This window comes from Pinus tabuliformis, chromosome 9 (genome assembly GCF_031772625.1).
Source record: "Pinus tabuliformis cultivar Carrire ecotype Pingquan chromosome 9, CPIR1, whole genome shotgun sequence".
Lineage (NCBI taxonomy): Eukaryota > Viridiplantae > Streptophyta > Pinopsida > Pinales > Pinaceae > Pinus > Pinus tabuliformis.
The window spans coordinates 1,238,281,122-1,238,353,210 of record NC_142307.1 but is presented as its reverse complement, the minus strand read 5'-3'; the positions used below and the strand labels follow the sequence as shown (position 1 = coordinate 1,238,353,210).

Sequence of the window (72,089 nt, the reverse complement as noted above, 5' to 3'; positions counted from 1 at the left end):
CCATCTGGGAATCGTAAAATGATTCTCAAGGAGAAGCTAAGGACTATGAAGATGCAAAAGGGTGAGAGTGTGACCTCCTATCTCACCAAAATTTAAAATTCCCATGATGAGCTTGTAGCTATAGGAAAGAAACCTAAAGACAAAGAACTTGTTCAATGTAGAAAATCCTTGTAGATTCAAAATTCTAATTATAATTTATTAAAACAATAGACTTGAATCTACTCTAATCATCAGCGGGAACAATTAAAAGATTGTGAAATCATAAAGCATATAGGAGAAATAATTCAATCAACGCATTGCAAAATGATTTCGTAGAGAAATCCACATGCAAAAGCCTTTGTTATCTATATATTGCATTAGTAAGAAAATATGAGAATATTACAATGCTTTTCTCATGCTTGAACAACCTCTACACTATCTCTATCATTCCCACTACTTCCTAAATAAGCCCAGGCCAATACTTAACCAATTTTTTTCTTACCCAAGTCCCTATTTCCTTGAGTTTCTTCCTTGGGACTTATCTCCTATTAATTAGGGAAATTCGTCAATTGGAATTGTGAAATCCATCATAGGTCTTCCTCTGGCTACTTGGACCACCTGTACAATTCAGATGATTATACAACTAATAATACATTGCCCGTTAACTCCAATCTCAACTAGGTAACTCTCAGATTTAACATGCATGAGTTATTTATAAGTGAATCATCAGTTAACTTGTTGAACACATGAGGCAGCACCCCATTGTCTGACCTCCTCATAGTTCCTCCATTAGTTAGAACTAATTTAAATGACTTTAACTTAGTTACATTGAATTAATTAATTGCAAATGAAAATAAACTCAGCGAGGGCTCCTATAAAGTAGGAGACACTATGCACGACTCTAGTTAGACTCTCAACTCAAATTAACGGAATCAACTAAGTCAAATTATCTTAGTTAACTCGTACAAGTTATCTTGTGATGTGGAATTTCAATTTTATTGCTAATTTAATTCAAGGACAAAATTAAATTAGGATTTTCTTGTTCCATTTTCAACACTCCCTCTCAACAAGAAAGGGATTCACATCTACCCCAATCCAACACCTTTGTAATGTATTGCATGCAACACTTCTCACTGTTTTTATTGCTATTTGAACATCTACAACTTAAGAGCATCAAATAAATAAATAAAAATAATCACTGAATCAATCTGCAACTTTTTACTGGGAAAATTGTGTTGCTTCCAACTCTGTTACTGAGCCTCCTGCTCTGCTGTCAACTCTGCTCTACACTTCTCAGTATCTGACTAGCATTGATCCTCCTGCTACTGAATACTTTGAGCCCCTATATAAAGGTAATGATCCACGAGACAAACAAATCTCAATGGACCCTGCCCAAATTTATGTACTCTTGGGACTATTCCTTCACATTGCCCCACCTCACTCCTGGAGGTATAGTTGCATGCATGGAAAGATCTAATATACTCATACTATCATTTCTACTTCTATATCATTGCTTTTGTACTATTGCTGCAACTACTGCAATAATGAGTTTTATCTCCCCAAATCCTAAAGTACTAGCTTTCATAAGGCTACTCCCTCTGAAACTAAACTCTCTCTGAGTTTCAATCTCCCTATGGGAAATCTCTCTTCTCTTCAATATTCCAATGTTAATGATCACAAATCCTTTTTGTGTTATTAAAAATGAGCTTACTGATCTGCCCACTAGTAGTCTTCTAGCTCCATTAATAAGTATGCACATAGGGTATGGATTTTCCCTGAACTAGGGCTCCATAACTCTACTCCTAACAGCTCATTTGTTCTTCAATGATCACTATACATGAGGACTTCAAGGACTAATTCTAATGTGAATCCTTCTCTCTAGTGATTCCAACTTCGATACTGTGTAGAAATTCCTTGTAGATTCAAACTACTAATTGTAATTTACTAAAACAATAGAGTTTAGTCTACTCTACTCATCAGCAGAAACAACTAGACGATCAAAAAATCATGAAGCATACAAGAGAATAAATTCAATGAGCACATTACACAATGATTTCCTGGGGAAAACCACAGCTAAAACCCCCTGCTATCTGTATATTGCATTAGTTAGAAAATATGAGAAGATTACAATGCTTTTCACAAGCTTAGCATCCTTTGCACTATCTCTATCTATCTCAGTGCTTCATAGACAAGCCAAATCAAATCCTTAACTAATTTTCTGCTTTCCCAGTTCCATATTTTCTTGTGTTCTTTCCTTTGGAATTAACCCTTATTAATTAGGGAAATTCCTCAATTTGAATTGTGCAATCCATCATAGGCCGTCCTCTGACTGCATGCACCACATGTACAATTCCGATGATTGTACAACTGATAGTACATTGTCCCTAAACTCCAATCTCAATTGGGTAACTCTCAAATTTGACATGCATGAGTTATTTATGAGTGAATGATTAGTTAACTGGTTGAACACATGAAGCAACACCCCACTATCTGACGTCCTACTAGTTGCTCCATTAGGTGGAACTAGTTTAAATGACTTTAACTTAGTTAAAATGCATTAATTAATTACAACTAAAAATAAACTCAAAAAGGGATCCTATAAAGTAGGATGCACTTTACATGACTCTAGTTAGACCCTCAACTCGAATTAAATTAGCCAACTAAGTCAAATTAACTTAGTTAACCCGTACAAGTTGTCTTGTGATGTGGAATTACAATTTTATTTCTAATTTAATTCAAGGACAAAATTAAATTAGGATTTTCTTGATGCATTTTCAAAATTTGAGTAGTCGATAATGGGTTTACCGAGGAATGAAGGACCTTTATTTAAGGGATCACTAGATGAGATCATCTAGACTAGATTGTGAACACCTATGGAGTGAGTTCACGCAAGAGAAGCTAAGGCTCATCCTAGTCCAAAGTACTATCAGCAACAATAACAAAGGATTGAAAGTTGAGTAGGAGAAGGAATAAAATATTTCCCTTTCTAGTAGACGGAAAGCGAAGAAGGATCCCAATCAGAGACAAAACTCAAAGGGAGGCTAGAAGAAGAAAAGGGACCCATCGAAGGTCAACTACTTCAGATGTGGTGAGTTTGTATCTACGTCACCCAATCTCCCAAAAGGAAGAATGATAAGAAAGGGAAGTAGACAACAAATTCCATAGAGATAAATGAGTTAACCTCCAAGTTGGATGAGTTTGCATTGATAGTAGCTATACCTCCATATGGAGAAGGAGCATAATGGTTTAGAATAAGGGTGTGAGAAGGCACAACATTGTGCAAGTGTTTCCTCATGGATCAATACATTTTCTATAGGGGTCGGAAGTATTTACTAGCAGGAGGATAAATGGTCAATAGGCACAGCCATATCTTGAGGGACAATGCAAAGCTAGCTGCAGTCAGATACTACAGAGGCATAGGGGAAGTTAGGTGTATTATGTTTCTTAGTGGATAGTGTAGAGATAATTACAGTTAGAAACTTTGAGGACAGTTGCAAAGCTAGGTGTGGGGACAAAGTAGGTCTATAGAGGTTAAGATTCTAGTTGCATTTGTAGGAAATTCCAATGGTTGATAGAGGTACTGTGAATTTCCAAATTATAGGTTGCAAGAGAAGTTCTAGCATGAGTGAGACTCCATAGAGGAGTTTCCCAACTCAATATTATAGTAGTTGCAACAACAGTACAATAGTAGTAGCAGAAAACTAACAACAACAATGTGAGGTAAAATTGTGTATGTGCAATGTCGATGGACAAGGTTTGCGAGAGAGGCTTATTCACAATGATTTCCAGTGATAGGTTGTCATGTTAGTTGACATGTGAAGAAAGAATGTGAAACATATATCTAATATTAGCAACGTGATCAATCTAGGTATAGTTTGTAGAGGAAAGATGTTGGGTGGAGAGAACACCTTCCTCGCTAAGAGGGATTGTTAGTTTTTGGATGATATGGTAGCATCAGACATGTTTTCTAGTCTCAGATGGTGTTGAGAGGCTAAGGAAAACACGATATCCAATACCCATAATGGTTTCATGAGATCTGACTCTGAAACACGTTAAATAAATTAATTAGCCACTAATTAAATTATTTCCTAGGTCGAACCTAGGGAAGTTGGTTAATTAAAAGTAATTAATTAAGGATGTTTGAGATTTCTCTACAAGCTTCTATTCATGAATTATAATTGATCTTAACCGTCGATGAGGATTTAATCTTGGTTATTGAAGAGTCAATGAGATATTATAGGAGCAACTCGAAGGGATGGAGAGAGACACATGGAGGAGTATGATTTGAAACTTTCTTATTTGTAGTATTTTGAGAATGGCAGGAACTCTAGAAACCAATTGATCCTTTGATTGCATGGATTTTCTATAGATCTCTCTTACAAATCGTTTAATGGTGAATCTGTGTGGTTTGGCGAATAAATATTTTTCTTTTGTACATATGGCTACAGATTAAGTTAGCTCTTCTTCAACTTCATACAACTCTATGCTGAAGTTTGGTTCTGGTATTCTAATGGTGCAAGAAATTTTTTCGCTTAATGTTCTTATGGATGAGGAAGCTTTTGAATGTGAAAAATATTTTTGAAAGAATGGTTTGGTTAGCATGTTTAATGGGTTATGGCTGCGACTAAACAATCTGCATAAATGGATCTTTGAGTCATGGAAGCCCCTTTTGATGAATGAGATGAATATTTACCCTATGGCACGAGGTTTCTTCACTCTGGTTCTTGAAAAGATTGAAGATGAGAAGGCTATCTGTGAAGCCAGGACATGGTTTTAGGGGAGCATTGGCCGTTGAATGCAACCCTAGTCTCCCACTTTTGATCGAGTAATGACATCAATTTCTATAATGTCAGTTTGGGTGAGACTATTAAACCTTCGCTTGCATTTCTTGATTCACATATCACTTTCCTTCATTGGGAATATGCTCAGAAAATTATATCGTAGTTGTCCTAAAAAAAGAAAACAAAAAATTTGAAGACTACTTAAGCCCGCATATGTGTGGAGATGGACTTCAATAAGGGTTTTCTTACGAAGATTAATTTGATGGCTCCAAAGTATGTTTGGGTTCAATAGCACAACTATGAAAATGTCTCATTTCAGTGTAGAGCATGCTATGAAACTAGGCATGTAATTAAAAAATATCCCAAGCATCCTTAGAATATAAAAGATCAAAAAATAAACCCGAAGGCCCAAATGGTGGGAAGGTGCACAAGGTGGCCACTAAACGATATTCAAAGAAGAAGAGCTTCGAGGAAAGAAAGAACCAAAAGACAAGAAGGAAGCAGTTTCAGTAGAAAAAACCGTAGCCATGACAACAAAATCTAAGTAGGAAATTTCATTTGTTAATGTGGATCCTCTGGTTGCCGGTAAGGATTCCCCTAATGCCAAGCTAGTAGAAAAACAACAAACCCTCGTGGAAAACAGATTACCTTCGGAAACCACAAGGAATCTTGTTGAAAAGGAATCTTTTTGAGCAAGCCAGGGAGATGAGGAAGACTTTAGGAAAATACCATGCAACTTCTGAAGAACAATCCCTAGAATTTGCAGAAAATGTGGGTTGGATTCAAGTTGGGAAGAAAGGAATTTTCTAGATTAAAATAAAAATATAATGAAAAATAGAATAGATCTATATGTATGTATTTTGGGTATTTCTTGGAAAATATTTAGTTGGAAAAAGACTGAAATATTTGTATAGAGATTCTGGCCTTATAATCTAAATTTTTTTAATACAAATCTTTACCTCTTTTATTTAAAAAAAAAAATTACAATATTTTAAAATAAATAAAATATATAATTTATTTTTTACTTAACACATATAAAATTAATACATTAAAGTGATATAAATTTATTTTAACTCTAAAATTTATTATATATAAAGTTTACATTAATATAATTTAAAATTTTAAAAATAATTTCATCTCCTTCTAAGAAACGAAATGCATTAATACACAATGTTTCTTTGCGATGGAATCAATTTAATTGCCAAACCATTGGATTTATGCTTTCGCCTACAGACATTTCTTCTTTGCTTTATATTATTTCAAATTTTGTGATACCATCACTTTCAAAATTTACGTATCATAGTGTATTTAAGGAAATTTTGATTATATTATTGTAACGCCGTCATTTCAAGACTTGCAACTGTAAATGAAATGAAGGATCACATGTTGTTTTGTTTTTTCGGGTTACTAACTTCAATACATCTCTTATATAAAAACAATCGAAAATAAAAGATTGTTTATTATTTCTACGTTTTATGCATTAGATGTGTAATTATATATATTGATAGTAAATTTATTTTAGAATTTCAAAATATATATATATATTAATTAATTTATATTTAAAAACTTTCAATAAAATTTAAAGATGAATTCTTCACTTTCTACGTTTTGGAATCCACTCATGCATGTTACAATCAACTTAGACCCCAAACCTTTGGGATTTATGCATGGACTATAGAAATTTCTTCTCAACTTTACATTATTTCAAATTTTATGATATCATCACTTTGAAAATTAATGTATCATAGAAAAAATGGTTTGTCTTAATATGGTAAATATTGTAAAGAAGTGTTTTCGAGAGTTGCGAGTGGTAGATGAAATGAAGAGTCACATGTTTGTTTTTTGAGTTATTAACAACCGACTACCTCAATACCTGCTTTCCATGGATTGTTTTTCTTCCTCAGTTTTGACCACAAGAGACTACATTCTCAAAGAATGAAAATATTATCATCGATTTTGACTGTGAGAGTGGAAAAATAGAGTTGTGCGAAATGTAGCAGAACGTGTCATGCAACTAACGACTGAAACCCCAAACACGTAGGCGCATACAATTCATTACTCAGCCCAATTAAATTAGCCGTAATTTGTGGAGGAAAGGCGCATTCGTGTTCCATACGTTAAAAATACTTCCTCGCCCACCACCAACTTTGAAAAAAACTCTACCAGTAGACCAGATTAATGATAAACGTTTTATTTCACACCAGGATTTCATGGCTCTACGTAACAGTAGAGGAGGAATAAACAAGATACATGTACGAGCAAATGTTTTCAGCAAAGGAGTTGATGGATACGTTGCAAATGATTAATTGAAAGGAAAGCAAGAAGACACGACTTCACATATATCATCGATCACTAATTTTTGTAAATAGACATCTTCAAATGGAGAGCCTCAAGTGAAACTTATATTTTTAGCCTAGCACATCAGAAAGATGTGATTTTGATGAATCTTGAGGGTTACCATATGTGATTTTGATGAATCTTGAGGGTGGCCATGCACATAGAGATTATATTTTTTATCATTACACGGAAAATATAAATTTACGTAGACAAATGCAATTATACAGCAACGAAACAACTTGTATATTAAACTACAACCTATTACCAAATCAATAATCATCTTAAAAGATCCCATGATCAAAAAGTATTTAATGTTGAAAGGTACGCGCTTAAAAAAGTCGAGATTCAATGGGTATAAAGATAAGTTCAATGGATATAGAAATAGAAATTGAGGTGGAAAATAATATTTTTAAAAAAATTAAATATTTAATATAAGGATATCTGTTAAAATATGTTTAGATTTCAACGGGATTAAAAATATTTACTATAAAAATGTGTTAAAATACGTTTAAATTTAAGCTCGATATAGAAATTAAGATGGAATATGTTAAAATAAATAATTAAGTCAAATACCATATATATATGTTAAATGTATTAACATATTTTGTATATATGTAAAATGTATTAATAAATATAAAGATTATATTAAAAAAATAATTACTAATATCATATTTATGAGATTATAAAAAAATTTGAGAAAGGAAAATATTTTTATTTTTTTAATAAGTATTTATTTATTTATTTATTTGTGAAGTAAGAGTGGAACCTTTAATTAACCTAACAAAGATTACATATGGTACAGATCTTTACAAGTGTAAAACCCAAAAAGACAGACCCATTGATGATAAAAAAACAACAGGGTTGACAGAACCCAAAACCTTCCATACATGACACAAAAAGCCCCTTGGGCAATAAACCTAAGTGTTCAGAGTGTTGATCTCACTGCAATTCTTCTCATTCAATTCTTGCCGCTTTATCTCCCCAAATATTTTCCGTCCGTCTCCACCATCTATCTAACTTTCAAACAGACGATTTATAAATTCTCCGATCAACCGTGATCCACTGTCGCTCTTACCTTTAATTGGATGGTTGAAAATCGCTTTGATCAACTGAGCTGCACGGTGATCATGCACTGTAGATCAACACCCACTTAATCTGACGGTCCTCAAGTTATCACTTCGGAAACTTGCACAATACTTACCCGCTTTATGGATCCGATATAGATTAAAACCTTGATCTATAAAGAATTTGGGTCTGCTCTTCGACTTAACCTCTGATCATGTTGGAACCCGATATCCATTCGATGTCGAAGATCATCAGATCCTATGGGTTGCCACCCTTCAACTAACACAATGTTTATCACCTCCTCAACCCCCGTAGTTGACTATGACATCAGCATTGCCTGCAGGATCTACGGTTAGGATTTACTGCGGCACTACGACCCGGCTCCAGTACTTCCGCCCTGTCCTACTCCCGCTAGTCTACCTCATGCCCATTATTCATGATCTCGAAGTACTCAATGTCTTTGGCCGCCTATCAATGACAATCTTCCCTCAGTTTACCAAAGGGTATAGACTCCCAGTTGTACTAGGTATAGTTTTCTTTGCATATCATGCCTTCATTCGCCAGATGATCAACTAACATATTGGCTTTTCTTCATACATGAACAAAACTAACTGTTCTTAGGGTTCGCAAGTGGGAATGAATACGCTGAAATACCTGCAAGAGCCTTCATTGTTTCGACACTTTTCTAGGTGTCATTGCATTACACATTCTTTTGGCCGCATTAATGACCAACTCCGAGTTAGCTTCAATGATGGCATTGTGTAAATTTAACTCATTCAGGATTTCTAGGCACTATTCTAAGGCCATGAGCTCCGCCATGTTATTAATGGCAGTCCCCAAATGACTATGGAAAATATCCTTTATGCTCCTCTGCTCATAAATTATAACTCCTCCAAATCCAGCCATCCCTGGGTTGCCCTTAGAGGCCCCGTCTATATTGATTTTCAAAAAACCATGAGGGGGAGGCTGCCAGATATCTTTACCAATAGTTGTTTTTCTCACACCCTTAACAATGCCTAGGGGAACCAGAGAATGTAGATCCAACCGTCTCAGTATTCGAGCCCCCTGGACCATAGGGGGGTTCTTAGGAATTTACCACAATAGGGCTCCAACTGTATCTTTGATCTGTCGTAGAATTTGGACAATGATATTCTGGGTCGAGCCTATTTTGTTCTTGAAAATCCTGTCGTTGTGTTCTTTCCATACATCCCAGATAATAAACACTCGAACCAGAGTCCAAGCTTTGTTGATGATTTCATTACCTGAGAAGTCTTTCTTCCAATTCTTTAGCGTGTTGTTGTTGTTGAGTCTATCCCTGTCAGTTTTCCTGAAGGCTAAGGCTACCCAATCCCACAAGGTAGAGGTGAAGGGGCAGAGGTTTAGTAAGTGCTCCATCGTTTATTCCTATAAACCACATAGATGGCATTTGGATGGGCCAACAAATGCCCTTTCTAGAAGATTCTCCCATGTGATAATTTTCTTTTGGTGAGCCAACCACATAAACAACTTGACTTTCATCCATTGCGAGTTCCTCCAAAGGTCATTCCACACCTGGTGAGGGTTTGGATAATCAAAACCTAGAACCTTGCATTTGGCTTCTTTGAGGTTAAAGGTGCCTTCAATGTTTCTACCCCATCTTAGTTGATCAGATGAGGCAGACACTAAAATATTCCTCTTCCCCAAGCCAAGAGCAAGGGAATCCGCCTGGGCTTTCAAAGGACTCTCTTTACTATAACCAAGATTCTACCATATTCTCCATTTACCATTGTCCCTTACCTGATCGTAGAAGTAACTTACCATGAGTAAAACTTTGGTGTCAATGTCATTTTTGAGATTGATTAGTTCTTCTCTAAACAAATTTGGTTCCTACTATCCTCCCAAAACCGTGCAAGGTCCCCAGCTCTGATCTCCCAGAAACTGTGCTGCTGGACAATGGCTCTATTCTCCCAGGCAAGTTTCCAAATGAGGGAGCCCTTGATGAGCTTTGACATTCTGATATGAACCCTCTCCTGCCAATAATTTGCATATTTCTACTTCCAAAGCTTAGCCCAAGGGGTTATCGTTTCCTTGAGCCACCTCCACCAAATTTTGGCTCCAAAAACTCTGCTGAGGATTTCAAGGTCATGAAGCCCCAAACCACCATGGTCCTTAGGCTTGCAAAGCTTATCCCAAGCTACCAAAGCCCACTTCTTTTTATCTTCCCCTTTTTCCCAAAGAAAATCTCGTTGAATACTCTTGATTTGTTGTATAACTCCTTTGGGAGTAGGAAGAGCTAAAAACATGAAAATGGGCATAGCCTGCAGGATAGCCTTTGTAAGCACAAGATGCCCTGCCAAATTCAAATACTTGCAAGTCCATTTCCTGACTTTATCTTTATTTTTATTAGTTACCAGCTCCCACACTCCCTTACTCAGAGGTTTGTCACTAAGAGGCATTCCAAGGTACTCGGAAGGTAACTGAGCCCTTTGAAACCTGAGAGTTCTGGTGAGGTTTGTCTGAATAGCAATGCTAGTATTGAAAAAAAAAACCTTTGATTTATCAAGGCTTAGCTCCGTACCAGCAGCCAATGCAATTTCGTTCACGATTTGTTTGAAAGCTCTGGCTTCCTTGACTGTAGGAATGCGCTGAAGCATTGTATCATCCACAAATTGTTGCTGAGTAGAGGCAGACCCAACCGGGGTAAGTTCAAGACCGTGGATTCTTCCTTCAGCATTTGCCATTTTGATTGCTCTACCTAGTCCTTCCATCATGAGAATAAAGAGGAAGGGTGAGGGTGGATCCGATTATCTGAGTCCCCTAGAGGGTATAAAGGTTCTAGAAGGAGAGCCATTAAGCAGAATGAAGAAACTAGTTGTGGATACAAGGGCCATAACCCATCTTATCCAATTGTGGTCGAAGCCATAAGCTCTTAGCACTTCCCTGATGTATGCCCAAACTTAGCTTACCATAAGCTTTCGCTAGGTCTGGTTGCATGATCATACCATCTTGCTTATTTCTCTTAAGAGAGTGTACTACCTCGTGAGCTTGTATAATGTTGTTGAGAATCTATCTTCCTTCCACAAAACCAGTTTGCTCCTTTGAAATGAGAGTAAGAAGAAGAGGCTTGAGTCTATTAGCAATCACTTTGGAAATAATTTTGTACACCACATTACATAAGGAGATGTGTCTAAATATGTTCGGTGTCATAGCTTTTTCTTGCATTGGAATCAAAGCTATGAAAGAGGCATTAAGACCTTTCAAAACAGTTTTGGATCTCCTAGAGTCCTCCACAACCTCAAGGATATCTTATTTAACTGTTTTCTAGCAAGCTTTGAAGAAATCCACATTGAACCCATTCAGGCCAGGGGTTTTCCCATTTTTCATCTCATTGATAACTTCATTGACCTCCTCCTCAGACACTAGCATGTTAAGATTGTGGTTGTCTTCCCTGGTTACAAGCTTAGGAATGAACTTTGTGAATTTGTTAATGAACCAAGATCTGTCCACGAGAGGCTCCTCTACTATGCTAAGGAAGTGTTGAACTAGGAGAGATTCTATGTCTTTGTGAGAGACGAGCCATTTCCCTTGAGAGTCTTTTAGTTTAGAAATTCTATTGCGAGATCTGTGATCCAAGGTTGATCTATGAAGAAACTTCGTGTTTCTTTCTCCTTCTCTAATCCACTGCACCCTCGATTTCTGTCTCCAGAAAATCTCCTCTTGCATGCACTGATCTTCCCATTCATTCTGAAGAGAGTTAGCTTGAATTTTCCATTCCTCGATAAAACCCTGTGTGATGATGATCTAATTAATCTCTTGGAGTTTCTGCTCAACTTCTTTTTTGGCTTTAAAAATATTTCCAAATTCTTGTTTGTTCCAATCTTTAAGCCTAGATTTGATGTGTTTGAGTCTCTGCTGCAGCATGAACATTTTAGTGCCTTGAATGGGCCTCTTTTGTCCACCATTTTTCAATATTGTTGGTGAAATTAGGGTGAGAGAGCCAGATATTTTCAAACCTAAAAGGTTTGTTCCTCAGTGTACCCAAAAAAGTGGCTTCTAGCTGGACAGGCCAGTGGTCAAAGCCTCCAAGGGGGAGGATTAAAGCTGACATATCAAGGCCTGTGATAAGGAGGTCCTCTGAGATTATGAATCTGTCTAATTTAGAGGAGACTTGAGAAGCCCCTCCCCTTTTATTATTCCAAGTAAAAATGCCATTTACTGTATCTGTGTCCACTAGCCCCATGTTATTCATGAAGTTCTGAAAAGAAAGGGAGTCCCTGCCTAGTTTTCTTGTCCCACCATTTTTCTCTGTAAGAGATCTGATCATGTTGAAATCCCCTGCTAGAATCCATTGTATATCAAGATATCTCTCCCTAAGTTCCTCAAGGGAGGTGAGAAGCTTTAGTTTTTGTTTTAGATTTTGAGGACCATAGAGGTTAGTGATCATGTAGATCTCCTTATCCCCCAAATGTTGAATCACCATTGATAGATAATTCCTAGAAGCTTTAGCATCCAATATTCCAAGTTTTTCAGGATCCCATAGAGTGAGAATCCCGAGTTATCTGCTTTAACCTCTAGATATTCATCCTTGATTAACCATTTGCTGTGTATCTCTCTGATCTTGTCCATTGAACATTTTTGTTTCATGAATAAAAACCATATCTGATTTTTCTTCCTTTATTCTACTACTAAGGTTTCATTGTTTCCTTTTACTTCCTAGACCCCTAATGTTCCTGGTTGTAAGCTTCATTAAAGTAGGTTTGTAAAGGATTAACTGGTAAGATCCATCATATTACTTGAGTTAATCATAAGTTTCCCACATTTGAACAACAACTCATTCTTATTTTTCCTTCCTCTTTTACTACCCAGGTTCTTGGAAGAAAGCATCGATGTATCCTCCATCGTTTTCACTCCCCTGTTCTCCTAGATATCATGGTTTCTTTTGACTCTAGAACACTTTGTTTGTGCTCTCCATAGGAAGAGCTATTGAACCCTGTCAAACTCCTCTTTTGGCAGAAAATCTACCCCTTTGGTGGTTCCTTGCTCCAGAAACGTTTCAAGATGTAAATTCTCCCTCTAGAATCTCCTGCAGTTCATGGTCTTCCATTCCTGCCGCACTTGGGGTTATCTCGTTGTCTTTGCTGAGCTCCATCATGCTCGGCAAATCATCCATTTGTTTGTTGTTTTTTGTTATATCCTCCATATCAGCATCCCTTTCCTTCTCGGTGGGAATATTCTCCACTTCCTGGTTCATCCCATTGTTGTCAATTTCTTCTTATAAGATCTTGAAACTCTTGCAATTTAGTTGTCCTTCTTCACTAATTTTCTTTTGGTACTGCTTACCTCCTTTCCCTTTACCTCCAACCTTAGTAAAACCTTTGGGATCCTTGTCTATAGTGGCTTTTATATTGCTCTTCATCTTGTTCATTGGGCAGTCCCTGTATAAGTGCCCATGTTCATGGCACTTATGGCATCTAAATGGGGCGTGTTCATAGTCCACCACCTGCACCCGTTCCTCGTCATAAACTTCTAAAATGATTGCATCTATAAGTGCCCCCGATAAGTCCATTTCGACACATATCCAGGTGAAGGAAGTGTATTTTCCTCCTAGAGTAGCATCTGAAATATTTATAAAACACCCTAGTTAGTTGCCAATAGCCTTTAGAGACTCCAACAGCCAGTAATCTAAAGGGAGGGAGTAGAGTCTTATCCATATTGGTACGGAGGTGAAAGTCTCTCATTCTAGGATGAAGTTCATAACCCATGATCTCATGTAGGGGCTTGTAGAAGCGTAAAAATAAGGTCCTCCCTCGAGCACTCTTTCTTTTTCTTCTAAGCTTGTGAACATCACCGTGAAGAAGCCCTTGGACCCAAGGTGAAGGTCAATTTTCCCTTTTGGTTTCCTGTGGTTCCTGATCCATGCTTGTAAAGACTTCTCCATCGGCCAAAACCCCATAAATTTGCAGATAACAACATATTCTGCCATGTGTTTCCTGTGCACCTGCAACACTGGGTCACTTAAAACAACTCGAGGAATGGTGGCTGACTTTGGTTTACAAGCCCACGATGCTCTTTGAGGAGCAACTTTCTTACTGCTACCCTATGTTCTCTTATCCTTGCTAGCTTCCTCATTCTTCTCTTCCTGTCCTTGAGGTGCAATGGTTCCTGATTTTTCTTTATTCTTATCCTCTGCTACTATCTTTATTGGTTTCTTGAAGTAATGTGACCCAACTCCCTTGCTTTTGTCTGCAACCACTTGAGTGTAGGAGGGGGTTGAACTCCCCCCTCCGCACCCTATCATGGTGACCAGCACCAAAACCCTAGGTCAAATCCCGCCTCTCCCCACTATCGAGTCATATTTCAAAGTCATAAGTATTTTTTATTTCAAAAAACGAAGGAGATGTGTATTTTATTTAATTGATAACATAGAATTGATATGGAGTATTTAATAATAACAAAATACTAACAACAATATCTTTTTAATGAATCAAAAATAAAATATTTCTATGTGCATATTAAGTAAAACATTGCATCTATATATATATATATATATAGAGAGAGAGAGAGAGAGAGAGAGAGAATAATAAGGTAAAATTTTCTTATGGTTAAATTTTAATGTTGTGTTGCTGAGTGTGAGGGATATATTTAGTTCCTTCCATGTTCAATATGGAGTTGACATGTGGAATATTAAGTTTGAACATCCTTCTTAAAATCTTGTTCAGATGGATAAAAATTGGAGGAAAGGTTTGCAACCCTAGGGTTTTGCTCCCTCTTAGCTCATGGTAGTTAAAACATTTCAATGACATGCTTTCTTCTATGAACGAGATGAGTAATTGATTCTCTTCTCAACATGGAGTTGATACATGTCAGGGATCAAGATTTGAAGAGATATTTACACTTATAGACATTTTATCCCTCTTGGCACATGATAGATCCATAGTTAAGATGGAACTATGGATCTATGTTGGTTTGTATTAAGCATGAAACTAGAGCATCAATCACTACAATAAAAGCACATGTTGATTCAAGAGAACAATCAAAATTTATACAATGTGGCATACTCTGTTATGAAACCAGCTCAGGAAAAGATAGAAAAGATAGATCAATGCCTTAGAATTCAGCCTCTTCGAGGGGGCAACCTCCTTTACATTACATAAATAAACAATTCTTGGATGATTCAAATGACAAAACCTCCTTTCTATATATAGGAGTCTAAGGAGTCACAATATGATCCAGCCGACCTAACAATAATAATATAAAGCCACAAAAATAACAATAGAGGGATTCTATGGGGCACAGAAATAACAATATGGGGGTAATAGGGGCACAACAATATAAATAAGGGGTATAACTACAATAGTAATGGGGTAATCACTAGTATTATAGGGACCCAACATGCCCCTCTCCTTCAAAAAAGTGTTGTCCTCAATGCTTGAGTAGTTCTGGATACTTCTGCATAAAATTCTCATCCTCCCATGTGGAATCTTCAGCGGATAAGTTCTTCCACTTGATAAGATACTCTGAAATTGATCGATTTCGTAGCTGTCGAGTTCTTGTTTCTGTGACTGCTTCCAGTTCCAATATAATTTTTCCTTCCTCGTCAAGTTCTGGCAATATTGTTTGAATTGGGAGCTTGTCGCCTATAACCTTCTTTAAACATGAAACATGGAAAACTGGGTGCAATCGAGAAGCTGCAGGAAGCTCCAATTTGTATGCCATAGTACCAATCTTTTGCAACACCTTGTACGGACCATAATACTTTGGTGATAATTTATTATCCTTCTTAGCTTTCTTTAGGGACATTTGCTTATATGGTTGTAGCCGTAGGAATACCCAATCACCTACATCAAAACTTCTTTCACTGCGATGTTGATCTGCCTGTTGTTTCATTCTATTTTGTGTCAACACGAGGTTATCCTTTAAGAGTTAGAGGACTTGTTGTTGATGTTCGATGTGATGTTCCACTACCTGAACCTTAGAATTTTCTCTTAAATATGATGTGATGGATGGTGGTTGATACCCATAAAGTGCCATAAATGGGGTCATTTTTGTTGCTGTATGGAAGGAAGTGTTATACCACCATTCAGCCAGAGGAAACCATTTGACCCATTGTGTCTGTTTATCAAATACAAAGCAATGAAGATATCCTTCCAAACATTTGTTTACTATCTCAGTTTGCCCATCAGATTGAGGATGATAAGATGAGCTATGAGCTAACTGAGTACCAAGACAAGAAAATAATTCTGTCCAAAAATTTCCAGTGAAAATGGGATCTCTGTCACTTACAATAATCTTTGGGTTTCCATGTAGCTTTTGAACTGTTTCCATAAATGTAGTAGAGACTGTACTGGATTTAAATGGATGTGATAATGCACAAAAGTGTGCATACTTCGTAAGTTTTTCAACTACCACCATGATGACACTCTTTCCCTTAGACTTGGGTAAACCTGTGATAAAATCCATTGAAACCTCCTCCCAACGTTGGCTTGGAATGGATAAAGGTTGTAATAGACCCGATGTCTTAATTGTTTCAACTTTATTTTGTTGGCAAACCAAACATTCCGCCACAAACTTTTGAATATCTGATTTAAGTCCATCCCAAAAAAGTTCCTTCTTAACCCTGTGGTAAGTTTTTAAAAATCCTGAGTGCCCTCCTAAGGGAGAAGTGTGCAATTCCATAAGAATATTTTTTTTTAGCTGGGAATTCTTACAGAGGTATAAGCGATCTTTGTACCATAACGAATCATTTTTCCAGCTAAATGTATCAGAAGTACTGGAATCTTGTTGTAGCTTTCGAATAAGTGCCCACACTTCTTCATCATTCTCCCATTCCTCCCTTGCTTCGTTTATCTAATCTGGTTGGATAATAGAATGGCACACAACAATGCTTCCACATCCTCATCCTTTCTTGAGAGTGCATCTGCCACCACATTTTGCTTCCCTTTTTTGTAGATGATTTCAAAGTCATAACCCAACATCTTTGTGACCCACTTTTGTTGCTCTTCAGAGGATAATCTTTTTTCTAAAAAGTATTTAAGGCTATCATGATCCATTTTTACCTTGAAGTGTCTTCCCATTAGGTAGGGTCGCCATTTCTTAAGTGCATGGAGTATTGCCAACATTTCCTTCTCATAAATAGCTTTGCTTAAAAACTTTCCCTTGATTGGACGACTTTCAAAAGCAATGGGTCTTTCATCTTGCATTAGAACAGCACCAATTCCATTTCCTGAAGCATCACATTCCACAATAAAGGTTTTTGTGAAGTCCGGTGTAGCTAAGACCAGTGCTTGGCACATTGCCTCTTTAAGATGTTCAAAGGCCTTTGTTGCTTCCGGAGTCCATGAAAATGAATCTTTCTTCAATAATGTTGTTAGAGGTGCTACTATTCTCCCATAATTCTTAACAAACTTGCGATAATACCCTGTCAACCCAAGAAATCCTTGCAGATGCTTTATGGATGTGGGAATTTTCCATTCCTTAATGGCTTTAATTTTGCTAGGGTCTACCTTAACTCCTTCATGAGATACAATATGACCCAAATATTCCACCTCCTGGACTCCAAAGAAACATTTGGATATTTTTGCATATAATTGTTTCTCCTCCAATAGTTGTAGCACCTTGTCAACATGTTCAACATGATCCTTCCAAGACTTGCTGTAGATTAGTATATCATCAAAAAATACTAACACAAATTTTCTAAGGAATGGTTTGAAAATTGAATTCATCAAACTTTGAAATGTTGAAGGTGCATTGGTAAGGCCAAAAGGCATGACCAAAAATTCATAATGACCCTCATGAGTTCTAAATGCCATTTTCGGAATGTCTTCAATCTTCATTCTGATTTGATGATATCCCAAACGAAGATCCAACTTGGTGAAGTAAATTGATCCATGCAATTCATCCAGTAATTCATCAATGACAGGAATGGGGAACTTATCTTTAATAGTGAGCTTGTTGAGCTCCCTATAATCCAGACACATGCGCCATGATCCATCCTTCTTGTGCACCAATACTACTGGAGCTGAGAAAGAACTTTGACTCAGTTGAATTATACCAGCCTCTAGCATTTCTGCAACCATACGTTCAATTTCACTTTTTTGGACATAGGGATATCTGTACGGCCTGATGTTTGGAGGAACACTTCCTAGAATAAGATGAATAGCATGATCATGATCACGCATAGGTGGGAGACCTTTGGGAGTCTCAAATACCTTGGAATGATTGTCCAGGACTTTTTGGAGATTTGGAGAAATAGATGATTCCAATGTGGAAACATCTAGTGAACATAATTGTGCAATTACACCTCTTTGCTCCTTTTTTAGAAGCTTTGTCATGCCATTAGAGCTGTTTATCTTTCTTGGTTTCCCTGAAATACCCCTTAATTCAACTTCCTTTCCTTCCGTAGAAAATTTGATGAAAAGTTCTTGAAAATTAAAAGCTATTGTACCCAAGGATTGTAGCCATTGGACTCCTAGTACAACATCAGCACCTCCCATTGGAATGGAAAGCATTGGGCTAGTCAATACATATTCTCCCATGGATAGCTTGATATTATGGCACTTTCTAGAGCAATTTATTGTTCCTCCATTTGCAATCATCACTTGACACTCTGGTGCTGGATATAGGAAGCAATTCAATTCTTTTGCTACCCTACAATGAATAAAATTGTGGGTGCTTCCTGAATCAATCAACACTATTACCTTTTTCTTCTTGATTTGTCCTTTTATCTTGATGGTTTGAGGAGTGGTAATTCCCACCAATGCATTACAAGATATGGTCAGATTTATTTGTTCTTCATCTAGGCTTTGTTGCTGGAGTATATCCTCTTCTTTTGACCTTTCTTGCTCCTTTTCTTCTTCCTCTTCACAATCTATGTAGAATAATTTCTTATCAGCACACTTATGACCTTTTGCGTATTTGCTATCAGAATTGTAACAAAGCCCTTTTGCTCTTTTTTCTTCCAATTGTTGTGGTGTCAACCTTGTAGGTTGTGGAAGACTAGGGGCAACAACACTTCCGTCTTTATAGTTGTGAGTGGTATGCTTCCTAGTCGCCATAATTTTGCTTTCCATTTTTCTTGCTAACTTGAATTCCTTCTCTAATGAATCCAGTTCCCAAAGGCGAACATCATGTTGGATATTATCATTTAAAGACGCTATGAACACATCAATCCTATGCTCCTCTGGAATATCTTTTACCCTTATGTTCAATTTTTGGAACTCCTCAATGTGCTCCATTATTGAACCCTTTTGTTTGAGACTTATTAATTGGCTAAAAAAAGTGTTGCTTTTTGTATCCTCATAATGTGCTATCAATTCTTCCGTAAAAATTGCTGAAGTGATAAATTGTTTACGAGAACAAAGCCATTGATACCATACAAACTGATTTGGTTCCAAATATACAGTTGCCATACGTACCTTTTGTGCGTTTTGCACATTATTGAGATCGAAGAATTGCTCCATCTGTAATATCCATGTGGCGGGATCCTTGCCATCAAACTTCCTCATATCGATTTTTAGAATATGGTGATTCTTTGATCCAACATTAGCGTCTATGGAATCATGATTAACATTTCTTTTGTTCTCATCATGAGTTTCCTTTACTACCTTTTCACCATTAGTAAGTATTTCTTGTAGAAAATTTGTCAAATATGTCTTCATATCTGTCATGCCTGTCTTCAAGTTTGTGTTAAAATCTATCTTCAATTCTTCCATGTATGTCTTCAAATCTGTCTTCCAATCATCCATATTAGCTTCCCTACCCTTTATCTTAGATTCCATGCCATTTATCTTAGCTTCTATTAGCTTTTGTGAGCGTGACATTTGTTGCACTTGTTCTTGTAATTTTGATATATCATGTAGCATTTCTTCCTCTTCTTCATGAGTCATGCTAGAGCTTTCAGGTTCCTTACTAGGTGTTTGCATTTTCTTTCCTCAGGGCATCAGTTACCGATAATAATTCTTTACTATGCCCTTGGAATTCCTTCAAACCCTGCTTACACAAAAATAAAAAAAATAAAACTACACACCTTTTTTCACTTTGTAGAAGCCTAATATTGAATCTGATGTATCTCTAAAATTCCAGATCCTCCAATTCTGAAATTTCGATCTATAGTAGCCTTCTACGTCCTCTTTCCAATGCCACAAGTATGACCCAAATTGGATTCTCCAAGGAAGAGTTATGTGAAATCTCCCACAGTGACTTGATTATAGACTAGTTCAGTAGAGCGAGCTTGCACGACGTGCCACGAGTCACTGTTTCGACCTATGGATCTAAAAAATGCATACAAGAAATTACAGTCCATCCTCTTTCTGTACCTTCTTACGAAATTTCAATCCGATCTCCAGAAAGAATGTTATGACGATTTTCCCCAAGTTACCTATTTTGAATGTAATTTAGGAGTCTGCAAAAAGACCAACTTCCTCAGATCATATCTCCACAAATGTGGTGAACAAATCTCTAAAATTCGGACCCAAGGTTTAGCGTGATTTCTTCTCAAATGGGTTTTTTTTGTGACTTCTGAAACATCACAGAAAAAAAGTTATAGCGAAAATGCCACGATGACCTGTTTGGAGCAGCGAAACCCTAGAATCCAAAGCTCTGATACCAAATGTTATGAAACCAGCTCAAGAAAAGATAGAAAAGATAGATCAATGCCTTAGAATTCAGCCTCTTCGAGGGGGAAACCTCCTTTACATTACATAAATAAACAATTCTTGGATGATTCAAATGACAAAACCTCCTTTCTATATATAGGAGTCTAAGGAGTCACAATATAATCCAGCCGACCTAACAATAATAATATAAAGCCACAAAAATAACAATAGAGGGATTCTATGGGGCACAGAAATAACAATATGGGGGTAATAGGGGCACAGCAATATAAATAAGGGGTATAACTACAATAGTAATGGGGTAATCACTAGTATTATAGGGACCCAACTTACTCAACCACCTTCCTAGACAAATGGGGTGCGAGGTTCACCAAAACTCTATCAGACTTCTATAATGGTCATTAATGATATAAAGGGATGTCAATATGAAATCAAAGATTTTGTACCTACAAATTCTCTTCAGTCACGTTAATGGGGATTTATTTCCAATATCCACTTTCAAGATACTATTGTTTTCTTCTCTATCCATTTCATATTGGTTGATATCCTTCTTTGAATTTGTAATTTATTGATTTATTTTAGAGTGCTAATTTTCATCTTTCAATGGTCATTGTCTAAATGAGTTGCATCCTTTATGTGTTGGTTTATGACATTTTTCATTTTAAGATAAGATAATGTTTAAGGACATGTATTGTGCAAATGTTTTGGTTGTTGAAAATCCCACATTGAAATGAGCTATAAATTTATAATTTAATTTCTACATACCATTACATTAATATTTCTTATCATCATATCACTCAAAAGAAATTAAACCTAGGTAAAGAGATAATATACGTTATACCAAACCACTCAAAATAATCCCAATTAACATTTAATTTGAAACATATATAATTTTATAAAAAGAGGATGAGCTCTGCAAGGCGGAGAGGCGCGACGGCGAACTAGGGTTCGGGGGATGGAATAGGAGCCCTGGCAGATCAGGGACAGATTGAGTACAGGATAATCACGGCCTTCTGAGAAACCACATAAAAGAACAAAGGAAAAATAATATCAGGGGAGTAGTCATAGATCTAAGTTTGACTGTGACGACATGATGGAGGTAACCGGGGGGGGAAAGATCCCCTCCTATAAGGAGGTAACGGCAGGAGAAACAAGCCGAGCAGGAGCAAATGGAGGAATAGGAAACCGAGGCAAGTCAACACCAATGATGGGAGCTGTGTGGCAAGCGAGAACAACAAGCAAATGCCTCCCGAGGGCTTCTAAAAAACCCAAGTTCGTTTGCCAAACAATAAGCTAGAGGAGTATAGAAGCCATATGAAAGATCATGCTCTCATATGTAAGTTCGTAGGAACATCGCCGTCTAAAAAAGAGTTGATGAAATGGATACACCTAAAGTGAAAACCTAAAGGACACATAGATCTTAAACTAGGAGCAAAAGGGTTTTTTACAGTAATTTTTACAAACCTGGAAGACAAGGAAAGGGTATTTGAGGAAGGGCCATACTTCTTCAATAATGCAGGTCTATTCATGCGGCAATGGGAGGAGTGCTACAATCCAAAGAAAGAAAAGATGTTGGCAGCACTAGTTTGGGTCCGATTGTTTGGACTTCCGATTGAGTTTTGGGACCCATAAATCCTAGAAGGAATCGGGAACTTGATTGGGACCTTTGTAAAGATTGCAGAAACCACCAGGAGAGGAAAATATACATCATATGCAAGGATCTGCGTCTACATGAATATTACTGAACCTCTGCCAGATCACATCGAAGTAGAGTACCATGATGAAATATGGCAACAGCCACTTGATTACGAGCACATCCCATTTCGATGCAGGCGGTGCCATGAATATGGCCATCTATTCAAACATTGCTCGCTAATTGAAGGAAATAACCCACCAGATCAAGGAGAGGAAAAGAAAAGGGCGGAGCATGAGAGACAGAGGAATGAAGGGAGCAAAGAAGGGTTCATGGAAATTCAGAGAAGAAAGAGATCTCACAAAGGAAAGAACAAAATAGATCCTCCAAACCCAGAAGAAAGCCAGCGAAATATGAATCAGTTTGAGATCTTGCGAGATCTGGAAATGGAGGTAGAAAGAGAAGAAGAGGAAGAGATATTAACAGAAGCCCAGAAAGATTATAGGAAGAACAACGAAGAAATGAAGAATAAAGAGGTGGTAAAAGAGGGAGAAAAGGAGGATAGGGAAGAAGAGCGAACCCAGGAACAGATTCAAATGGAAATCGACCCGCAGCAGGAACAAGGAGGCGAGGAAGAACAGATAATGAGGAAACTGCTACAGGAATGGAAGCATCTGGATGAACGGTTCATACCAGAGGAGAAAAAACAACTCTACAAGGACATGTTTCAAAGATACAAGGAAAAACGAGGACGAGGGATGGCAAAGCAACCAGAGCAACTTGGAACACAAGAAGATCAAAATCCAGAAGTGGGAACCACAGGAAAAGGAGGACAGAAAAGAGGCAAGAGACCTTTAAGCTAGACCATTCAAATGGTCGGAGAAACGCTAGTGAATTCCGGAAAAGTTGTGCCATTATCGGAGGTATTCCAACAACCCTCAAAACTTTTAAAATGATAATTACAACTTGGAATATCAGAGGGTTGAACAGCAAGGGTAAACAGAGATATTTGAAGGAGAGACTTAAAAGAGATAGACCAAATATTATGTTAATCCAAGAAACTAAACTAAAGGAGAGCAAACTAAAAGAAGTGATGAAAAATTTTAAGCCATACTATGAGATTGTGGGACAAGATGCAACAGGCAGTGCAGGGGGAGTTGCAATTTTGTGGAATCCAGAGGAAGTCCAATTTGAAGACTAGATCAGCATTCCTCGTATCCTCTCAGGAAGATTTAGGATTTTGGGCTCTAAAGAATGGATCCTTTTAACAAATGTATACGGGCCTCATACGGGCAATAATACGCTCCATCTATAGCGATTCCCCTTGGATAGTTGGAGACTACAATATGATAAAAGATCTAAACGAAAAAAGGGCGGACTCAGAAGAAGGGAGCCAGACATGGAAGCATTTGGTGATTGGATAACAGAACAAAGATTGGTAGATATTCATACTACAAATGGAGTACACACATGGAATAACAGGAGGGGAGGCAGAAACTAGATTGCATCCAGACTAGATCGATTTCTCCTATCAGAACAGATCATGAACTGGGATATTTACATAGAAGCTGTAATCCTCCCTGGCATGGGATTCGATCATTGGCCGGTTAAAGTGGAAATGGATATTAAAGCTAGCCCTAAGAGAAAACCCTTCAGATTTGAAGCCTTTTGGCTTAGAGACAAGAACTTCATTAAAAAAGTAGAGAAATGGTGGAAACAAAGTAGTCAGAGAGGAAGAAATAAAATGGAGACATTCCAGATGAAATTAAAAGAGCTTAAAAGGCACATAAGGAAATGGAATGAGGAGGAATTTGGGAATATACTCAAGGACCAGAAGATGTTAGAACAAAAGATGAAACAAATACAACAAGAAATAATAAATACAGGCAGGAGTGAAAACCTTGCTAAGGAGGAAGGGATTTTGATAGGGCAACTTGAAGAGAGGCGGAAACAAGAAGAAATCTTGTGGAGGCAAAAATCCAGGGTGAATTGGCTGAGAGAAGGGGAACGAAACACAAAGTTTTTCCATCAAGCAATGGTCCAGAGAAGGCACATAAATAGAATCTTTTCCATTAAAAATGAATCAGGAACAAGGGTCACTCAGCATGAGGATATAGAGCAAGTCCTGTCAGAGCACTTCAAGGAGATACTCACAGAACCAAATGTAGAAAGAAGAGCAGCGATAGAGGAAATATGTAAAGAAATCCCGAGTAGGATCACTAGAGAGAAAAATCTAGCTTTGATGTGGGCAGCGACCCTGGAAGAAGTAGAGGAAATTGTAAAAGGCATGAAAAAAATAAAGCCCCAGGTCTTGATGGGTTTACAGCGGAATTCTATCAGGCAAGGTGGGACTTCCTCGGACAAGATACCCTGGATGTGGTGGAAGAATCACGAAGAAACCAAAAGGTAAGTACAAATCTTAATGCAACTTCTTTGTCTCTAATCCCAAAGGAATCAAAGTCCTAAACCCCTCAAGGCTTTAGACCTCTTGCCCTTTGTAACGTGATATACAAGATCATAGCGACTCTAATGGCTAAAAGACTTAAGCCTCTCCTAACCAACATTATCTCCCCGGAACAAACAGGTTTTGTTGAAGGGCAGAAAATCTTAGATGGTTTGGTAGTCTCCCAAGAAGTTGTACACTCTTCAAAAATGAAAAAGGAAGCAGGTATGATGATTAAATTAGATCTTTCAAAAGCCTATGATCGTTTAAACTGGAATTACTTGAAAGAAATCTTAAGAGCTTATGGGTTTTGCAATAGATGGATTGAGTGGATAACATCTGCGATATCTTCAACAAATTTTTCTATTCTGGTGAACGGAACGCCCGCCCAACCTTTCAAATCGACCAGAGGTCTCTGGCAGGGAGACCCTCTGTCCCCTTTCCTGTTCATTATAGCCGTAGAAGGATTAGGAAGGTACATCAAAAAAGAAGTAAGAGAGAAGAAGCTTAAAGGAATCCAATTGTGGGGAAATAATCTCCCAATAACCCATCAGCAATTTGTCGATGACGTCATGCTGTTTGGAAAGGCATCTCTGAGAGAAGCCAGAAGAATCAAGGCGATTTTAGATCTGTTCATGTCAGCCTCGGGCACTCAAATCAACAATGAAAAATCATGTACTTATTTTTTTAATACAACAGGGAACATCAAGAACTTCCTGTCTAGAACCCTGGGATTCCAATCAGGGGAGCTCCCAACCAGGTATCTAGGAACCCCGCTAGCTCTAACTCCACTAAGGATGTCTAACTGGTAGCAAGTTCTGGAGAAAATAGTCAAGAAACTTGCAAACTGGTCCTTTCGATCCTTAAATTTTGCAGGCAGAATTGTCCTAGTGAAAGTGGTACTCCAGTCTATTCCAATATACCAACTCTTAGCTATGGTAGCTCCTAAAGGAGCATGTAATAAGACGACAGAGATATTCAAAAATTTTATATGGAGTGGTCAAAAAGAGAAAAACCAATGATCCCTGGTATCTTGGAAGGACATAGTAAAAAGTAAGATGGAAGGAGGACTAGGACTTAAGGATCCTCATATTCTGAACCAAGCTTTGGGGGCTAAGATATGGTCGTGGTGGCTAAATGGGGAAATGACCTGTGGAAAAGAATATAGACAAAAAAATATAACATGCCCACGAAATCAGAGGAAATTCTGAGGATGAGGGATATCCCGAAAGGATCGACAATATGGAACCTTTCCAGTTTCAATAAAGAGTTAATTGCGAAGCATGCGTTCTAGGAGATAAGGGAAGGCAGCTCAATGAAATTTTGGGAAGAGGCCTGGCAACAAAGGGAAAGAATGAATGGAATACAAGACCTTATGGAAGTAAGCCAAAAAGCAGCAGAGCAAGGTATGATTGTAGTAAAGGACTTTTGGAAGAGGGAAAGCCAAGATGAAGTGTGGAGAGTTTGGAAAAGCTCGGAGGAATGGATGGATCAACTCACAGGAGAACAAAAAGAGAGATATCAAAAGGAAATGCAGACAAGGAGGATCCCCATAAGATCTGGACCAGACATCTTAAGATGGGGAAACACAACTAAAGGGAATTTTTCAATTAAGGAAGCATACCATCTTTTAAACTCTGATGCTCCAGAGGATATGTCAGACATCTGGAAGATACTATGGAGCAGCAACTGGTGGCCAAAAGTGGCCCACTTCTTATGGCTGGTAGTCAAAGGCCGCATTTTAACTTGGGACCAACTTCAAAAAAAAGGTATTCATGGCCCCTCAAGGTGTCCTCTATGTAAGAAAGAAAAGGAGACACAAGAACACCTCCTAAACTCGTGCGCAGAAGCCCACTATCAATGGGAAGAGGTTAGGAGACTCTTCGACAAAGCCAATAGTGATCAGGAGAGCATTAATAACACCATCAAAATTTGGGGAAAAGGTCAATTCACGAGCCAAGTGGTGAAAAGAGCTTGGAGCTTAGTGGTCGGGATGAACATGTGGATGATTTGGAAGGAGAGAAATAGAAGAATCTTACAAAACAAAGAGATGACAAGGAACCATATATGGGAGAAGACAGTGAACCATATACAAGAAACTATATTAGCAGATAACTGGAATGGAGAAGACTGGGAAGTAACACAAGAAGAAGAACAGATACTTAAGAAACTCAACCTGGATCAAAAGATGGTGGCTCCCCAGCTATGGAAACAGCCCAGGCCGGTACTCAATGAAATAATGCACTATACTAGACCCCCGGAAGGATTTATTAAGTTAAATTTTGACGGGGCCTCCAAAGGAAACCCAGGCCCAGCTGGATTCGGAGGTCTTTTCAGGGATGATCAAGGAAGGACGAAATGGATTTATGCAGATAGCGGGGGTATCATGAGCAACAATGAGGCAGAGCTGATGGCAGCACGCCAAGGTTTAATGATAGCTATCAGGAATGGGTAAAACAACTTGGAAGTGGAGGGACACTCTCAACTGGTTATACATGTACTTAAAAAACTCAATAATGGTACCCCCTGCGACAAAGTCACTCAAAGCTGGAGGACTGCTAGCCTAATACAAGAACTGGCAACCATTATAAGAAGATTTTAATATATGATTATCAAACATGCTAAAAGGGAGGCAAACAGAGCAGCAGACTTCCTTGCGAATTGGGGATGCCAAGAACAAGGAAGAAAAGTGGATAATATATGGACGAGCTATTCAAAAGATACAGGTTTTGAACAGCTATGTTCGATTCTTAATCAGGATAACCATGCAGACACGACCTAAAGGCAGCAGCGACAGTAGGCTCCCGATCGGGATGTGGAAACGTGGAGGTGATAATGGCAAGGGAAATCATTATAAGGATAGGACAGTAGGAAGTGACCGCAGGTATGAGGCCACCCTCCCAACAAACGAAATGAATACTCTATCAGACAAAACTTTAAGTGGTAGGGGTGGGAAAGGAGGAGTACAGATGAGTGGGGAAAATGGCGGTGGTTATGGCTGGGAGGGAAGGACGGTGAAGAAGCATAACAAGAAGGTGACGGGAGGTGAAGAAAACGTTAAAGCGGATAGAGTGAGGGAGGAACGACTTGAGGAGCAAGAGGAAAACATTACCAGGGTAATCTGCAAGCTTTGGTATGTGAAAAATGCTTTTCTCACCTTACTTGTTCTCATTTTTATCAGTAGAATGAATAACAGTTAGGTGTGGGAGGAGATGGGAGGTGGAAAGAGTCTGGGAAAACTGGGAAGGCCCCATGTTTCGCAGTATGAAGACTATCTGGAGAGATCTGAGGGAGGAGAAAGAAACTACAGTCAAAGGTAGAGGTTGAGAAATAATGAGGAAAACCAGAATGTGACATCCATGGCTGGAAGCAAAGGAAAGATAGACACTGGAGATTTGTCGATGGACCCCTTAAAATGGTACCTGACCCACATGACAGAGGGAGTGCTTCACCCCCTGAACTCGGGAAAGGATTATCATCAACAGAGCATAAAAATGGAAGGGGAGTGTAGTAGGAGGAAAGAAACACCAAAGAGTCAAGCGGTTCTCGATGAAGAGAATGAAATTGCTGTAAATCTAACACCTGTGATTGATGTGTGTGAACAGGAGGAGGTAGAAGCCAAGATGGTTCGACAGGGTCGGAGGCGTGGTCGAGGAGGAAGGGGTTGCCTGAGACAAAGTAATCAGGGTGACAGGCCTACGGAGGAACCCGAGAATCAACGTAGAGAGAGGCGGTCCGCCTGGACTATTAGCCAAGACGCAGACTGTGCTTACCAAGAGGAAACGGACGAAGGCATTCACCGTATAATTCAAAATCTAGAGGAAAGAGTCCTAGGAGAACAGTCGGGCTCGGAAATTGAAGAATGGGCTACTATAGTTAGTGACCCAGACAATATAAGGGGGAGTCAAATGCTATATCGAAGATCCCTGCACATTTATTTGGTTTTGAAGAGTCTTTTGGCAAAGGCCTTGGAACAAGTTGCTAAAGAAACACTACAACAAAACCAGCGATTTGCGCCAGATTTAGCGCCAGATTTTAGTGCATTTTTTTTGTAATTGTGATGAGCAACCTGGCGCTAAATCTGGCTCTATTGTACAATTTTTAAAGCGTCCTTTTTTGCACCTGATTTTGCATCCTTTTTCACGCTAGATTTTGCATCATTTTTTACACCAAACTATGCATCATTTTTTGCGTCAAATTTTGAACCAAGATTTGCATCTTATTTTATGACAGGTTTTGCTTCTAGTTTTGTGTCATTTTTTGCATCTATTTTTCATTCTCTTTTGCTTCCTATTTGTGTCATTCTTTGCTTCCATTTTTGCACCATCATTTGCATCAAGTTTACACTATATTTTGAATCCAATTTAACGTCTTTTTATGCATCCATTTTGTGTCAGTTTTTGCATCTAGTCTTATGCCAGGTTTTGTATCTAGTCTTACACTAGTTTTTGCTTCTATTTTTGCACCAGCTTTGGTGCCTATCTTTGCACCATGTGTTGAATTTGATTTAGCACCAAATTTTGCATCCATTTTTGTGCCCATTTTTGCATCTTTTTTTGGACCATTTTTTACATCCACATTTACGTTTGATTTGTCTCCATTTTTCCCATCTCATTTTGCACCATATTTTGCGTCATTTGTTTCATCCAATTTTGCATCATTTTTAACACCATCTCTTGCATCTAATGTTACATCATTTTGAGCATCCAAATTTGCATTTATATTTGCATCTTATGTTGAGTCATGTGTTGTGTCCACCTTTGCATCTTATTTTGTGTCTAATGGTACATTCAATTTAGAGCCATTTTTTACGTCTACTTTTGTATTTGTTTTTGCACCAAGTTTTGCATCCAATTTTAAGCTATTTTATGCCCCTTTTTGCACCATCTTTTTGTGTCTACTTGTGTCGAATGTTGCACCATTATTTACACCGACTTTTTCATCCAATTTTGCATTTTTTTGGTGTCTAGTTTTACATCGTTTTCACCATCCAAATTTGCATCTTTTTTTGCCTCATTTTGTGTCCACATTTGCATATAATTTTGTGTCTGAGTTCGAGCCTAAATTTGCATGTGATTAGGAATCATTTTTTACATCCAATATGACATCCTTGGTTTCACCTTTTTTCAGCCCCATTTTGCATCTTGTTTTATGTCTTTTCTTACATCTTTTTTTATTCCTTTTTTGCACTCAAGTTTGCATCCCAAATTTACACCATTATTTGCATCATCATTTGGCATATTAATTTGTAACGGTTTTTGCTTCTTTTTAACGCTCAACTTTGCATCTTATTTTACATCTAGTTGTTGTCTTTTTTTGCATCTAATTTGGTGCCCATTTATGTGTCCTTGTTTTTGCCCAATTTGATATCCTTTTGTATGCCATGTTTTTTTCCCTTCTTTGTGTCAACTATTGCACAATTTTTCACTTCTAATTTAAAACACTTTGTATGTCAATTGTTTGCATTTTGTATTAATTCCTAGTTTAACATCCAATTTTACTTTCAATTTTGCATCCATGGTTACATCCGCATTTGACTTCTTATATAGAGTATATTTTTCTTTACATATATGACCCCCTTTATAGATTCATAGTGAAATATATGATAGTTTCTAAATATCATTAAAGCAGATATCACAATTCAAAATCATTTGTAAAGAAATTTAAGAGAAATTGACAACATCCATCCAAAAAAATAACAATGTGTCATTAACAATTTTCAAAACATGTATAAAATAGCAACATAATACTAATAAAATCAGTGTTATTTTTAATCAAAACAAGTAAAATTCAAATATGATTAACAAATCAAAATATTTCATGAATATCGTTATTCTACGATAAATTAACAACATACATAAATCAAACTCATCGTATGATTACAAAATCAAAATGTCTCATTGATATAGGGTAAATTCACAACACCCATCTAAACATAGAAATGTCATTCTACACAATAATTTCTTCATAAAAAACAATGCATGTGCATGCCTAGCTACCACCACCAAGATCATCCTCATGATCATCTTGACCATCCTCATTACTCTGATCCACATCATCACCAACACCGCAACTATCATCATCATCTCCTCCTTCACCACCATCATCCTCATCCTCATCCTCATCATCTCCTGATATATGTTGAACATAATTTGGATCATCGTCTTGGCAATCATTACCTATAGCATTCTGACAAAAAAAATCAATATTACATGTTAGTATTAATTACATAACACAACGCATGTTTTTGTTATACAATGTTAACCATAAAATGAGGTAAGATATAATATCTAATAGTACTAAAAAATAAAATGAAAATATGGTTTAAAAGTATATTGGAAATCCAACTAAGATTACATACCATAGAGTCCATCCAAACAACAAATTCAACCCATCTCTTTTGCTGCAGCACCTCCTTTTCCAAATGATTTGGAGGTCTTCCATATTTTAGTTCCTATCAATCAGTAAATAGGGAGAAATTAGATAACAATGACTTTCTTCTAGTACAAAATTTATTAAAAAAATATCACATGTTTAATATACTTACAAAGGTTGTTATCAGTGCTTTTAAACCTTTCTGGCCACTACGATGAGTGACTTTTGTCTTGGTTAACCTCGCCTTGGATGCCTTGTCCTTAAACATAAACCAATTCAATTTATTTTCACACAAATACATGTCTAAGATACTTATAAGTATTAATACATTCTAAATAATGTTTAATGAAAAATTCAATACCTGAATGCTCTCATTGCCGGCTTTTCTTTGTGCATCCAACTTCTCATATGATTTTACAAGTTCTTTCCATACTTTAAAAGGTATGTCAATAGGTCTTTGTTTCAGTCTTTGATCTTGAGGCATTTTTTTAATTTTTCTTGTTTGGTTAAAAATTTTGGTTAAAAAAAACCGAACAAGTAATTCACATCAATGTCATGGGGACTCTATGGATATGTGTAAAAAAATGGCTATAAAGAAAACATCCAAAAAACATATGAGCTCTCCCTTTGATGGTCACTTGGGGCATATGGCTGGAAAGGAACAACTCCATTTTCGAAAATCAAGGACAATCCTTTCTCAAAGTCCTTCCTAATATTTGCTCCAAATGTCTTAAAATGAAAAACAAAATTCAAACGTCATCCTTAAACATCTCCCTTAAATATAACGTTGGACCATAAATTCTTCACTTTTATTGTTATCGGCTCTGGAATGATTTTTCTATATGCAATTATATAATGAAATATGTGTGCACTAATGAGAAAACATTGAGTTTCATTTTTCATAATCACAAACAATGAAAAAAGAATCACACGTAACTAGCATCATTTTGGAAATTTTATATTTATTAAAAATCTTTAACATGTTTTCCTCCCATATCTCATAAAAAGGTGTGAATTTTTTTATATACTCTCCAATAAGCACTACAACAAAACCAGCGATTTGGAGGTTTTACACTAAGTTCTTCAACATCGAGCTTACTAGGGCTTGCACCACCGGCGTTATTAGTAAGAATCTCATGAGGTTTGCATAGCCATGATTATTAGAATCAAAATAGTAGGATTTGCACTAAAAAACAGTTCATAGAGCTTTCCTGCTGGGGTGAAAATCACAAGTTCAACTTCTGCAGTGCAGAGCACCGAGAGCTCGTAAGCTTTCTTCAACAATCCACCTACGTTTGGAAAATGTACCCTGCCTGCTGGCGATGTTCTCAATCCTCTTCCTCTGCATCTTTCCCCTCACTATTCTTGTATGTCCTCTTTCGTTTTTCCCTCCAAACAAACCCTCTCAAATTGAGAAAGCAGAACAACTCACTCGATGAGAATCCGAATCCAATTATCGCTTCTAACAATAACCCAATACGATACCAGAAGTGATTACACAAAACCTCATTGACTCTTCATTTGTTTGGAAAAGAGCCAAGCATATACTTCTGACGAGGGTTTCCGTCTCAAGTCTGGCTCGCAGGACGTCGCTTAGTCAATTGCGAGAAAAGTTTTCCACCTGCCTGTCACATACAGTTTGTCACACTATATATTAAAATAAGGTTGATCATACTAACAATAAGGTTGTATAGTTTAAAAGGAGGGCTCTCCTGACTGCATTTGGTTGGTTTATAGAAAAGATTGCTCGAATGTGTAATGTGAATGCTCTACTAACTGTTTTTTAAGCATTTGGAAGTATTAAAACCCCCTAGGATAATTAATGTAAGACCTGTTAATTAATGTGTAAAGATGGCTATTGTCCTTGGGCTACCTTAGCTGTTCGTGTTTAGTGATCTGTGGTATTATGACTCCTCAAGTCACTATTAAACCATGAGAACCATGCCCAGGCAGACTAGTGTGACATTGTGGATGAGAACCAAAACTAGACTCCTATAACCTCCTTTTTCATCCTTTAAATTGCAGAATTAACTGACTGTTCTAGTAATCGTTCTTGAGCACCTGAAGATGTGCACCCTAAATAATAAGAATAATACCCTGTAACATATGAATAGTCCATCCTGTGCATGTAGGATATGCACATGAGGTCCAATAAAATCACTAACCAGAATACCAGGTGTTATTAAAGCCTCTACAGGTTGATATATATGAATGTTACAATGTGCAGGAGTATGATTCAATTCCATACGAAAATACAAAACATCTGATAGGATTTCCTTATACCTCATAGGGAACAACCATTGTCCCTTCTATAGATGAGCAGAATAAGTGCTTGGTTCTCTACACTAAATAAAGACAAAGTATAGTACTTATTGCTGACAAAATAGGATTTAAATCGCGGTTCAATTGCTTGACATTCAGCTGGTCACAGAATTGTAGAGTGCATAATCATAAGTGATGTTGCGAGCCTCATTGCTCAAAGTCTAAGGGTCTTGCGAGCCATAATCACAGCCATGTATGGCATATCTTGTGATTATGGCATTTTATGAGGTCAATTCTTGTGAAGACATTTCAGTTTATAATAAATTTTGAACCTCAACAGAGTTTTGGCAAGACCTGGCTGAGCTAGGACATCAACAACACAGCTGATATGAATGACATAATCTAGCCTCAAGAGGGAGCCTCTTTTGTTTCATCACTCTAACAATCTATGAAGTGGTGGAAAGCATAACAACTTCCCCTTGAATATGACACCTAAACTGAGTACAAATCCGAAATGATGCAGCCCTTGGTGCATGTCTCTCAAAGTATCGATATTTCAAATGTTGAAAGCTCTTGTGCCCATTTGATATGCATTCGATTGCAGTTCCCCTGAAGAAAGAATCTTATAAAGGTGAGGCCATGGCCAATATGTTAGCCATATCCATTGGAGTTGCCATTGCTTGACAACTTTAGTGTGATCAGTCCCACCATGATTCACATGGGCTTCTACTCAACACTGGTTGTTGCTATTGTAAGAGTCTTCAAGCTCACACTGGCTGTTGCTATTGTAAGAGTCTTCAAGCTCGTTGAACCCATAGTATTGATAAGTGTATTCTTTGGGTCTCTGGTTTTCAAATTCTGCATATGTTTTCCTCTCAGTATCATTATTTCAAATGCTGAAAGTTCTAATTCCCATTGCTGTGTATTTGATTGTGGTTTCCCTAAAGAAAGAAGCTTATAAAGGTGAGCCCGAGGCCAATATGTTGGCCATATCCATTGGAGTTACTATTTCAGCTTATGGGGAGGCCAAGATGAATGCATGGGAGGTGATTCTCTAGTTAAGTGCAGTTGCATGTGAGACTACCCAATTGGTTCTCATACAAATTCCATGAACATCAAAAGGGATTAAGTTGAATCCCATCACATCTTTGTTGCTCCTTGTTGCCTTGTTTTTCTCAGCACCCCCTGGGCCTTAGTAGAATACCCATTTCTGATAATCAGGGTCTCTTCCTTTTATTTGGATTACATGACATTTCTGCTTGTGCCTTGGCTCTTAATCTTGCAGTGTTTCTTCTGATAGGAAAGACTTCAACCTTGACTATGAATGTTGCTGGTCTTGTCAAGGACTGGCTGCTCATAACATAATCTTTGTCTGTAATAAATGAAAAGGTTACAATCATAAACTTGAGTGGGTGTGGACTAGCTTTTCTGGCTGTCTGTTACTATAATCATTTGAAACTTCAAGCTCTCAAGTCCAATGACAACCAACCAAAGTACCTCAGCAGTGCAGCTGATGCCAATGATGAAGGAGAAGGTTTGATAATGACGAGTGGGAGATTCTCATTCAGAGATTCAGAACCAGTAGAGAAAAATCAAACTCAAGCTTCAGGATTAGGTATTTAGATCATTAATATTGTCTTGTGCTAGAGATTACTGTTCTTGGATTGTCTCCTCTATGCCCAGATCTATTTGCAGGGAACAGGCCAGTCATTCACAGTGAAGAAGATAATGACAAGATTAGTGTATAATGATGGACAGGATGGTGCCATGGTGCCAACCTAAATCTCAAGTAAAGAGACATCTGTTCATTAATTTGTCAAGAAGCATGGCCTACAATTCAATTGCTCTAAGCCTATCACTTCTTCCACCTGTCAAATAAATTGTTTCCTGTTTGTTTAGTTGACTATGGTTCTAATAAATATACTATTGTTTGATGTAAAAAGACAAAACAAAACAAAAAATATGGAAAGTTGTGACCCCATTTTCTAACTACAAATTGAAATCGGATTACCATAGTGACCACCTCTGCTTATTGGAATCAAAAAGGGGGTGGGTTAACCCAATACGATACCAGAAGTGATTACACAAAACCTCATTGACTCTTCATTTGTTTGGAAAAGAGCCAAGCATATACTTCTGATGAGGGTTTCCGTCTCAAGTCTGGCAAGCAGGACGTTGCTTAGTCAATTGCGAGAAAAGTTTTCCACCTGCCTGTCACATACGGTTTGTCACACTATATATTAAAATAAGGTTGATCATACTAACAATAAGGTTGTATATTTTAAAAGGAGGGCTCTCCTGACTGCATTTTGTTGGTTTATAGAAAAGATTGCTGGAATGTGTAATGTGAATGCTCTGCTAACTGTTTTTTAAGCATTTGGAAGTATTAAAACCCCCTAGGATAATTAATGTAAGACCTGTTAATTAATGTGTAAAGATGGCTATTGTCCTTGGGCTACCTTAGCTGTTCGTGTTTAGTGATCTGTGGTATTATGACTCCTCAAGTCACTATTAAACCATGAGAACCATGCCCAGGCAGACTAGTGTGACATTATGGATGAGAACCAAAACTAGACTCCTATAACCTCCTTTTTCATCCTTTAAATTGCAGAATTAACTGACTGTTCTAGTAATCGTTCTTGAGCACCTGAAGATGTGCACCCTAAATAATAAGAATAATACCCTGTAACATATGAATAGTCCATCCTGTGCATGTAGGATATGCACATGAGGTCCAATAAAATCACTAACCAGAATACCAGGTGTTATTAAAGCCTCTACAGGTTGATATATATGAATGTTACAGTGTGCAGGAGTATGATTCAATTCCATACGAAAATACAAAACATCTGATAGGATTTCCTTATACCTCATAGGCAAAAAACCATTGTCCCTTCTATAGATGAGCAGAATAAGTGCTTGGTTCTCTACACTAAATAAAGACAAAGTATAGTACTTATTGCTGACAAAATAGGATTTAAATCGCGGTTCAATTGCTTGACATTCAGCTGGTCACAGAATTGTAGAGTGCATAATCATAAGTGATGTTGCGAGCCTCATTGCTCAAAGTCTAAGGGTCTTGCGAGCCATAATCACAGCCATGTATGGCATATCTTGTGATTATGGCATTTTATGAGGTCAATTCTTGTGAAGACATTTCAGTTTATAATAAATTTTGAACCTCAACAGAGTTTTGGCAAGACCTGGCTGAGCTAGGTCATGAACAACACAGCTGATATGAACGACATAATCTAGCCTCAAGAGGGAGCCTCTTTTGTTTCATCACTCTAACAATCTATGAAGTGGTGGAAAGCATAACAACTTCCCCTTGAATATGACACCTAAACTGAGTACAAATCCTAAATGATGCAGCCCTTGGTGCATGTCTCTCAAAGTATCGATATTTCAAATGTTGAAAGCTCTTGTGCCCATTTGATATGCATTCGATTGCAGTTCCCCTGAAGAAAGAATATTATAAAGGTGAGGCCATGGCCAATATGTTAGCCATATCCATTGGAGTTGCCATTGCTTGACAACTTTAGTGTGATCAGTCCCACCATGATTCACATGGGCTTCTACTCAACACTGGCTGTTGCTATTGTAAGAGTCTTCAAGCTCGTTGAACCCATAGTATTGATAAGTGTATTCTTTGGGTCTTTGGTTTTCAAATTCTGCCAATGTTTTCCTCTCAGTATCATTATTTCAAATGTTGAAAGCTCTAATTCCCATTGCTGTGTATTTGATTGTGGTTTCCCTGAAGAAAGAAGCTTATAATGGTGAGCCCGAGGCCAATATGTTGGCCATATCCATTGGAGTTACTATTTCAGCTTATGGGGAGGCCAAGATGAATGCATGGGAGGTGATTCTCTAGTTAAGTGCAGTTGCATGTGAGACTACCCAATTGGTTCTCATACAAATTCCACGAACATCAAAAGGGATTAAGTTGAATCCCATCACATCTTTGTTGCTCCTTGTTGCCTTGTTTTTCTCAGCACCCCCTGGGCCTTAGTAGAATACCCATTTCTGATAATCAGGGTCTCTTCCTTTGATTTGGATTACATGACATTTCTGCTTGTGCCTTGGCTCTTAATCTTGCAGTGTTTCTTCTGATAGGAAAGACTTCAGCCTTGACTATTAATGTTGCTGGTCTTGTCAAGGACTGGCTGCTCATAACATAATCTTTGTCTGTAATAAATGAAAAGGTTACAGTCATAAGCTTGAGTGGGTGTGGACTGGCTTTTCTGGCTGTCTGTTACTATAATCATTTGAAACTTCAAGCTCTCAAGTCCAATGACAACCAACCAAAGTACCTCAGCAGTGCAGCTGATGCCAATGATGAAGGAGAAGGTTTGATAATGACGAGTGGGAGATTCTCAATCAGAGATTCAGAACCAGTAGAGAAAAATCAAACTCAAGCTTCAGGATTAGGTATTTAGATCATTAATATTGTCTTGTGCTAGAGATTACTGTTCTTGGATTGGCTCCTCTATGCCCAGATCTATTTGCAGGGAACAGGCCAGTCATTCACAGTGAAGAAGATAATGACAAGATTAGTGTATAATGATGGACAGGATGGTGCCATGGTGCCAACCTAAATCTCAAGTAAGGAGACATCTGTTCATCAATTTGTCAAGAAGCATGGCCTACAATTCAATTGCTCTAAGCCTATCACTTCTTCCACCTGTCAAATAAATTGTTTCCTGTTTGTTTAGTTGACTATGGTTCTAATAAATATACTATTGTTTGATGTAAAAAGACAAAACAAAACAAAAAATATGGAAAGTTGTGACCCCATTTTCTAACTACAAATTGAAATCGGATTACCATAGTGACCACCTCTGCTTATTGGAATAAAAAAGGGGGTGGGTTATGCACAATCCTCCGTATCATCTGCTATTACCAGAGATAATTAAAGCCACCCTAAACTCAAGTCTTAACTATGCTGATAGGGTGTTTGGGGAGGGGGATCCCTTACCAACCCACTATAATCTGCACAAAAGCATCCTAAGAACATATGCAAAATCAACCCTTCAATGAAATGATCCAAGAATATAGGTACTCAAACATTGATTTTATCAAAGAAAAATACAAGACAGAAAGAAAAGATCATAACAAGGATTAGAAGAGTCTAAGAACAGTGCTCACTGTCTACAGAGCCAAGATGAATGCAGAAGAGTTCTTCCTTCAGTTCCCCATCTGAGAAATCAGTTGCATGCCAGACCCAAGTTTTATCACTACCTGCGTGCTCCTGAAGTGACATTGGGGAATGAACTGCAACGCAAAAAAAAAAAAAACAATATAATCCAGATAATAAGGATCAACACAAATTCTCGGCACAGAAAGCCTCTTAAAACTTGGACGTAAGATAAGCTATTACAATCTTAGGGGGGAAATTACACAAAAAAAAAACAAACAAACAAATTTACATACTTAAATGGTTTGCACATATTTTCAATGTCTTGGATTGCCTCATGACCAGCCGAACCTTTGTAGTATCCTTGTGCTTAAGAAACTTTACTGTTCCTACACCACGCTCCTTCCATTGATTCCCATCCTTGTCAAACCTGTACAGCTTCGCCTTCTTGCAGGGTCAAACATATAAAAAAGAATGGGAATATTAATAAACAATGAAACTGCATTAGGATCATTTTAAGAGCCCATGTCATCCATTAGAAGTAACGTCCGCAATATCCCACCATATCAAATGCATTCAAAGATAAATTACCAACGACCTATTAAAAACACAGGAGATATTCCTTAACATTACCGAAAAGGATCCCACAAAAAAGCTCAATAATAACATCAAACATGTAAGAATACAAATCATCAACTATTTAATAACAAAAGAATGCTCATCCCATACATCCCCATAAAGTACAGAAATGATCAACAGCCTGTTCAAAACATCATAGAAAGTCAACGAAAACAGTTGACAGAAGACCAAAACAGACATATGCTTGAATCATACCACCTCACAACATAAAAAGACAAATCACCCTAATGCCAATAACCAAAAGATAGATTATCAAATAGGCCCAATTCAGTATTCAATGGCTAATCCAAAAACCAAAAAATACGAAACCCCGTATGCTTAACAATAACAAATGACCATCACACCCCCCACTAAACCAGAATAACAGAGAAACCATCATAGATTCTTCAAAGAAATTGAAAAAAGGATGGCCTATAGTTCAACAAAATATAAAAAGACTCGTCAAAATACAAAACCCCCAATGATAACAAATAAACCATCAAATGCATCCCCGAAAAAATCTTCATCGGCAGCCTATCAACATAGCAAAACAATTATTACAGACCATAATGAGATCAAAAAATGCTGATCAAAATATCAATGGGACATCAAAACAACAAGAAACTCACAAAATACACAGAAAAGCAAAACCCTAATTACCCGATAAAACAAACCATAGCCCGCTAAATGCATCTACCATAGAGTTTCTTCAGCACCCCATTGAAATGACAAATCCGATCATCATCAATAGGCGAACAAAACATCGAGAACCCGATAAAAACAGATCTTACTAAAAAGGAGAAAAATTAGAAGTAAATAACTGCCCAAATGCATCTTCCTTATAGTCAAGGTCCCATTTATGTGCACAGGAAAAGGGACACCGAAGAGGCCATGAAAACAACTTTCAACTGAGAAAACAAAATCATGAAATAGCCATGGATTAAGAAATTTACATGTCAAGAAGGACATCCTCCTCTTCTTCGCCCGTGGTGACAGTGACCTCCTCAAGCTTAACAATGGGTGCAACCTGAGCTCCAGTGTCCTCTTCCTTTCCGGCATCATCCTCGTTCTCTCTCAAATCGTCATCTACTGCCCGTGTAAGAACAGGATCCTCCTGAGTTCCAGCCATCCCAATACTAGATAGTGCACAGAGGGAGGGCTCGAATGAAATCGATGGATCCAAAATATGCCAGAAACTCGCCCAATATCAGACACGAATGCGAAACCCCGAGGATTTTGGACAAAGGATTTAACTGTGCAAAAATGCTTCGAAGGCAAAGGGCAAAGAGGTCGATGGAGAGAAAACTCTCTATATAAGGGTTTTTGAGGTCGATGGAGAGAAAACACTCTATATAAGGGTTTTGAAGAGGGAAGGCCGGTAGCTGTTAAAGATTGAGAGTAAAAGTAGCATCGTTAAAGATAATATAATAAATTATTACAGGGATGGTTGGGGGGTTTCAAAGGGAGAGAAGGCCATGGAATAACCCCTAAATCATCTCCAACATGAGAGGCCTACTTCATTCATGTTGTCATGTTGGGACCAGAGGTTGTTGTGCGTTTTTTGTTTTCGCAATTTTGAACTCTTTCCTCGGTGATATATTATTGTGTTTATTGTAATAATAATGGGATGGGGTTGAGGGGTTTGTAAATGAGATAAATATGGAAAAGTAATTAGAAATATTGGTTTTAAATTATTATAACTAGCATTTGCACCAGATGTTGCAAAGAAAACGCCGTAAGGCAATAGGAAAGGAACTAGTACCTTGAAGTGTCTTGTAAAATCGATGCAATCTCTACACATCATTATAATGTTTCAAAATTATATATTTACAATGTCCAAGATCATTCAATCAACGTTTATTACCACGACAAAGAACAATATAAAGCCCTGGAAAATAGGCTTATGATCACCCTATGAGGACACAAACGAGAATGTTGAAGGTACTTTCCTTGGAAACAACTTTTGAAAGGTGCTAGATAATATCTACAATAAACATATGATAGATATTGTATAAAAATAAATATTGGAAACAAGTTACAATTCTAATCAAAATCAATGTATCTATCTATGTTTTTTTTTATATAACGACTAAAGTCACGATAAGTCAAGTTGACTGTTAGGCATGGATCTCTTGATCTTGCACAAAAGTTTGTATAAAATACCATAGATGTTGTAAGCCATTGTTGAGGGAGGGGACAGATGGCAAGAGGCACAAAAAATCTGATGGCTTCTTCAATGTCCCAAGCATTCTTGTAGGAAGCTGCATTGTGATGATCTCCATTATCCAATGATGTCCATGTGCTTCGACTACAAGAAAGTTAGAAGTGACCATCTTGACTATTGTGATAGCAGTAAGAATCCTCCAAACAAATATCCCACCAAAACTAATTACAAGGTCATCCCATCATAAAGAAATATATACATAATAACATATATTAAACAAGAGGGCATGGGTCCAAGCATCACACCATACATAAATAGGAAGCAGAGTACCAGAGTACATTCAAGCAGCTTGAAAATTTTCACCACATATCTTGGTCCTTTGCCTTCTCTAGAAGGTATGATCTTGAAAGGTCTTATTCATCTCTAATACATAACCAAAATCCACGCACTGGAGTTAGAAATAAGAACATGGTCACAATTCCCCCTCAACACCAACATTGATCTGTTTCCCAATTCCTTCCTCTCCAATGCTCAAATGAGGATGGGGATGCTGCAACCCTGACAGTGTCAAACTTGGGTATGAGGTGCAGATCATCATATGCTTTTCTCTTTTGTGGATCAGACACAGTATCATAAACCTGATTTATCTCAGAATAAAGGTCAGTGGCTGTCTCAAGCTGGTGTAGAGGCATGACATCAGGGTGGTATTTCAGTGCCAGTCTTTTGTATGCAACCCTGATATCATTGCAGGAGGCATGACAAGAGACACCCAAAAGAGCATAGTGATCATTTTTCCTCCTGAAAGTAATATCCCTCTTTTCTTTTGTTGCAAAACTGGCACTGATGGTTCTGCCATTGAAGCTGTGAGAAGCCCTTAATACCACATTGCCAAGACTCAATTGATTACTTGAAAATGGGCTGCTTGTTGTACTTGTTGGGAATATCAATTCCCCCGTAATCAAAGGGGATTTGCCTTTGGGAGATGAGAGTGGGGAATTGATTGTGAGAGACCCAAGTGTGGAAATCTTCATGATTAATTTCTGGTTTGGAAAATATGGAGACAAGGCTAATTGTATGTATGTTCTGATATCCAAACTTTGGAGAAAGGACCTCATAAAAGCAAGAGATGAACAAAATTTGATGAATGTTAAGGCAATTGTTCATATTATAATATCAACCGTTTACCCGTTCCCAACTGATTTGCACAAGGAGGGGTTCTAGATGATTTTGGAAAAATGTTGCTCCTCATCTTCAAAAATAAATTTACCAACCTAAATGCCAAAACATTTATGCTGTGTGTTTCTATTTTGGAAATATTATGCATAATGCTTGGGCCCAAGAATAGGGTTCTAATGGCACATCTGAATGTCCCAACAATGATCAACCCTCTTACCACAATCCTTATTGCGAAAAAACTCAGGGTTGTGAGTCTGCTAAGCCAGTCAACTCCAGTGATTGGGGTGTAAATTCAAGTTTGACCCCTAAATTGAAGGTATCTAAGGAAGCGAAGACAAGATTTAACATGAATCAAGCTGCAGAACCTGAAGATGCGCATGGAGATTCTGTTTCTGTTCTGGATGAGGAACGGAAAATGGCTGAAATGGGCAAGGGAAATGGTTCACTTGCTCAAGTAGAATCACAAAGGGATTCAACAAATTCAAGTGATAATAATCAGACAATGGGTCTGCCTAAAATTTATCATGAAAATCATTCTAAAGCTACATTGTTAGAGGAAGCAACCAATAATAATGAATTCGGCACGCCCACTCGAAATGAGGTGGAAGTTGTACCTTTTGATTGTTCACATCCTGTAGTTCCTATCAGCATGTGAAAAGGGGATGATACAGGGGTTGGAACTTTGAGAAACTCTCATGCAAAGCCTAATGTTAACTCTGAAAACTGAGCTGTGAACCAATCAAGGAAGTCCCAGTTGGTGAACCACAAATTGGCGGGTCAAGGAAGAGAGTTTTAAGCAGACATGGTGTACATGATTGTGATAGGAATGTGCCTAATGGTGTTCAGCTGTCCTCACCAGATTTAACTGGTTCTTTGGAGAATAATTACGAGTATTGTGTTAAGTTCATTCGTTGGTTGGAACGGGACTGTCATATTCAGAAAGATTTCCATCAAAAATTCCTGACATGGTTCAGCTTGCGAGCAACATCTCAAGAGTGGAGAATTGTCAGGGTTTTTGTTGACACCATGTCAGATGATCTAGCTAGCTTGGTTGGACAATTGGATGATACTTTCTCAGAACGTATATACATATCTACAGCAAAGAGGGCACCAAATTAAAAAAGAAACATAAAATTACACATTCCATCATAAATAATTCTTGAAAAAAATTTCTTGAAATTGAAAAAAGAAAAAAAAAACAGACAGGCAAACTATACCTAAACATGCCTCATTTTTCAATGTTACTAGAAACCTATTCGCACATTCCATTGCTACTAGACATTCAAGATTTCCTTGTAAGACTAAGAAAACTATTTCCTTATCATAAAATGTGTCCAAATGACGCAAAAAATGAAACATACACAGTCGTTAAGCAAATAGTAAATGTAATATTCAACCACTGATCTATGCACAGTAATGAACCAGAGTTCATGAGACAAAAATTAACAGGTATTGCACATAGCAACAGTTTCAAACACCCATTCTGTCCATGAGCAAGATATTCAGAGGTATCTCTCACATGAGACAATGAAGTAACAGGTATTTCAGATAACAGTAGTTTCAAAAATCGATTATGCACATGAGCAAAATATCCAGAGGAACCTCTCACATGAGATAAGAATAATGCATACCCGAAAAATCAATTCAAAACACCCATTGATCGATACCAAAATAGTACTTCAGAAAATACTAAATCTAAAACCTTAAAAAAAAAAAACAAAAAAAAAACCTTTATAGGTATCTTGTCACGAAACAAGATTTTCCAGTTATTTAACAAGTGAAATGACTTACAACTTCTTTTGGTTGTAAATATAAATAATAAATATCTTATAATAATATAATAAGCTAAAGGCTATGTGGTTCAATAAGCTAAAGGCTACAGAGTGAGTGGCCTCGACATCCACTAAATCTATCAGAAACCAGAAACCACACAAGTTTACTTCTCTTATTTTCAGTTTATAAGATTAATAGTTTCTGTGTATGTTTATCTTTCAAAATTAATCTTTGTTGTTTTAATCCGAAGTATAGTGTGAGAGCAAGTATACTATGTTCTTTATCATCTCTTGATAAGGTCTCTGTGTTCATTTGAGTATCTTTCATTATTCAGAATCATAAATGCTACGTTATACATGTTTTGAAATTACTTGCACTTTATTTTGGAAATGTTGATATCAATCTAAAAGAAAAAAAGAATTATTGCTAAGATTTCACTGGTGAATGGCAACAAATAAGCTTTTGGGAACATCTTGAGACCGGAAGCATGGATAAACCCAACAAGTTATTCCTATGACTACATAAATAAACATTTGGGAGCACGTTCAGACCAGAAATATGGAAAGCCAACTAGTTATTCATATGACTACACATGTATCTCTCACATGAGACAATGAAGTAACAGGTATTTCAGATAACAGTAGTTTCAAAAATAGATTATGCACATGAGCAAAATATCCAGAGGAACCTCTCACATGAGATAAGAATAATGCATACCCGAAAAATCAATTCAAAACACCCATTGATCGATACCAAAATAGTACTTTAGAAAATACTAAATCTAAACCTTAAAAAAAACCTTTATAGGTATCTTGTCACGAAACAAGATTTTCCAGTTATTTAACAAGTGAAATGACTTACAACTTCTTTTGGTTGTAAATATAAATAATAAATATCTTATAATAATATAATAAGCTAAAGGCTATGTGGTTCAATAAGCTAAAGGCTACAGAGTGAGTGGCCTCGACATCCACTAAATCTATCAGAAACCAGAAACCACACAAATTTACTTCTCTTATTTTCAGTTTATAAGATTAATAGTTTCTGTGTATGTTTATCTTTCAAAATTAATCTTTGTTGTTTTAATCCGAAGTATAGTGTGAGAGCAAGTATACTATGTTCTTTATCATCTCTTGATAGGGTCTCTGTGTTCATTTGAGTATCTTTCATTATTCAGAATCATAAATGCTACATTATACATGTTTTGAAATTACTTGCACTTTATTTTGGAAATGTTGATATCAATCTAAAAGAAAAAAAGAATTATTGCTAAGATTTCACTGGTGAATGGCAGCAAATAAGCTTTTGGGAACATCTTGAGACCGGAAGCATGGATAAACCCAACAAGTTATTCCTATGACTACATAAATAAACATTTGGGAGCACGTTCAGACCAGAAATATGGAAAGCCAACTAGTTATTCATATGACTACACATGTTAGGGACGTGAGGCTCACATTCCTCGGGCAGATGCTAAGCAGAAGGTTTCAGGTTGCTACATATGGATATAGCAAGACATAATGAAAAACCCTAAGATGACAATATATTTATAAATTGTTTGATAACTAACTAGTTGCAGAGGAACATAGCACCAATTCCTCTAAGAAAAGTTTATATCCATTCAACATCATACCATATAAAAAGGAGGAGGCGGTGGTTGCATTATGCTCAGAAGAACAGAACACTGCAGCAATTCCTCCAAGTAAAATCGCATACCCATTCAACAATATAAAATATAAAGGAGCCTCGAAATGCCAAAAAGAAGGGTTATTATAACCACTAGCTCATCCCGAGTCGTACTATGTAGTTTGATGTTGATATTTCTTTGTGGACTAAATAAATAAAGTAAAATCTCTAGTTTCAGAGATAGTAAGTCAAATTTCTTTCCAAGGAAACCTTTGAGGGATCCTTCCCCGTCAACTTTGAATATCCGTATGAGGATGGCTCAACTGCCACAGTAGTGGCTGACAAACCCGAGGGGATTGGCTGGATTTGAACCTGTAGCTTATAAATTCCCTGTCAACAACATGTCTTATCGGTTGCAAGATGATTCAACCAGTTGAGCTAATGCTCAGGGCTGACATAGTAGATCAAATTTATTGGTGACACCCCAATCTTCATTGGAAATTAATTATGATGCCTCTGTGCCATATATCTAGCATTGAAGTCAGCTGAATTTTGCTTATTCATCTCTTTGGTCTGGATTTGACTATGCACAGTTGTGTATGAGCTCACTGATTGGCTTGATCTATCAATTTCAAATGTATTGCAATTTTTCTTTTTTCCAAAGAATACTATGAGAGATTCCCCCATTCCTTGGAATATTTGGATGGAGGGCAGCTGATCTGCTAGCCACAATAGAGGCTGGTAACCCAGAGGGACTTGACTGGAATTGAACTTGTGACCCATAAATGTGGTATTTTTAAGCACAGTTGTGCAACTTAAATATCCACTATTTTTTGGGTTTTTCCTGCTAAAATTGGCATATACAATACATATAGTTGCATATTGGGGATTTCAGCAGCATTGATAAAAAATTCGCAAGAGTCCAGAAAACATGTTTTTGGAATTATTCTTGAAAAAATCCACAAGCATTAAAAAATAAAAAATATTGTTTTGGCATTTCCGGATTTACGTTGGATTTCAATGCTCTTGCTTTGAAACTTCCCTTAAGGTTAGGAAAGAGCTCATGATAGATTTGAATTCAACAATAATTCCCTCAATTTATTGCAACCAAATTCATTATTGAAGTACAATAAGGTAACCATGCAGTCAACAATTTATTCACATGAAACCAATTCCACAATACATAGAGAGCTTAGGACCAGTCCTCTCAATGTTTCGTTACAATCCAAAAACACAGTGATTTCTATCACAAATCCTACTGGGCTACTTAATTTGACCTTACCTGTATCCTTGGTACTTTGTACCTCCTACTGCTCCAGACTGCGTGAGATTATCTCAAGGTTGTTGTTGATACCAATCTGGGCTTCCATTGCTTCCAAACCCTCTCCACCATACCTCGCTACCAAGAGGAATTTAGCACACCTTCTTTGTTGTCACAGGATTAGGCCGCTATCGAACAGGGCCTTTGGAAATAGGTTGCAGCCTACCTCAATGCCCTAAAATCTGTCTGCTGCTACAGTTGGACTCCTGAAATCCTTGTTGCCACAAAGGGGTGATATGCTGCGGGTGATATGCTGCCCAAATTTATCTTCAAATCCCTGCGCTGTCCCACGTCAATGCCTGGAAAAGTGTTGTTGTCTCAGATGGTGGACATAAGATTCTTTCTTTGCCCCCAATCCCCAAATTTTGTCTTGTTTCAATGCAGTTGTGTAGCTTCCTTGTACTTTAGTGCTTCTAACTGAATCCAATGCTAAAATCAATGGGTTCAGACCCAATTTTGAACCAGTGAGGACTCTCAAACCAACAGGTTGTCCAATTTTACATGCCGCTACCAAACAAAGCCAACCACAGGCACCTCTGTGCTTCCCTGAAGAGATTTTGTTCTCTGTCACCAACATGGGTGTCTGTGTATTAATCCATTGATCGTTCTTCCAACAAATTGCCATTTAGGTCAATCTGTCAAGAGCCGAGTCCATTCATAGGTTGCAGAGAGACCCACCCTCGAGTTATAAACTAGCCATATTCTAAATACCTTTTTCCCGCCCACCATATTCAAAGATCACCAGTAGGCTTGCAGATAATCCAAGACTCATTTCAAGGCCAGTCACAGTGGCCAGTAGATTCAAGCAAGATGCTGAATCACACAAGTCCTCGCCACTCCATCGTAGAACAGTGTTTCAGAAAACCTACGGAAGAGGTAACAGTTATAATGAGAACCTTAATCTAACGGTGGTGAACATTTTAATCGTCTAACATCAAATCAAACGGATCATAGTAAAACCGTAATACAACAGGGGAGTTTATTTCAAAGGGAACGCCTTACGGCGTAATAAGTATTGTTGTGGTTGATCCATGATAAGTTGTAGGGTAGTTGGTTTGTATGGGGTTTAGTTGTTACGAGGTCTTAAGTTCAAATGTCATGGGGAGGGGTTGAGAATGGAAGTCATTTTGGGGGCATCAAAACTATTCTAAGGGGCATCTTCCACTGAGCTTTACACAATCCTCGATGTTGAGGATGAAAATAATATGAATATGCCAAGCTCACTCTACAGCCTAGTATGGTTACAACCATGTTTGTCCATCATTCCAAGGGGCATCTTCCACTGAGCTTTACACATTCCTCAATGTTAAGGATGAAAATAATATGAATATGCCAAGCTCACTCTACAGCCTAGTATGGTTACAGCGATGTTTGTCCATCATCAAAGTTGAAATTTTGCTAGTGTCGGCCAAAATAAATTTAAAAAAAAAAAATTAAAAAAAAAAAATACAAAACATTTAAATAATGTTTGCTCATAAAAAATAATTGCCAATGAAGAAATTGGATCCCTCTCCGCTCATATTATATCTATATTTAAGATGGGTCTATGCTAGTGGATAACACAAAAATCACAAAGTGAAGAAGAGTTTAATTTCAAGTCAAAGAAAAACTTTGGGACTAGCGCAATTCATCTAACTTCTATTGAAATGCGGTATTTATACGTGTAATGTGATCTATATATATATATATATATATATATATATATATATATATATATATATATATATATATATATATATATATATATATATATATATATATATATATAGTGTAATTGCTATTATGTTGTTAAATGGTTGTTTAATTAATGTTGGTTATTCGATGGCAAGATGGTTTTGTAACTCTTAATGATGTAATTGTTCATCTTCTTGGTTGTAGTGTGCCATGTTGTTGACATACAAATATTGTAATGGAGCCAAAAAAAAATGACAGTAAAGCATAGTTGGAAGTTATAAGTTTATCCTCCTGGAAAAGCAAAATTGTGGAGTTAAAGAACCACTTCTAGGAAATCAATTTCCATCACATCCATAGGGAGCTAAATACAACTGTAGATTCTATCTAAAAAAGAATTATTTGTCTGGAGACAGGTTACATATATTATGATGAATTAGTTGGCAACCCAGTTCAAAGTTCTCATTCGATGCCCATATACTAATATGGATCAGCTTTAAGTCAAATTTTCAATTAGTTATCAACTAGCTTACTATAAATTTCAAGTGAGTCTACATTCAGCTTTCAATTAGCCTCAAATACAATGTCTTTCTTTTTCTCTTGACAGGGGCCTCTTCATGGTTGTATAATACACTTTCGGGAATTTTTTGTTACAGGCTAATGTCATTTCTAGTCACTGTCTTCGTTTTTCTCATAGTAGGGCCCTCTTCGTGGTTGTATAATACACTTTCTACAATTTTGGTTGCATGCTATTGTCATTTCTAGTCAGTCTTATAATTTGCAGAAGAAAAAAAAATTGTAAAACCCTGGTTTTACAACAACTTCTTTTTCTCTTCTTCTGGGTCGTGATGCCTTGTCTTCTGGCAACCCATTGTAATGACAGAAGTTACAATATTTTTGTCAATGTTTGTGCTTTTTTTCTTCCTCGTGAATAACAAAAGGGTCCTTTTTTTCTATAGTAATAAGAAGAAGAATAATAAGAAGAAAGATATTGTAATGGTTATGTCATGGTTGGCATTCCTAAATATAAGCAGATATAGGATAAGCATGCATGCATATTAGAACTTGGTGCGCATGGATGGAATTCAATGTGCCAAATGATGTAGATGTTTCACAAGCATGGGGTGTGACATTTCAACCCTAGTTATCAATAGTGATGAGAGGCCACCAAGGACAATACCCCTTGGACCCTATGATAAGTGTTGCACATTTTGGTGTTAGGAGTGGAAGGGTAAGCTTGGTTCGAGGAGGTTGGTTATGGGATGTTTTTTGGTGCACATTAGGTTGTGCATCAACTACCATGGCTACACTTGAATTAGTGGGTCTTTACAAAAATAAAGTGGGAGAGTTAAGTTTTGTGAACAAAAGTAGCCTATGGGTGATATTTGCATTGATCACTTGTGTTAGGAACCTTTTTAGGCAAGTTAACTAATACTTGGAAGGTGTGAACCATGTAATTGAAATAATTCAATAGTGTCCTCCTTCCTTCAAATGAAGCAACAAAGCCAAGAACGTGACTATCAAATAAATATTAGCCCCCTATTGAGCCCTTGTTGCACATTTACAAATTGCTCAGACATTGATGTCATGGTGTTTCACACTAAGTATATCTAAGATTACATGTGATAGTATATGCCTCATTTTAGTACTAACAACTTCATTAGTTTTGTTCTTATATATTACATACTTTTTTTATTTGTGGTTGTTATGTATGTGATGTTTATAATAATTACAAAACTAACTATGTGAAAGCATCCCTAACATAAATTTTCATTTGGCACTAATAATATTTTTCTTACAACCCCCTCCCTTCATTGGCGGTGGGAAGGACGCTGATCCTTCCTTCCCCCCACACCCCCCTTCCTTCCTTTGGAAAGAGAGGTAAGAGCAAGAGTTGGAAAGATGTCGGAAAGAATGCCTACCTTTGGTAGTTGTGCTGTCGTATTGAGAGAAAGAAAGTCAGTTACCTATCGTCCTCCCTTCGGTAGATGAATGCCTACCTTTGGTAGTTACCTTCAGTAGGAGAGAAAGAAAGTCGGTTACCTACGCTTCGCTTCGGTTGCCGTATCGAGAGAAAGAAAGTCGGTTACCTACGCTTTGCTTCGGTTCGGTAGGAGAGAAAGTCGGTATGAGTACTTTGGGTGTTGTTGGTTGTTCTTTTTTTTCGAACAATTGTTACTTGTTTGAAGAAAGAAGTTTATCTTACTCTGAAAGAGGTAAGGGGCGGCACCGCAGGAGAACGGAACGCTCTCCGGAGGAGCCATCAAAGGTACGAGTTCAAGAAAAAAGATAAGCGGTAAGCGATCATAGGGCGAGGATAGGGGAAGGCACGCTTGAGGGCCGTCCAGGCGAGGGTGGGGTATGGGTAGGGAGAGGGGGAAAAGGACAGGGGAATAAGAGAAAGGAGAAAAGAAAAAAGAATAAGAGAGAGGAAATAAGGGAAAGGAGAAAGCAATCGACATTAAATTCAACAACTAAAAAGAGGCTCTTTGAGCCATGGCTAGCTCTCAGAGAATTTCATTCTCTTCGAGCTCTATACATATTATACTCGTCTAGACATATGATACTCGCATCTCTACGTTTCACTTCTTTACTCTCTTCTCTACCGAGATAAAGATCTAGATCTAGTATAACTTAGCCATTCCAATAGCCAATAGTCTTTAGTCCTATTTAGTACCCTTCTAATATTCCCCTTGGCATAGTAGGTAGATATTGATTCCTTGTCCATGCATGAAGTTCCATAGCAAGAGATTAGACCCACTTTACCATTGACCTTAGCATATGGAAGGATATGGTTTCCATTAGCGGTGTCTCGCTTTTATGGATCTTTTTATCCATTTGCGTAGGCTTATCTCATAAAAGCTCACCTTTCTCTCCCATGAGGATTTTCCTCATAGAAGATTGCCTTTCTCTCCCGCACAACTTTTATGTTTTTCTCAATGGATATTTATCTCCAATCCATCCAACTTATCTAGAATTAAATCGAGAAGCTTTACCATGAAAGGATTATCCTTTCCCATTCACCAATGTGATTTGGCAAGAATCTCATCTCTTGGTGTCTCGCTTTTCCAGGTGATTAATTTATTAATAATGTATTTACTTTTTATATTACACATCATACCTAACTTTTCTCAGCTTAGGTTTGCAAAGTTTGACACACAAGGGAGGGGTGTTACATTTTGGATCCCTCTCTTTCCTTAAGATCCCTTCAACTGCAGCTAGAGTTCTTAGATGACTGTAAGGAGGAAGCCCCTATTGGAAAGGGACAGACAATTTGAAGGTGTCTATCTTGTTGGTAATTCCTATATCGAAAAGTTGTATTTTCATAGTCCAGGGGTTGGGAATACACAATTCCCATCCACTTGAGCTCAATTTTATCTCGCAAAACTTCATTGGGATCTACCTAAACACATATGCAAACATAGGTGAAAATGCCTTTCAAAAGTCTTTCCATGTCTACTTTGACGAATCTTCCAATAAAATTGCCCACTTTTTCTAAGAGATCTAGATGGGTAAAGTGAATGGGAAAACTGGGAATCTTACCCATACTAGAGTAGTCATCGGCAACATAGTGAGAGGATTGAAGTTGGGAAACCATGGCTTCACTAGAAGACCAACTCATCCCCAAAATCATGGACCTTGGTCAAGGATTTTTTTCTTATCCTCAAGACATTTGAAGATCACCACAAAAAAACATGGGTCTACATCCACCCAAACCGGCGTTCATCCAATCCTATCATAATCGAACAGAAAAACGCTACTTTTTCAATAGAAAATGGGGAATAAAAGTATCACCCAAGGATAATGACCATCGCATCAAGCGCTCAATCATAAGGGAGGAGCAATAATTTGACAATCACACGTCCTTGATTTCTGTTGATTTAACTCTGAACACTCACGTAATATTCTCTTGCTTGGCGAATTAAACACCACTGCATGGAATGGACGAGGATTGAGCCGAACCCTGGATGAAGCCCACTTCATTCTCATCTAAACACAAAACTATATATACGTCAAAGCTATTACAATAGATTTTGACTGTCAACACCTCGAGGTTCTGTTTATATGTGGCTACCTTTTATGGTTACTATTGAATGTGTGATTGGCAATAGTAATGGCAACTTAGGGCTGCCAAATTTCCTTCGATTCCCTCACTACATCCTAACGCAAATAGTTGTTCAATGCCTTGGTTGTCTTTCAAAACTGGTAGGCAGCATCTTCTTTGATATTTCTCGATGGTTTTAATTCCACTACAATCACAACTTTCATTTACATAAACTTCGTGTTTTCGCACGAGCGACGATTGTTCCAAGGTGAAATGTCACTTGGATGGTTTCAATGTTGTTGACCCATCATAACTAACTAACGGATATGCCCATTACAATTTTATACCACCCCATTATCAATATCAATTATGCATGGGAACCAATTAAAGCAACTTTTCACATTAATTTTATATGAGCATGAGAAAATGTGTTAACAAGCAGCCCATAAAGCCTCATTTTGAATGCCATAGTCACTTAGAAGGAATTCCTCTTGTAGTAGCATCCTCCCTTCTAAACTTTGCTAGTGCTAACATTAGAACCACCATTACAACAAGATATATTTCTAGTGTTGACAACACCATTATAGTAAGATACCTCAAGAGAGACAGAAAATTTAAAAAGTATGATAGTAATACGTATCCAGAAGATGGTATTGAAACTAGTAATTGTTCACGAATCCATAAGATTGTAAGGTCATTCTCATTATCATAATCATTGTCATCATCATCACCATCATCCTTGTCATTGTTATTTCCATCATTACATTATCATCATAATCACCATTCATGCCATCATCATCATCATTCTGGACATTGTTTGCAATTGTTCATAATTGTAAATGTTGTAAGAAATATCATCAACCCAAAAAATGTGATCAGTGCTAGAAAAGGGTTGTTTAGGACACATTGATATACGTAAGAGAAATAACAACTCTATTTTTGACAGATGATCGATGATGATCATCATCACCACCATTATCATCGTCATTGTCATTTTTATCATCCCCATCATCATCATTAATTTAATTTCTATCGACATTGTTGCAATCATGCATCATCATCATTCATGCCATTATTGTTTTTGATGATGACCTAGATGAAAATGATGATCATGACACCAAAGATAATGCTTATGATTATGACAATGACAACATCTAAAATTGGGAAGATTCGCCAACGTCATTAGCATCGTCATCATCATAATCATTGCCATCATCATCATTGTCATTGTAACCACTATCGTCTTTATCATCATAATCACAATTCATGTCATCGCCATCATCTTCATTTTCATCATTGTCAATATTATTGACATTGTCATCAATTGTACATAATTGTCAATGCCATAAGGAATATCATCAATGCAGAAAATATGATGAGTGTTGGAAAAGGGATGCAAAAGCGAACATAGAAATGGGGGAAACAATAGAAATAAAATTGGATGAAAAGTGGATACAACATAAGTAGATGCACAACAACATGAAAAACCTGACACAAAAGTGGATGCAAAAGTAGATGCAGTTGTCAATGCAAACTTGGATGCAAACATGAAGGCAAAAGTGGAAGCAAACATGGGTCCAATGGTAGGTGTAAAACTTGGCACAAATTGTGGTGAAACAAATGTGGATGCAACAACGGAAACAAAAGTATATGCAAAAATGGATGAAACAAAAGTGGATGCAATAGGGGATGCAAACGTGGAAGCAAATGTGGTTGCAATGGTAGGCGCAAGATATGGTGCAACAAAAGTGGATGTAACAATAGACAAAAAATATGCAAAATAAGATGCAAAAATGGATGTAAAAGTGGAAGCAAACATTGATGCAACAGGCAAAACAAAATTGGATGCAAAAAATGGATATAATGTAAGTAGATGCAAAAGTAGATACAAAACGAGATGCAAAACCCAATGCATAAACCTGACATAAAAGTGGATGCAAAAATAGATGCAATATTTGATGCAAAAGAGGATGTGAACATGGATGCAAAATTGGAAGCAAACGTGGATACAACAGTGAGTGCAAAACATGGTGCAAATTGTGGCATAACAAAAGTGGATGTAATGATAGATGCAAAAAAAGAATCAAAGTATGATGCAAATGAAGATGTAAAAAGGGATGCAAAAAGTGAAATTTAAAATGGGTGCAACAGTGGGTGCAAAATTGTGTGCAAAAGTGGATGCAATAGAAGTCGATGCAAAAGTAGATGCAAAACGAGACACAAAACCCGATGCAAATCCCGGTCCAAAATTGGATACAAAAAGGGATGCAAAAATAGATGTAGTAGTTGATGAAAACCTAGACGCAAATGAGGATGCAAACGTGGATGCAAAATTATAATCAAAAGTGGGTGCAAAAGGAGGTGCCAAACTAGGTGCTAATTGTGGCACAAAAATATTAGATGCAATAGTGGGTACAATAATAGATGCAAAAGAGGATGTAAATATGGATGCCAAACAAGAGGGCAAAGTGGATGCAACAAAAGTAGATGCAAAATTTTATGCAAAACTAGACACAAAACACGATGTAAAACTTGCCGCAAAAGGGATGCACAAATGGATGAAAAAATGGATGCAAAAAATGATTTAAAAAAGGATGCAAAAAAGGATGCGAAAGTCGATGCAAAAGTTGATGCAAGTGTAGGTGCAAAAAGTGGATGCAAATGAGGATGCAAAAGTATGTCAAACAAAATTAGGTGCCAAACTTGATGCAAAACCTGGAACAAAACCTGGTGTAAAGGATGACACAAAACTTGGCATAAAATTTGGTGCCAAACGTGGTGCAAAACCTATTGCAATACCTGGTGCTAAACTTGGTGTAAGATTTGGTGCAAAACTTGATGCAAATTTTGTGTCAAGTTTTGCACCATATTTGATAAATGGATGCAAATAGCACCAAAAATGGGCTCTAGATGCAAAAAAAAGAAGTAAAAATGGACGCTAATCGCTGGTTTTGTTGTAGTGAAATGGCTGAAATTGCGAATGGAATCCCAAATGTTCAGAAGGAAATGAAAAATTTCCAAACCATTATGATCAACCAAAACAATAAGCTGGTAGAGATATCTCAGACCCTGTCCAGGATAGCAAGTTTGGTCTCAAGCCAGGAAGATCATGCGAATTTCACCATGGAAACAAACAACGATACTGGAACCAAAACTGCCTGATGCGGAGGACGATACACTGGAGGTTTTTTGTTTCTTTACAAATACTGTTTTATGTTGTATAGAAGCTTATTAAGTAATTTCAGATATTATGTTTATATAGCCAGTGTGGACAGAATTATAAAATTTTGGTTTTGGAATGCCTACAGTAAACTGAGGTGGCCAACAGACGTGGTTTCCCCTAGGGGCAGGTTGACGCCACCATAACTATGTATCTGACCTTTATGTTTAATGTGAATAGAAAAGAAGGGAACTACCTTACATACAAGAAAAAAAGAAACATATATAATTTTAAATTTAAATTAGAATTTTTAACTTTAAAATACAAATTTGTTAAAATACATGTTTATTAAAATACATATAAATGAAATATACTCAAAATCTCTTTATATTCAATTTATATTCAATTTAATGTGCCGAGAGGCTCATTCTACAACTGAGTATAATGTGTTGAAATTTTGTTCATGTCCGCCAAAATAAAAAAATCTGAAAATCTAAAAAAAATAAAATAAATAACTATACAAAACATTTAAATAATATATGCTCATAAAAAAAAATTCACTTGAAGAAATTTTATCCTTCTCGATTCATTTTAGATCTATATTTAAAATGGATCTATACTCGTTTGTAAAAAACTACAGAAAAATAACCATGTCAATCAAAACTCGACAATTTTTTTAATTTAATTCAAAAACTTTAGATAGAAAAAAAGGTTCCAATGGAACCAAACAACATGGACAATCAAGCCTAACCAAGTTTGTGAAAACGGTTCCAAAAATTCCCATGAAAAAGGATCCAACATGCATGCTAGCTATATTTTCTTAAATTAATATGAGCATGGAAACATCACCAATAAAACTTCAAAACATTTTTTTATAGTTAGTCTATTCCTTTTTTCACTGGTTCATTATTTCAGTATACACTTCAAAAACGTTAGTCTATTCCTTTTCTCACTGGTTTATTATTCCAGTATACAATTTTGCTCTGGGAAATGTATAGAGTATAATATGATGTTAATTCATTAGACCTTGAGAGAAAAATTTCTTTTCAACAGGAAAAGCAAAACGTTCTCCATTAAAAATTAAAGAGGAGTTTACATACATCTGTGAAATAGAAAGGAACACTGACCAATACATATTTGGAATTACAAGACAGAAAAAACACCAGACATTTGAATGATGGACTGTCTATAAAGAATTATCCATTTGAATGATGGACTGTCTATAGAGAATTATCCAAGACCAAAAAAATCAAAGATGAAGCTCCAATACATCGAATAACAAAAAAAGAACGAAGCTTGACCGAGTAGGGGCCGAATAGGAAAGCCAAATAAACCATATAAGGTTCATGACAAAAAGAAACCATAAAAGGAAGAAAAACCATCTCGAGCTAGGTCACAAAGGAGCCCAACTCGCAGACAGGTTCATTGTGCAAGACTTAAAAAAACATCAGCCCAGGTTGCAGAGGAACCCCACGATTGGAAAGGGAATCTGCCTCCATATTTTTCTAAGGTACCACTGTTTCCTACTACTGTTTCCTATAGTGCATATCATGCTATGCTAAGATGGTAATAAGGTTGGCTACCTAGATTATGGCAAGCACCTTTCTTAGTGTAAAAATTACCACGGTGGGAAATATGTAACATACTTACACCATTGAAATGGTGGAGGTGTTGGGAATCCACACTATCATGGCATAAACTAAAATAAACTCTGTTTACCATCCGACACACTAAATGTGGCGATTACTAATAAAGTAGAGAGATATCGCGCCCTATGATAACTAACACATGCAACATTTACCATTTATTAACACATGTTTATTATTCGAAAAGGGTAATCATGCGATCCATGGTGATTGAAAACTTGAGTAGATAATGCTATGCAGAATTGTCCTTTAAATATGGTCGATAAGGTACCGGTGTATAAGATACATGATAAACATATTCTGTCATATAATAACAATGAATGACGAATCAAAATAAAAGGATCATGAATTTTTCTCTTAAAACAACTAACCCATACTTACCATGATGTGAGATATACATATTATATATGTATATTAGCTAACAATGATCTAAAGAAATTTTGAATTCAGTTTCATTTGTTATAGTTTTAGTTGACCAATATCCTTGTGACTTTGATATGCCACTAAGGATCTGATATTCATTCATAACTAGTCGAGGAATTCAGGTTTATAGGTATACCATTACTCTACTACCTCCATTGTTGTAGCAGTTAAGTCGTAAGAAATATTGGGAGGAAATACATGATAAATTTAATGCAGCAACTTCGATCTCCCTATGAGTAATTTCTAGTTGTGTTAACGAGAGTCATCACTAAGTCTAACATAGGGATGTGCCTGCGGTGGAATTCCAAACATGCTTATGGGTTGACACTACTCCTCGTATTATAATGCAAAGTAGTTTGCAACTGAATTCAGGTTAACCCCCACGAGGGAAGAATCCTTTCTAGTAATTTAACTATTTGATGCAGTTCTTGTTGGTTGACTCCAAGGGCTCCATGGGAAACTTCTCTCCAAATGGATGAGTAAATAAACTTAAAGTTCACATATTTAACACGATTGATGATAAATTCACGAGGGAGAACAATGGATCATTTCCAACGACTAAAAGGGTTCACAATTGAGGGAGGTTCACCTATTATGTTAGAATGTTCCAAGGCTCTGTAGTGAAAAAACTGGGATTGGCCTTTGTTTTTTTTTCTGCTGGTCGGTCAACAAGGTTCCCAATAGGAAGCCTTAAACATGATAGGTCCAATTCGCTAGTATAATAATGTACTCATATCATTGGCTGATTACAATCATGGCGTTGGAAAAGGATAAGGTATAATCCTCTGCAAAAGGTATACAAAATATCTGCAATGATACAATAGTTTTTGAACACCCTACATGAATGTTTAAAAGAGGACCCTTATTTCATAAGGTTTTAGGCTATGAAATTTTTGATAATGTGAGCTTATGTTGATTTAGGATTCATTTTTAGATATGACTGTGTGAAGGATATATACAAGGTGCAGTTCCAAATTCAAGGAACTATCAAATGTGTTGCTCTGGAATGATAATAACAGGTTTTCAATTATAACTGAGTGATCCATAAAAGTAATCAACATTTAACTATATATAGGAGCCGATCATAATAATATTAAATAATTCAATTAACTAGCTAAGGGTTCTAACCAATGCGTAAAATGCAGGACGATAAACTAGATTGATACATGGCGCTGCGTTATCATCCAATATGTTCAACCATATTCATATTTTGATAAATATGCAAGTTCCTAATCATCGAATATGTTCAAGCGTATTCATATTTTGATAAATATCCAAGTGTAGGACTTTTTCGTTGACTTGAATCATAATAATTACAATGTTTATACATGATGGTTCAAGTTGAAGTTTTCATTCATCATTTTTCTTAGCACACTCAAGAGTCACACTAACTTCCGGCATGAAAAGGATTTCCCATAATTTCCTTACACTAGACTGTTAAATTGCATCCATTACCCGTCTTCATGTTCACATGAGTAAACCTATAATAATTAGTTTATGGATATAATTAAAGTTATACTTCCACCTTCCTTCTTCATCAATGGAGATTGTAAATATAAATTAAGTCGATGGTACTAATGCATATAAATTATTTCCTTTTAAAATAATTAACTTTACCATTATATAACAACATGCTGATACATTAATACATATGTGGGAAATTCACATATTCACAAATACACATTTGGTATTAAGTAACTTATATTAAAATGATTTCTCCACAATGGGTAAGACAAATTATTTCATACTAAATTTGTCTAAATTTTAACGGATAAATCCCACCATTCAATTTGTTCAATACGATATTTCCCAAATCATCTATAATTTAGAAAATTTCTATTAAAGAGTTAATGGAAATCACATCACTATTACATTACATAGTAATACACATTTCATGAAAATTTAAAAAGTTTCAAATTTCAAATTTACATATATGTACTATTCACTTGAAGGTGGAACCATGAAAGGTTGACTTCCAATACCTCACATTCCTTGATGTAGTTCTCATGAACCTAAAAAAGTTCCATGGATTGACCAAACTTTATTGACTCACCAGTTGACTTTCCAACCTTTTCTTTAAGTACTTTTCTTCCCCAAAGACCGCTAATCTACAATGGGGTTGTATGGGAGATGGGTACACTGGATAAGTGAAGGTGAGCTCTCAACTTGGGAGGTTGTAGTTCAATGGAATTTTACTCACAACAAACTTACAACAAAACACTAGTAGTCACTCAAAATAAAAATATAATTAGGAGATCCATCCAACAATATGGTGCCAAAAATATCCTTTTCATAGCCTGCTCTTTCTTTTTTAGAAGGTTTTGGTAGTGACATTGGGAACTACATGCGAAATAAGCAATTTGTTTATTTTTTATTTTCGAGTATTTACATATTCAAGTGTCAAAATTTTATTACGGCTCTCATGAAATTATTTTTTCTTATTTTTCTTTTAAAGTTATAATTTCTCTCTCCCACATATGTTCCCTATTTCTTCTCTTACTTCTCCATTTATCCCAAATTAGGATCCCTATTTTGGTGCTTAAATTTTTAATCAACTAGAGCCAACAACTTGGAATTAGATTCTTCTCCCAGACTACCCTTTACCTTTTGTCAAATAAATATTGGTTGGATATTTTGATTCATGCACTAGCCACGTGATGCATTCTCTCATGATTTTTCTTTTTTTTTTCCATTTTTAAATTAGTCATTTTTAATTTCAAGCAGACTTCCCTTTTCTTATTGTTATATTCATCCACTATTGATTCTAATTCTAATTTGATTTGTCTGCTATATCTTAGAATGTTTTAAACTTTCTAACGATTTATCTTGATAAGGGGAAATTCTTAAGTGTGAGGGTGAATAGAGAGTTTATTTCATTTATCTTTAAGTGTTTGTTTAGAGGTATACCCTTACTTCCCATTCCTCAACCTCAACCTTTCAACGATTGAATTAAACTATCCTTTTTATTTTTACCATTCCTTATGGTGTTTTGAATTTGTCAACATGACCTTTATTGCCTTCTAATGTCAAGGGTGCCAAGTCAGATGTTCCCTTCAAGAACTTCCTCACGAAATTCCAAGGGTCCCAGACTGCTTTCCCTTAAGACATTTGTGACTAGAAGTGGGAAACATGGCATGATGATCGAGTGCACTATGATGGTCTAATCAAGTCTCTCATCTTGTTTTCATAAACTAGTTGGAAAGGAAGGAGGAAATGAGCTTCTAAAGAAAGGATTAATATATGTAATAAAGGCCCATTTATCACAAATTCTTTATAACGCTCATTTTAAAATGCTCTGTCGTGCTCATTTTAACTTTCTTTGTGAAACACCTTTCAAAAATTATGTAACAGAAGAAAACATAATTTACTAGGATATGTCTTCGGAAAATGATCTATCACAATGAAACATATATTATAGTGATAAATCACACTTTTAAAAAAAAATTTCCATATCTTAAAGGGATTTGCCACGAAGAAAGAAAATTTGCTGCAACATGACGTATTACATGGACATGAAGTTTGGTGTGACATGATAAGAGGTTATCGCATGAATTGAAATATTAATGAAATGTGATGTTTCACATGGAAACATACTTTGATGTAACATAGTAAAAGGAAATTTACCACATGAATGTAAACTTTGGTGAAATGCAACATTTTGGATGAAAATATAATTTGGTGTGGCACACTACTAAGGAATAAATATTGGATTCATGTAATATGTTACCAAAGTATAAAATTTGTGTAGATGTGACACATCATGGAGATGGAATTTACATTTATATGAAATTTTATTTGTTGTGATATAGAAAATTGGAGTAACGTGAAATGTTGAATAAGAAAACATATATGGTGTGATGAATAGGTGGGGGACAAAAAATTTGCATGAAAATTTCCTTTGTTGCAATAAATACAAGTTTAGGATGATGTCATACATGATGTGTCGTGGGAAAATTGAAATTAAATATGATACAATTTGAGGAAAGGGAATTTAGGTGCAATATGCATAGTGTCACTAATTGGACCGAAAGTGTTTTATCTATTGGGTTTAGTTAGGCAAACACTATTCATTTCCACCAATCCCAATAGTCTATTTTCGTTGTTCAATTGAGTGAAAATATAACACATGTACATCCTTTTTGAAATATTTGTATGTGTGGCATGGTGAAGAAATATACTTTGTTGTCTTCCATGTTTATGGTGGTGTCATACTCTCCATGCCAGATACAGGACAACAGTCATGGAGGGCATATATATATAGATGTTTGGCAGACACAAGTGGGCTAACCATAGTTCGAGTCACTCAATAGTTACAATAGACCCCAGCGATATTAGAACCCAGGAACCTCATACTAACTGTGGGTTAGGTCCAACAAAATTTGAAGAAGTTAGAAGTTGGGGAAACTAGACTGTGTGAAGAAGGATCAAGGAGATGAATGAAGCGATTGTTTCTAGTGGTGGTCTCCAACTCTCTTGTTATTCTTGATGAATTTGGATGTCTGATTCCTTGGAGCTAATGAAAGATGTTGTTATTGTACCTAAATGGTAGACATATGAACTGTCTTTCATACAGAAATGGATAGACTATGGCCATAGGACTTGTCCTAAAACACAACAGATGTTTCCGCATGTAGTTTTGACACCTAACTATGTATTGCAAAGTCTGATTGCACAATGGTGTAAAACTAATGGAGTTGAACTGCTAAAGAGATTGGGATGTGATAGATCTAGAAAGGCATGTGGATCTATGCTTGATATCTCCGGTGACCAAGCAGCTCTTGATGTTCTTCTGCAAAAGTTGTGGAGTGGGACTCCTGAAGATCAAAGAGTTGTAGCTCGTGAGCTACGTCTTCTAGCCAAAATAAATGAAGATAACAAGATTTGTATTGCATAGGTTGGGGCCAATCCTTTGTTAGTTAATATGTTGTCCACACCAGATGCTAGAACACAAGAGAATATTGTGACAACTCTTCTTAACCTTTCCATTTATGAAAACAACAAGGGTGTAATAGTTATGGCCGGGGAAATTCCTCCTATTGATGAGGTTTTCAATGTTGGTAGCATTGAAGTAAGATAAAATATTGCTGCAAATCTATTTATTTTTTCAGTTGTTGATGAGAACAAAATAACCATTGGTGCATCTGGTGCTCTTTGGTTGCCTTGCATTGTGAGGGGAGCCAGAGAGGCTAGAAATATGTTTCCACAACACTCCTCAATTTATCAATCTATCAAGGTAACAAGGCAGGGGCTATGAGAGCTAGTGTTGTGTCCCCATTGATGCGTTTGCTGGTAGATCCTAGTGCAGGGATGGTTGATGAAGAACTTTCTATACTGGAAATTATTAACTCATCAAGATGGGAAAATAGCTATTGACAATGCTGATGCAATACCAATATTGATAGAATTAATCATAGTTGGCTCACCTCGAAACCAGGAAAATGTAGTTGTTGTTTTGATTGCATTATGTACAAGTGATACACAACATCTTGTTGCAGCCCGATAACATGGATCTTACGAACCCTTGTCAAATTCACAACCAGAGATAAGTGCAAGGTTGCTTAATTATTAGAGCACATCAACAGATAATAGCAAGCTCCAAGTAGCTGATTACAATATTTGGAACAGATAAAAAATCAAGCATTGGTTGGCTCAATCATGCATTCCTTTTTGGTATGGTAGTCAAAGATCATCTCCTTGTGGTTTTATTGTATATTCATTACAAAATTGAAACTTGTATCATACCAATAAGGTGAAATACTCCGAGTGGATGTGAGATCAGGATGTAGAGATGTGTGGAGAGTAAGATTATTTTGTTATATGTGAAGGCTATGTGGTGTGGACAAAAATATTGAAGCATGACATCCTTTTGGAAAAGCAGGATTTTGATTGGGTAAAAAGGGAGACGCTAGCAATCTTTCATTTAAACTCCTCGATCACTACTTGGATTAATCGATTATTCAATGGAGAGGCCATTTGCAATGACACCATTTCCTTTACTCACAATTCCCATTCAATCAATATACAGATCCTGCATAGTTCCTTTGGTGGTTCAAATATGCTTTATGCTATCCTCCCTAATCAATCCATCATTCAGTGACATTCTTCCTTTGGCATTAGGAAATTATAACTGCAAGTTAATAGATGTTGGGTGTGTCACAGTTTGCTGCTAAGGGTATGAAGTGAATTACAACTCAGTTACAGTGCCCCAGGTTTCGGAAGGTGGAAAATTGAAATTGCAGGGAAGTGAAATAAGTTCAAACCGTTATTGCAGTGAAGTTCTATTTGCATTGAGAGAGGGCTCTATAAAATTTCCTTGTTCCTAATGTCCTTCAACATTATGTAGATCATCGTGAGGGGGAATCGAGTTATCATTACCAGGACTAATGTTAGTGCCATTGAAGCTCGTGTCGATTATGGTGGAAGTCGAAATATGTGTTGCGGTCATTGAATGGCCTATTTTGGAGTTATTGTGGATAACCCATATGTTCTGAAGAGACATTCAATGGTCTGGCCATCGGATTTACGGTGGAACTTTTCAGTTCATTAGACAATCTGCGCTATGAACTTTGTGGGTATTCGAACTCTTCTATCGCGTTCATCCTTCGTTCAGTGGTACATGTTTTTTTGTCGTCGGTGGCAGGGCTATATTCATCATCGTGTGTGCTGGGCCAAGAATGAGTAGGTCATCGGATGAGGAAAACTTCTGAGAATCTGCATCCAACTTTAACTGTTGGATCAACCATTCCATAATCTTTCCATCACGTTTGAAGCCAAGTTTGTGGTCAACTCAAATATCCACTCCAGTTGAGATCGCCTTCATTGACGTCTTCATGAAGTCCATCGCCTCCTTCAGGAAACATGCAAAGCTAGATGTTTCTGTTTCAGATTCCCAGGCTAGAGCACCTAAGTTTTTAGAGAGGTATGGAAAAATATTCGATGAATTACAAGAAGATCCTGAAATCCACAGAAGACCACCTGATTTTGTATTTTTGAGCAAACTACGAGGGTAGTGCTGGGTTTCAGAGACATATTTAAAAAAGTCAAGGAAGAAGAGAATGCAAAATATTTGATGATATTTGTACAAGTTCAAGGTGTAACACTCTTTGATAGTACTGAAGAGGGAGGGAAACATTTAGAAAACTTGATAAGGGGAAAATTTGCATGCAATATTTTTTATTTGGGTGCTACAAAGCTTGCTAAAGTGTTCGAAAGGGTTGGCATGTCCTTCTTGGTCAGTTGTGAAAACTTACTACCACAACCATGGGTCATTGATGACTTGGAAACATTAAAGTCAAGCTGGAAAAATTACTACCTCAACCATGGGTCATTGATGACTTGGAAACATTCAAGTCAAGATAGATGAGGGAGTCTTGGAAGAAGGCTGTCATGTTTGTGGATAATTTTGGTGCAGATCTTGTAGTAGGGATATTACTTTTTGCAAAAGAGCTGCTTCGACGAGGTACACAAGTGGTTTTAGCTGCCAATGATTTACCATCCATTAATGATGTTACTTAGTCTGAATTGGTGGAAATTATCTCAAAACTGAAAGAGATGAAAAATGGGAGGGAATATATTATGGGGTAGACGCGAAGAACCTTCTTATTATAAATTATGGAACTGATTTATGTATCGCTTGAGCTTGCCTATTTATCAAATGATGTTAATTAGGTTGTTTTGAAGGGTATGGGTCATAGGATTGAGACCAATTTCTAAGCACAGTTCAAATCATAGTTACCAAGTTCGAATTCAGATTCAAGTTTGATTCAATATGATAAACATTGCGATGAAACATTTTCAATTTGAAAAAATTCAGTAACATATATCTTAAATTTCTTTTAAAGATATATATTTACATTCCCGTAAGTGTGATACCTTCCATTCATTTTCCTCTTCATTTTAATATTTAAATAATATAACAATTATAAATAATATAAAAATTGTAAAACACAATTGAAATATAATAACTATATATAATATAAAATTTATAAAACACAATTTAAAAAAATAGCACTACTTTCATCCCTTAAAATATGTCTTAATTTCAAAACATAAATATATTCCTAATCAAATATACACACTTTCAGTGTTCATATTTTTTCCTTCACTATTGTTTCGAGTTTACACACATTCAAAACAAAATTGAAATTATATATATAAAAAACTAAATTAATAATAGCCTTCCAATTCATTTACTTCTATTTGCATTCATCAATGTGCAAGTACCCCTATCTATTGTCTTTTCAGGAAACCCTTCTAAATCGATTAGAATACTAACTACTATGAAAAAAAATCAAATTTCCTCATATTATTTGGTGTGCGAATCAAACTTTCAAATTTTCGTATTTTTCGCCTCAATTCAGTAGAATTTGGTAAATATGGTTCAAATGTGAATTATAGTGCATCGAGAGACCTAGAGACCTAGCTTTATGGCTGCCATTTCATGAAATGTGGACAATGTCAAATGTGTATTCGTTGGAAGGCCATGCCCCTTCCTATATATAAGTGTGTTCCAACTTTCCACACTTGAGTAGGCCCGCGTAGTTTTAATTCTAAGTTCGTTGCACCATCGATTCCAACTATGGATAGAGCGTAGTCATGTTTCCAGCTAGCAGGACCCTCCCACATGGAACATCATCGATCATCCTCACTCTCATCTCTAGTACCATTGTTTCTTTTCCTTATAAAATGATCCAATCAATTTTAAATTTGTTAATAGTAAGCGCTGACCCACTCATTCACTCCACAATAAATAAGAAACCATGACATTTGTAGATTGTATGAGAATAAACGACAAATGGAATAGCCTTCATCATGATTCCCCACAAATCTCCCATCAGCGCTGTGGCAGAATAATATCTAGGCTTTCTTACCCTCACTAACAATGGGCGGTCATACATTCACTTATTCACAGTGGAGTTTGATATGATCAAGACACTAGAGTTCTATGACCCCGGCGACAATGCCTCATCTCAGTGGAGACCAAGCTTGTAGAATATTTTAATGGGGAGGATTGTGTGGTCTTAAAGGACAAATAATTGGGCGTGATACAAATGGTCAACTTTTGTCACTATTTGTGAAACAATGTGCTCACCCTATGGCGTTTACATTAGATAGTTTGGAAGATCTTATGCACATGCATTTTATAGTGGGTTATGTTCTTAGCGACATGAACTTCCAAAACTTTTGATTCTTTTTGTGTACCTTTGCACCATTAGGGGAAATTGCTAGTAAAGTAAAATAATATGCAATATATCACATAGAAATATTTTTTTTTTTATGCAGCATTAAAGAGAGTTTTGAACAAGTTTTGGAGAATTTAGGATGAATAAACTAGCTCTTAAGCAAGGGAAAATAATAATATGCACCTTAAGAAGCCTAATGAGTTCTAAGGGAAAGAAAACGAAATAGATTTTGTGAGAACGTTGAAAAAAAATATAATTTGTACACGAAAAGTTCATAAGGTCTGAGAAATCCCAAAAATGAGGAGGAGCCCCATGCTATTTTGAATTTATTAGATGTTGAAAGTTAAAATAGTATAGTGGGTTGAGTAAGCTCAACAACTGGTGAAACATTGAGTGAAACCATGAATTTCAACAAAACAATATTAAGATAGTTTATTAGTTATGTAAGAAAATATTTACCTTGATCAACAACTTAATCGTAACTAGTCCCATTCTACCTTGTCTTTAATATCAACTCGATGCATGTTCATTTCCAATTTGGATAGATCACTAGTTATGACTAAAAGGCAAGAGTGTCAATTTTATTTCCCGACTTGATCTTTCCTTAGAGGCTACTGTAGTATCACAAGGTAATTAGCTGGATTGTCGAAAAGTTCAGGTTGATTATTTCTATTTTTCAACATTTCTTTGATGTTAGCAAGTGGCCATAACCTTGTTGAATTCACCTTGGCATCATAAACCTTTATCCATTGTTAGTGAGCATATATATCCCTAGTGGAGATACTTCCATTTTCCACATGATTTGAAATGCCTTTACCTTTAAACTAGTTTTTTTTTTCTTTCCTTTTTTCTATATTATATTAAGAGATCTAGGTGGATGGGGGATCTTAACCATGCTTGAAAGGCATGTGGGATGATACCTATTACTAAGAAATATTCTAGATATACATATTTTGTGATAACCATCTTCTTTACATGTAATACCTTAGACACTCTATCAATCTCTAGATAAGATATTAGTCATTATTAAATGTCTGAGTGGAGCCTTGAAGTAACCCATAATTTTTCTAAAACGAAACCTAAGTTTCTCATAACTGCTTATTCCCAAGGCAATATTACGCCAATGATCTACAGTCTAGGCACCAAACTAAGTTAATGAATAAAGAACATGAACCAATGTCTTATCTATTGGGTCAAGAGTGGGTTTCCCTAGTTTTTATTGATGATTTATTTAATTACCTACTAATTACATGTTAGATAAATGAGAAACTATGCATTAAATTAACAATCTAGTGTTTGTATGGAACTTGCTAACTATCATGCACTATATATGCTAACATGAATATATTAAGTGCCATTGATGTTGGACTATCTAGATGAGTGTTTAAGAGTAAGATATTAATATCCTTTTACAGATCACTAAGGAAAATGAACCACACTTACAAGAATTTAAAGGTCATACATGCATAATTGAAATAACACACTTCTACCTAGTGGGCTTAGGAAGCTTAATGTTGTAACCCCCAAAACAGGTATAATAACTACTGTAATTTTTCCTAAATGTAAATGGAACAATTTTACCTATTTGGATTAGGAAGCTTAATGTTGCAGCCTGAAACACAAGTAGAATAATCCATACAGCTAGAAAGTAAATTACACAAGTAGAAATAAATAACATGAGAAATGAAGTGGTGACTTGCTCAAGGTTTTTGATGATGTTGATCCTTGCAACAAAGATGCATATGGAACGGTGGAATGTTGATAAAATACACTATATACAATCCAATGAAACTTGGTATATTAAACAAAACTATGCAAATTTGGGAAAAATAAGTACGTGAAATATAATCGTGAAAAATAGAATAATTACTTCTTTAGATTTATGAGTCATAGTCTTTTCAAGAAATAGAGTTAATTATCAAATAAATAAACAAAATAAGGAAAATAAGTTACTTATCAAATTATCATGTCGCAATAATATATAGAAATAGAGTTACCTATCAGATTAGTGAGTTGTAGTAGTATAATGAAACAATGTTGATTATTAGATTAGTGAGTTGTAGTAACATAATGAAACGAAGTAATTACTAAATTATTAAAAATATAAATAAAATAAAAGTTGATATACATGGTTATAAGAGGTACTTGACTAAGAAGGGGGTCCTACCTCCTTACATGAGGCATTGTTTATGAAAGAAATACAATTCCTATGTTACTAGCAGACCATTCATGCAAAACAAAATAAAAATGGAAAATTACCATGAAATTTGTATTAACAAAAATTTAGAATTCAAATTACAATTAAGTCATCCTCTCTCAACTCACTTAGAGTAGGTTATTCTAGTATTGTAGTCTTAATTTTATTAAGAGATCAAGGGAAAATAGTGCAAATCTTTATATTCTTAGGCTTTTAAGAGACCCAACTTCCTTATGTCATATGTCCAAAAATATGGTGAACAAAAATATGAAATATCTACCTGAATTTCCTTACGATTTATCCTAATTATCGTCGAATTTTCAACCTCTGAAACCACTCATAAGAAAAATTATGGTGGAAATTCCAAACTAACCTTATTTAAGGAGAATTTAGGGAGCTCAACTTTCTTAGAGTATAAATATGAAGATATGGTGAATCAAGGTCTAAAAATTTAACCCGATGATCACTGAGATTTCCCTTCACTATGGTACAAGCTTCAACCTTTGGAACCTCCCAAAATAAAAGCTATAGTGCAAACTCCAAGATGACCTATTTGAAGAAGCATTGAGGAATATCGAATTCATTAGATAATATATCCAAAAATATAGTGAACCAAGCTCTCAAAATTGAATCAGATGACTAGCTAGATTTTCCATCACTATGTTCCATGTTTCAACATCTCGGACCTCCCAGAGGAGAATTTATAGAAAAAATTCCAAGAGGAACCATTTACCCATAAATCACATTTTGGGATTCCACCATTAAACTCCATGAAATAACTTATAGCTTGTAGAAAAAAATAAATAAAATGCAACATACAATTAAGAGGGAAAGCATAAAAAAATGCATTTTTAGTTTGTATTGATACCTACATTTACCATGAAAGGGGGAAAAATTGTCTGCACTTGTGTTAGGTTTTCTTTGCTCTATTATGCTGAGAATGGGAACACCACAACAAATGATCCACAAGATGGATATCTTGGAGACTTTAGACAATTAGAGACTCACATTGAAAATTCTTATCTGCAAGGGTAGGGATATGTATTGTTAATACTTAAGAAGTTTCAAAGGGGCTTGAGGCATTCTCTAAAAAAAATAGACTTTAAATGTGGGGTTGCTCGACCTTGCGGAAGCCTCTTCCATTGGGGCTTATAACTTGAATATTTTCTTCAAAATCAAAGTTCCATGGCTTGTAACAAATAACGAAGGTGATCCTAACTTGCATGTGAGGACGAATCTGAATTTGTGGCCAAAATGTTTAGGGTATTCTCTATTCTCTGTTTAGATTTATGCTCTAACTTATCTGCCCTAGACTTGTTTGTGGGGAGGTTTCGGGTCGATAGGATCTTAGTTTTTTCTATTGCGAAGAGTGCATATTAGTGAGCTCTTCGGAACTCATATAGGGTGACTTCTTTGGGATTTACCCATTGGGAAGACCTTCTTGAATCTTGTCCACATTTCTGGGTATCTAGTGCTTGTGACGTCCCCATTCTTAGACTTTGGGGGCCCGTTTCACCCCACTCTAGGTACCTTTTTCTCCTCCGGCTAACTGGACGAAAAATGAACAATATCAGATTTTCATTAAAAACTTCAATGGGAAATCCCTCAAGTGTAGGATCAGAAATACACAACATATCTTCGAACTAAAAGAGGATATTGAGATGAAGTGAGGAATTCCTACATAATTTACTAAAATGTATACATTTAATGGGAAGGTCCTACAAGATCATGCACATTTAAAATACTACTACATCTTAAATAACTCAATTATCATTATGAATACAAGGTTATGTGGAGGTGCTCCCAATGTCAAGAAAACAAATCAAGCTCCTTCCTTTAAGGTTGTAATACAAGCGAAGGCTAATTCCCCTAAATAACTACATGAGAATATTTCAGAGCCATATATAATGGATAAAATGGAACAAGTTTTGTCCACGGAGATCAATAATTTAGAGGTTTCATATCTATTTTATGTTCTCCACTCAAAATCCATCGTATGCAAATTTAAATGCTACTGGCCTAATCCCAAAGCCTTATTTCATTAGGTGTTTACCTCTTGGACAACATAATGTGATATTTTTCTATGCTCCAAATGATTTTTTATTTTCCAATTTGGAACACAGAAGGACATGGTTTTTGGACAAAATGAAGGACCCTAGTTTTGCGGAGGAGCTAGTTTTTCTATTACGCCATGGTTTCCTAGTTTTCATGCCAATACTATGGTGGTCACAAATATTCTAGTTTTTTCTTAGGCTTCTGAAATTTCCTCTTCCATTCTGGCATCACAAGGTTCTTGAAGACATAATAAATACTTTGGGAAAGTTCAAAAAAATGGACTTAGAGAGATCATAGAATAACTGTTAGGTCCCTATAAAACTAGTATAGCCCCTTTATTGTTATTGTTAATGTAGCAACATATTGTTATTGTTGTGCCCATGTAGCCCCCATATTGTTATTTGTATTCCCCATAGAAGCCCACTATTGTTAT

The 72,089-nt window shown here is 36.6% G+C and overlaps 2 protein-coding genes and 1 pseudogene across 2 annotated transcripts; 1 reads left to right on the top strand and 2 right to left on the bottom strand.

The window, feature by feature from the left end:
- Positions 1 to 30,623: 30,623 nt before the first annotated feature.
- LOC149153039 (uncharacterized) lies at positions 30,624 to 32,278 on the bottom strand. Its single transcript, XM_089439076.1, has 4 exons — positions 31,565 to 32,278; positions 31,376 to 31,462; positions 31,190 to 31,282; positions 30,624 to 31,017 (listed from the first exon to the last, which is right to left on the bottom strand). Exons 1-4 carry the CDS (start codon positions 31,685 to 31,687, stop codon positions 30,820 to 30,822), a joined length of 501 nt encoding a protein of 166 aa, XP_089295202.1. The 5' UTR covers positions 31,688 to 32,278; the 3' UTR covers positions 30,624 to 30,819.
- A 6,092-nt stretch (positions 32,279 to 38,370) lies between these two features.
- Positions 38,371 to 40,346, bottom strand: LOC149153038 (ran-binding protein 1 homolog c-like). Its single transcript, XM_089443670.1, has 4 exons — positions 40,171 to 40,346; positions 39,329 to 39,359; positions 38,896 to 39,046; positions 38,371 to 38,736 (listed from the first exon to the last, which is right to left on the bottom strand). The coding sequence occupies exons 1-4, from the start codon at positions 40,344 to 40,346 to the stop codon at positions 38,594 to 38,596; spliced, it is 501 nt and encodes a 166-aa protein (XP_089299796.1). The 3' UTR covers positions 38,371 to 38,593.
- A 2,557-nt stretch (positions 40,347 to 42,903) lies between these two features.
- LOC149153037 (damage-control phosphatase At2g17340-like) lies at positions 42,904 to 65,953 on the top strand (annotated as a pseudogene).
- Positions 65,954 to 72,089: the final 6,136 nt, after the last annotated feature.

What these genes read in the sequence shown, in the direction of transcription:
- LOC149153039 (XM_089439076.1), bottom strand. Translation starts at nt 31,687, where the DNA reads ATGCCTCAAGATCAAAGACTGAAACAAAGACCTATTGACATACCTTTT. An exon ending in CCGGCAATGAGAGCATTCAG is followed by an intron (nt 31,463 to 31,564) that starts GTATTGAATTTT and finishes TTTATGTTTAAG; the next exon opens with GACAAGGCATCCAAGGCGAG. An exon ending in AAGCACTGATAACAACCTTT is followed by an intron (nt 31,283 to 31,375) that starts GTAAGTATATTA and finishes ACTGATTGATAG; the next exon opens with GAACTAAAATATGGAAGACC.
- LOC149153038 (XM_089443670.1), bottom strand. Translation starts at nt 40,346, where the DNA reads ATGGCTGGAACTCAGGAGGATCCTGTTCTTACACGGGCAGTAGATGAC. An exon ending in TTTCTGTACTTTATGGGGAT is followed by an intron (nt 39,047 to 39,328) that starts GTATGGGATGAG and finishes TGACCCTGCAAG; the next exon opens with AAGGCGAAGCTGTACAGGTT. An exon ending in AATATGTGCAAACCATTTAA is followed by an intron (nt 38,737 to 38,895) that starts GTATGTAAATTT and finishes TTTGCGTTGCAG; the next exon opens with TTCATTCCCCAATGTCACTT.